Source organism: Triturus cristatus, chromosome 9 (genome assembly GCF_964204655.1).
Source record: "Triturus cristatus chromosome 9, aTriCri1.1, whole genome shotgun sequence".
Lineage (NCBI taxonomy): Eukaryota > Metazoa > Chordata > Amphibia > Caudata > Salamandridae > Triturus > Triturus cristatus.
Genome location: NC_140592.1, coordinates 712,558,780 through 712,630,868, shown reverse-complemented (window position 1 = coordinate 712,630,868; position 72,089 = coordinate 712,558,780). Strand labels below are relative to the sequence as shown.

Sequence of the window (72,089 nt, the reverse complement as noted above, 5' to 3'; positions counted from 1 at the left end):
CTCCAGACTCACCTGATAGGAGGAACTAGTCTTATTAAAATGTATAGAATGCAGACAGTATGGCCTCAAATCTCCAGGCCACTAAGCACATTCCTAGACAAAACCATCTTGGGATATGCAGTTGTGTGGTTTGTTGTTGAAAGACAATGGACCTTATTCCAAGTTAGGTCAGTGAAGGCTTTTACCACACTTGGTAATACCATTATCACAGAATGAGGTATTTACCACCCCAGTTATGGTAAATGCCTCCTCTTCCTAGTTTTCATCTTGCAACTGAGACATAACATGTACAATTATTAAGGTAGCACACCAAATTCTGGTTTGTGTGTGTTTCGGTTCAGGAAGGTCCTGGCTTGGCAGTTCGGGCTGGACTATTCCTATTGGAGCAGGGTCAAGGTTGATTTGCATAAAGCTGGGTCCAAAATGAGTCGGCATTGTGTGCCAAATAATGATGGATTGGGATGCGGCCTGAGTGATTACCAGTGTCTTAGATTAATTCAAGCATTCCATCCATCACTGTTTTGTATACTCACCAAGTTCCACATATTTTGGCATTCCTAATGGCCTTTACCTTAATTTATTCCATCAGGGAAAACTGTGAGGGTATGTTTATCAAACAACTCAGAATCCCCATCCCTTAGTTTACACAGAGATCAGCATTTAGCCCTGAACTTGAAATGGGGGCCTAAAGCAGTTTAGCTTAAAAACATATGATGTAACACACCGCCTGACTTGACTCTGGTTTTCTTTTTAAACCACCTGTGCCTTGTCAACTTCTTTTTCTCATTCTTTTCTCCTCCCTTTCTCCAATCCTCATCTCCTCCTTTGCTTTGTTTTTTTGCTCTCATTCTAGCCATCTCCCAATCAATCATTTCTAGTGGACCCTCTCTTTCTCTTTCTTTCTCTCTCTGTCTCTCACTCTCTCACTCACATTCTCACCCTACCGGTCAGTTTCATGTTCTAGCTAATTCTTTCAATCTATTATTTTAATTGTATTTTACATGCTTTTCTTATCGCTCATCGGATCATTTTGTGATCACATGACAATCCATGACTTACACTACTGACTCAATTGTAAGTTGTGAGGCATTATATAACACCCACAGTCACAACTCAGAGCTCTCACAAAAATGTGAGACAAAAGAGATCATGCTTATCAGCAGTGTCATGTTAATGAAATCCTATCCTATGAAAATTGTAGAGTGTATGCTTAGGTTGGTTGAATCTAAACACAGAAACCAACGTGATTCCCTTCGGATGAGTTACCTGCAATAATTTCGTGAGGTGAGTCACATCCTGAATATTGGCAGAGGTTCCCTCAACCTCTTGCCCTTGGATTACAGTCGGGAGGTAAGAACTATTTTTAAGAGGCACTCAATTAATTTACTATGACAGCTCTCTTTAGGGAAACATTTGAGTCCCTCACGGCTACTCAGGCATTTTGGTGCTTGAAGTTCTGTTCTTCCAAAAGAAGAAAAAAGTGCTGAAGAGTGAGTAGCATTAGGGTTTTGGCCAAAAGAGGTTTTTAAAAAAGAACTATCCAGAGATGTTGTGTGGGACTGTTTCCAACAGAGACTACTTTACGTGTATTTATTGAGTTTCAAAACATTGCAAATGGCCAACAGTCCAGAGATAGCTCCTTTATAGGGTGAAAATAGGGATGCCTTAGTTGAGCGGAGAGGTTGGGGTGGGCCTGTCGCCGGAGACATCCCTTGGTGGGGTGTAGTATGGACTTAATGATCTACCACAAACCAAAGTGTCACAGCAGTTCTGCTCGAGTACTAACAAAATCTTTCTTAAAAGAGATGGACAAAGATCGACCACGTCCTCGTTAATGAGGTAGATCCCAAATCGCATGTCGTACACCAAATAAGGCATTACTAGTCAACAGGTTATAAGTATGTATCCATTCAGCATTAAAAAAAAAACTTTCCAGGGGTGATATCTCCTAATCTCATGAGGTGAACTGGAAAAAGGGATGAAAAGAGGATAGAAAAAGGGATGCATATGTCAGGGTAGAGGGGAGACGAAGGAGTACAAAGAGGCAATGAGATCCTTTGATCTTACCAATGACAATCTCAGCGATGCTCAGTGCTATCCAAACAAGTGACATTAGACCAAGAAGCCATTCTGAAAAAGAAGAAAACATATCAATCTCTGAAATGGCTACTGCTACTCATCTGTGATACTAAAGGTAGAAGCTATTTATAAAGATTAAATAAACAAAAAACAACTTTCAAATTAAACGTTCAGTCTCTAACCACCAAACTATCTCGCCAACAACAGGTTAGCATCGAAAACAGAGCTAATTTAAAGGCCATCCGGACCCCATTTGTTTCTATAATTCTCATCTCGTTCTGTCGTATAATTCTCAGCCCTTTACTTCTTGTAATTCTGAGCAAAACATGTTTCAAGTCACACAGCAAGTGATTTTTCTTTTTAGTTCATTTCAAACATATTTTTTGCATATTTATTGTTCTTTCCTATTTTAAGCAGTCAATTATAATTTCCAATTGCAAAATAAGTTCATGCCATACTGTTACTCTACTTTGTAAGTTAAGAACACATGTAAAATCTTTTTTGCCAGCACGCATTTCACTCTAGGTTTCATAACCTGTGTGCTCTCTGAAGGCAAGTATTGTCATCTGACTCAATGTGTGCCTTTTGTTCTAAGAATATATCGAAGGAAACCTCAGATCCCTCTTCTAAGTTGTTACTGAATAGCATTATTGGTTTGCGATTCGGTATTTTGAAGGGGAGTGTTTAGGGCATCCCTTCCAAACAGTGATTAGCAGTGGTATGTATTAATGTTTTGGGACCAAATTTCGTTCACAAAACATAAATATTGTACCACCAATTCAAAGTTGGTGGTAACCCATTAAAAATAGGAATGGATACCATGGGACCACTTTACCTTTGAGAACGTAACAAAATTATTTTTTAAGTGCGGGCAGTGGTCCCAAAGACCACTGCCTACTCTTAAAAATTTACTTTTAAGCATTTCATTTTTTTCTTTTTAATCATTCAGTTTTTCATGAAAGTTAAACGGCTGCATTTTAAAGTAAAAAGTGTTGCTTTAATCAAAAGCAATCACAGACAAGTTGGTCTGCGGACCCTAGCAGGCCACCATCCCTGTGATGGCTATGATTGCTAATAGGTGGCAAACAGCGACCTATCTCATGAATATTTATGGGGTAGGTCAATTTACGACCCATTAGGAATCGCTAATTGAAACTCAACAAGTTTCGTACCTTAGGAATAGTGATTTAATAATTGTGATTTGCAGGAAATCGCAATTAGGAAATCACTCTTCCCAATGTTTGTACATCTGGCCCATAGTTGACTCCACCATCACCCCAAAAGAAGGGCATTCTCCATACAACCACCAGCCTCAGTGTGACCACATCATCCCTATCTTCAGGGCTCCTCTATAGTTCCCAACCCCATTATGCATTAAGTTCAAAACTTTTGTATCATTTAGTAGGTGATCTATTCAAGCAAATCTAGCTAACCAGCTGCAAACACCCTTCATTCCAGGCCCCAGCCTCAAGAAATAACTGCTGTAAATCATTGATTGAATACTAATACCCAAAGCTGTGGTATCCATTCTCATAGAAGAAGTAGCGTCTGAGGGACAGCTTCCACTTTGAAAAATGTGGGCTATTGGGAATGGGGACCCGCCAGAGTCCCAAGGTACTGCTGCATGCACCCAGCAAGGCATTTGCCAAATGCGTATTCTATTTTTTGATTGCAGCTCCTGTTCCTTTAAAGCGCAGGAAGTGGAACGATAAAATAAAATGTTGTTTAAGAATGCAAAGGCGGGGATGAGGTCCGCTGCCTCTTCAGTCCTCCATCCCTACCATTCTGCACCATTCGTAGACAGAAACCTGCATCATCGATATTAATAGGACAGGATTCTGCAAATCCTACTGAATGTTCATTTTGTGCTCAATAGCAATATCTCTATTACAGTCGAAAAGGAAGGTATGGTAACAAGGTGTTCGGTGTGTACAAACACCAACTGGCCTGCGATTCAGCCCATAGTACATCTGAGGCCGTATAACAAATATGGTGGCTTTCCCTCTTTGTGCAATGGTGCACCGTTAGATAGGTGCGCCGTGAGCAAACAGGGAAAGAGCGCAATATCACAATGAATGCTCTGCCCCTAGGCCAGCCGCGAACCAGTGCTGCCCTGGGGGCAGCGCATTCCAGATAAATACGGCGCAACTGCTTCAAAGCCGCTCCGTGTTTCACTGTGCAGGTGGCATCTGCTTGCACTTTCAAGAGGGGTGAGAAATCCCCTTGCAGGTGGATGCAGTGAGTGACTGCACACGCCCACAAGGGGATGTCTGTGAGGTGTATGGGACCATCTTTCTCCCCTCTAGAAGGCTGCCTTTAGCAGGCGCCTCCTAAAGTCATGTCTGCATCCAAAATAGGGCGCAGGCGCAGAGGCAAAGTGCATGGGCTCAAGCCTCTGTGCAAATGAGGAAACACCCTCTGATGATAGCGCTGGTGTACCACGTGCGCCAGAGCTATTTGTAACACAGAGTGGGCCGTAGAAGCCTCTGAGGCCCCTTCTGTAATACCAATGTGTCCCGGGAGTGCACAGAGCGGGCGCACATGCCCTTTGCACCCCTGAGGTTCTCTGTGTAGTACAGCTCCAGGTCCCCAAAACCACAGGGACCTGGAGACTGCAATGGCCTGTCATCTGTGCAGATGTTTGTGCCGGATGGTATGTCAAGGCATGAATGGAGAAGAGGGTGAAGACTCTATCAGTGAGCCATTCATGGAAAAGCTCAGCAGTGACTAGGCACAAAGGTGGAACTAATTCATGTGCATTTGTGAGAAAAGCAGTGACTGGAAATGTATTTTTCTGAATAAAATAATTTCCATTTCCAGAGGAACTCAACCATCAAACACCAAGAACTCTCCAACACCAAGAAAGTCCCAGAATAAAATGATAATCTTAGTTAATTTAAATGCAGTAAAATAACCAAATACTCACTGAAACACTGAGTGGCACAGCAACAGCAACTCTTGACTGATGTGTCCTGTGCAGACATAAGACAGTGATTGCATTAGAACTGAGATCAAGCTGGGCATTGAGCAGCTTTGGGTCTGCTTTGTAACAGCAGGGAGCTGTGGTAGGCGTGCCTTGATGCTGCCTTCAACCATGAAATGCGCTACGAAGCTTCAATGATGGTGCGCTATACAAATGCTAATTAAAAATGTCAGTAAAGAACAAGATGAATTTGCCATTGAGATATGTGTGTGTGCCCATGCTGTACCATAGGTCCTCTTTGTGTTTCATAGTGGCATTTGTGAGCATCACATCTGTCCTTGCACAGACAAGAAAGAATGTTCTAGAAGTGAAAGAGAACCACATTTCCAATCTTTTCTTTCAAGTATAGTTGAAGCCCTTATTGATTCCATATTGATATTTTTTGATGTTTCTACGTTTTTTACATCTGTCTATTTACCTGGCAGTCCTGGTGCACTCTGTCTTGGGCCATGACTCTGTTGCTTGTCGGTTTTCTTCGGATTCAGTCCCACGGCACACCAGGATGTCCTTATGAGCCAATGATGGGCGTTTTTCTTGCGGCAGACCTGCAGAAAATTTAGGATTAATTAGTTTGATAATCCCAAATGCACAACTTTGTTTGATAGATTTTGTTCCTCTCAACTCCACTCTTTCTTTCTATTGGTCTCCCTTGCCATCTCACTCCTGACTGCCTTGAACTCTTTTTCTTTGTTGTCAGTGCTTCTTTCCCTGTTTTATGCTGCAATCTGACTCTTTCTTTCACTCATTAGCTTGCCTTACCTTTCTTGCTCACTTTTCCTTTCAGTTGTATGTCAGAATATCGACCAAAGAAATATCATGCTGCAAGAATGTTGTAACAAAAAACATCTAATGCCAAAATATTGTGGAGGTAGGTTCCAGGGAGAAGGTAGAAAATAAAAATACCTTCACTTTAACCATAACTCTGATCACACCCAGCATGCCAAGTGAGCAAACCTGCGCTTAGGAGAATTTTGTTTACCTTCTCATCCTCCTTCCATCAATTCATACATTTATGCTTTCCCCATTTATATATTAATCGATGTATTCATTCATCCATCCATCCATCCATCCATCCATCCATCCATCCATCCTTCCTTCCTTTCTTCCTTTCACCATCGTTCCTTACAATCTTACCCATCTGCCCATTCTTCATTCTTCCTGCCATTCACCCTTTTATCTGTTGATCATTTCACTCTTCCATCTATCCTTGTGTCCTTCCACCTACCCAATCTTTCATGCTTCTATCCATTCATTCTTTCACCCTTCCATCCTACTTTTCACATTTTCTTCATTATATCTTTCGACATGTACTTCATTTCTTGCAACCTTCCTTTGACCACCAGCTCTTTCCTCTCTCTTTCCATCTACCCATGTTTATGTCTCTCATCCTTATTTTGGTCTTTCCTACTATTCTTTCTCATGCTCACTTTTTTATTTCACCCTCTCTGTGCATTTCCCCTATTTTAAACATTTCATCATGTCTCTGTTTATTTTGCAATGAATGTCAACCCACCTACCAAACCTCTATGTCCATTTTTTAACTAATCATATTTATTAGCATTTTGTTTGCAGACAGGAAAGCACCATACACATCGAATTAACGTTTTTGGGTGACCCAGTTACTCCGCTCGTTCACCCAATGAGCAACCCCCGCATATGCTGCTTAAGGGGGTGGTTCACTGCATCACTGGTTACGCGTATATTGGTAAGTATAGATTTACTATTTTAACTTCACATCTACATACTTTAAAAATCAAATTTTGGACAAGAGACATATATGTAGTGATAAGTACAGCAAACAATTACTGACCTAGCTGATATTTTGGTTGGCAGTATTGTTGATATGATATTTTTATAGTGTGACAGTTACACTTGATATTTCATCACCATCCTCCTCCCCCATTTCTATTAGGCAGTGCAGAGTGTACCAATGACGGTAAAGAAGCCCAATGACGTCATGACTTTCAGTTTCAATTTCCCAAACACTATCTGATATTAGACAAAGGGCCAGATGTGCGAGTTGCAAATTGCGTCGCATTTGCGACTCGCTCATTGGAATGCACAACAATGTCTCAGACACTGTTTGCGATTCCTGATGGGGTCGCAAATTGCATGCCTCATTAATATGAATGAGGCAGGTTTAATTTGCGACCCCTTTAGGAATGGGTAGCATTCACAGGGATGATGGCCTGCTGGGGCCAGCAGGCCACCATGTCTGTGACTGCTTTTTTAATTAAGCAGTTTTCTTTTTCTTTAATGCAGTCCGTTTTCCTTAAAGGAAAACAGGATGCATTTAAAAAATAAAAATGAAACTTTTCAGTTTAATTTTTTTAAGGGCAGGCAGTGGTCTCTGGGACCACTGCCTGCTCTTAAAAAATATTTCCCCACATACTCACAAAGGGGAAGGGGTCCCCTGGGGACCCCTTCCCATTTGCGAGTGGTTTACCACCTACTTGAAGTAGGTGGTAAATGGCAAGTGTTTTGCTCCCGCAAATGCGGCAGCAAAACATTAGTACATAGCATGTTGGTTCGCTATTAGGAAGGGACGCCCCTTCCTAACAGCGAGAGTGGCAAATGCTATTTTGCGAGTCAGTGACTCGCAAGATAGCATTTGTACATGCTATTACACTTTTTTGCGGTCACAAACGGGAGCATCTCCCGTTTGCGGACGCAAAAAAGGGTTGTACATCTGGCCCAAAAGTAATTTAACTGTGACTATTCCTAGCCTTTCTCTCGGGATTATTTCTCTACTTTTCATTATTTATAAGCCTCCCACCTGTTTTCTCTTATGTGTTTATCCATTTTTCCACGCCATGCATACCCATTATAATATGTCACATTTAATAATGTGGAAACTGTCCGTTTTAGGTGGGAGGATGCATTTTGCGCTTAAACATAGAGCGAAAAAGCAAGAAGCGTGAACAAAAGCTACTTATATTCAGGTCGTTTGTGTTATTCCCGTGCTCTCTGAGATTAGTTTTGGGAATTTCACATAACAAATGTAAAGCAAAATTCATAAAAATACGCATGATTGCACCGGTGTATTAGAAATGTTGACCAGGCTTGCTGATAACTACCGAGTACATGTTCTTATCTGAACCAAATCCCTCAGTTCCGTCTAAACGTAATTAGTACTTTAATCACATCATCTCGTCCATTCAGGAAAATCCGTGATACTTCAGAGAGTGGGAATTTGCCTAAGTAGGTGAATTCATACAATAAAGGACAGAAATTGGGGGCATTTTAGAGGGGGCTACATGGTCCAGCATCACCGGGGCCACAGGAGGCAGTCCCTGGTCTTTCCCCTCACGTGATCTACCAAATGCAATAAAGCGCGACGAGGAGTCCCACTCCACGGATGAAGTTGGCGGCATTTCAGAGGAGACTACATGGTCCAACATCACCAGGGCACCAGGAGGAGGTCCCTGGTCTTCCCTTCACCTGATCTACCAAGCGCTATAAAGCACGGCGAGGAGTCTGGCTGCACAGGTGAAATTGGCGGCATTTCAGAGGGTACTACACAGTCCAGCATCACCAGGACCCCAGGAGGCGGTCCCTGGTCTTCCCCCTCACCTGATCTACCAAGCGGTATTAAGTGTGGCGAGCAGTCCCGCCACATGGGCCATGCCCGGGCCAATGGCGGTACCGCCCTGCGCCCGTCAGCGACAGGAAGTGGGAGGGCAGGCTACCCCCCTTGGCCTTGCGACCAAGTTGCAAATCCCCATTCTAAATAAGGTCAACTCTTACGAACATATATCTGCTGACTTTTGTGGTGCCTGTTTGGCTGTCCTTTCAGACTGAGACCAAATATGTCAAAGACCGGATCCAGGACTCATCATCAAACAGTCTCCCCCACTGAGGCAAGCGGTATTAGGCATTTAAAATAATAGTAACCCCTCATGGTTTTCCCACATAAGCTTGTAGCCTAGCCAATTTTTTGTGTTTTTTGGAGGGAAGACTGTTATTTGTAGTGTGACTATTTAGTTAAAATACCTGCAGAGTGATATTTAACCTGTCAACCGTCGGGGAAAAGGAAAAGCACCGAAAAACTCACTGGTGAATCAACGGGGAAAAAAGCAGTAGACTGCCCATCCCACAGCAGTACCCTACAAGATATAGACCATCTAATAGAGGAGGTAGATCAAATCCTTTAACTTGATGCTTCTGGTGCTAAGCCAAAAAAGACACAAGTTGCCCAGTTGTTTAAAAAAGTTGGGAAGGGCAAATAGTCTCATTTCATGGCAATTAGCTCAATAAGAAATGCCCCGGGGGAGTCCACCATCGGCAGTTCTCCGTTGTGTATTTCTTCTAATTCATCTAAATCCCACATTCCACTAGAACCTGTGGTTACATGATCTAATCATTTTTCTGTTTTGGACTCTAATGATATGCTGCCAAATGACTCCGGAGCGCTTGCTAATCCCCCCACAACTGTCAGATGTAGCGGATGATACCTGTGCCCCAATCAAAGAACTATGGGTAGTTACTAATTCTTCATGGGCTGAGATTAAGGCCCTATGTGATGAGTTACAGTCCTCGCCGAAATACCAGCAGCTTGAAAAATCATCGACAAGCCAGGTTGATGGTTGCAAGGATTCACATAACCAGGTTCCATTACTTTACCCTGATTTTACTCCTACACCTATACTGCCTCACCCTAGTTTCCAATTGTCTATTGTCTAATACTAACCCTAACGCTTTTTCCATCAGCTGTATGTTATATATGACTGGTATCCCAAGGTGCCCTTGTGTGTCGAAGATGACGCTTCCCTGATAAATAAAGTGACGCACTGGACTAGAGACGTGATTAAATGCTGCACTGTAATACATTCTGACATAATTAGTGCGAGTCGTATTTCACACTCTGACTCCTTTGACTGCATTAGTTTACAGTTCTCACATTAAGCTTTTGTGAATGGTCTATTGTCTTTACAGGCACAAACCTCTACCCCCAATAACTCCCAGATACCGTTCAACACAAGGGTCCCCCTACTTAGAGCCAGGAGCACCCTCAGACCACATCTTCTCTTTCTTGTATGGATTGACTGGATTGTTCTGTGAATCCTTCATCAATTGGTAGTCATGACTGAGAGCAGCACCGAGTGTAGGTTCCTCGAACTAGTTCTTGCATCTTGCACAGTGGACAATTTTTCCACTCTCTAGACGTGCAGGTCCAGTGATTTTTGTACCATCTCTTGAAACTTTGCGGGACTGGGGAGTAAGTTTGCCCAGGGGGGCTCAGGGCCCTTTATATACACAGCCAATATTATTATGTTTAAAGAGTCCTGGGAGGTTGTCCCAACCCATAGAAAAGGGTATAAGAAATTTCATGTACCTGCTCGCAAACCCAAACCCGTTAGATCCCTCCGGGATACCACGTTAAGCAACTGCCAATCAATTCACTGGATCTACTTGGCCTCGAGGTTGCCCTTTAGGTAAATGTAACACTACTGTTATTTTAATGTTTATAGCAGGAGCATTCCCAAGTAAGCAGAGTCTTCCATTCTAGACGAACTGAGTGATATTACTAACTCAAAATCCAAGTGGGAGGTAGTAGTAATTGTAGCCGGGAGTTTTAACACGTTTCAAACCTACCACCCTCCAAAGGGACAAAAACTGGTGACGAAGATCAATCCTGGGGTATTCTCCAGATTGCGGGTCCTTGTCTAAAGTTCACATCAAAGGTAGACCTGCAGTTGCTGGACCTCTATATATGTTGTCATCTGGGGGCCTGCAATGGCAGGTCGAAATCCTATGTAGAGAGGCGCCCAACTTTAAAAGAAATTTCAGCCAGAGTTGTCTTGATTATTTTCTTGTGGACCTCCGATTCTGGGAACTCATTATAGATATGGAGGTTTATATAGGACGGAGAGTGATCATTTTCCTCTGTTTCTTGCACTGCATGACAATACAGACAGGGCAAATAAGGACCCTTGATTACCTTGTGGTGATATATAAGTTAGCAATGATTGATGGAAGGTAGGATGGGAGACTGTATTGAATAATGAGAATACATACGCTCACATACACCAGGGCCTGCCCCACATCTTGCTCCTATTAGTTCATCCTGAGCTGCCTTCCGATAGGGTAATGGACGTCCATGCTAAATGGTTCGCGGAGTTAAGAATCAGGCTTTTTCACCAAACCCTACTCAAATAAGAACTCTACTGTGACTGCATCACACTCGCGGTTTAACAGAAATTGGAGAATAGCAAAGAGCCACCTCCTCCGTGCCATCTAGGGTGGGCCGCCAAACAACATCTAGACTGCTAAGCTGTCAAAAAATGTGCAAAATCAAACTGGGATATGGCCATTTGGACCGAAATGTTGACCGCTGTGTACTCAGGGAATCAGGCAGCCTTCTGCATGTCATCTCACAAGGCTCCAAGACAGTGTGGGCGAAACCTGAATCTAACATTGCTCCCCAGGACTGGTAACCCACTTTAAAACCCTATAATCCTCTTCCCCCTCCCACCCCAATCCGGAGACCCAAGATAACTATGGTCCCTTACAAGCCACAACACTCGGTTTCATTATCTACAACTCTGACACCTCCAGAAATTAAGAATTTTTCACTGTGTCGCAAATCTGTAATGCCATTAAATCACAGAAGTTTAGGGAAAGCCCTTGGCAGCATTGAATTCCAGGGGGCCTGTTCATCTCCGAATCCACTATTTGTTCCCCATACCTTACCCGGCTCGATAACACCGTCATGGCAGGAGCAGACCTCCCAACATCTTGGAAAGGTGTGGAAAGAATCTCTAACCTTAAAAAAGGCCCAAAGACAGACCCGGCAAAGTATCTCCCAATTAGACTCATTGACTCCAGTCAAAACAAATAAGCTAATACTACACCGATTGTTACTCTGGTTCGATGAAACCAAGATTTTGACATCCTTTCAAGCCAGATTCCAAACCAAAACTAGTGTGGTCAACCAGATTTTTAGGTACCAACCAATAAGTTAGACGGAGGTCGACTTAAATGGGGCTAGTCTTTATATTGCTTTTGTAGACCTTAAGGCGGAATTCGATATGGTCCCTAGAGATAAACTATGGTGTATCCTCAGAGACCTGGGACTCCCTGGCCCCCTTCTTAATATCATTATTTGGCTCCACTGAAGTTAATTCTGCCCAAATTCGTTGAGGAGCCAATGGGGAAACTACTGATGCTTTAGGGATAGATAAGGGGGTAAGGCAAGGCTGTAAACTTGCTCCCATGCTGCTTTTGCTGTTTGTTAATGGGGCATTGACTATCTACTGGCCTGCGACCATGATTCCCCGGTACAAGGAGAAACCAAGAAACCTGCTTTGTTGTTCTCAGACGATACGTTGTTGGCATTTAAGACTCCCAAAAGCCTGGAGACTCTCCAGAATAACTTCAATTTAGTTTACTCAGACCATGGCCTAGCAATCAATGAAAGCAAAACTAAGTTTACGGCCATCCACCCCTATAGAGGCTTTATAGGGAATATATCCCTTGAGGGGGTGGAACTAGAGTGAGTGACAGACTTTGACTCCCTTGGGATACACTTATCCAGCTGCAACACCTGGGTCACTTTGTAAAAAGCACTCTCATTTTTAAACACTGGGAAGCTCCTATTTTAAAATGTGCAATTAAGACCAACTCGCACCCAGTCTCCACCCTTCTTGTTGTCTGAAGGTCCCAAGCCGCAGCTGCTGCTACATATGGGGAAGAGCTCTGGGGCCAAAGAAATCGAAATGGAATGAAAAAAGACGAGAATAATTTCCTGAGAGCAGCCCTCAAATTACCACTAAGTACTCCATTAGCCTTTAAGCAAGACTTAGGGTTATGGCCTATAGTTTTTGTAACCCGCATAAAGCCAATCCTTTGTAGGTGTTGTGTATGATCCACTCCTGAATCTGAACATTACAGGGACGGTTTGAGTGATTTCTTGAACAGATCACCGAGCGGGACGAAAAATCCGGTGGTTGGCTTCTGTGATGCAGTTTCTCAGCTCCAGGGGTTTGCATGAGCATTGACTAGATCCAAGCTCTATCACTCCCCTCGCTATAAAGAAGCTGACGTTTGCCCACTGGGAGAACAAGGAGGTTAAACTATGTAACCAGATAGGCCTGGGCACCAGACTGAAAGCTTCCTTGAGTTCAAACCAGTACCACTGTTTGAGAATTACATGACTGAGATAGATCCTCTATTAATGAAAGCACTTTATTTAAGGTTCAGGCTAGGTTCACTCCCTCGTGCTACACTCACATTCAAATGGAAACCTGACCAAGGTGGATCCAAAATGTGTCCCTTATGTGGCTAGGGTGAAGAAACGTCCGACCATCTCCTGTTCTTTTGCCCTACCTACAAACAGAGGAAAAGCTGATAGCTCCCCAACGTCACTATCTAGGAGCCCGCCACCATAAGATAGCCTAGAGGATATGTAGAGCAGATACGTCCTCTGTTAAAGTTTCTCTGTCGGCAAGGATCTCAAGAGTATTTGGCCCAATCGGAACACAATCCTCTCACTTCAAACAACCTGGCGAACCCTTGGTAGGCAGTACCTAGGCATCTGACTGATCAGTCACAAATGTACTTTAATGTATGGTACGGTTTCATTGATTTTACTTAACTGGTGCTATTTTTCAGTACATAATTCATCCATCTTAAATGAATTGTTTTTACTCTATAGATATCAAAGTATAACATTGTACTGTTTGGTTTTACTGTTTTTATCAAATAAAGTGCTATTACTGAGTATGTAACACATCCTGAATTGTTTTTATCTTTTTATGGTATGATGTATTTGTACTTGCACTGAAGAATTGTTACTTTAATGGTCTATGACCAAAATAAAGCACCAAAATGAAATGAAATGACTGACTCAGTTAGAATACAAACCACCTCCAACCGTGGGAAATAATTGCCTGTATACTCCTGCTTCAGGGTTGAGACACTAGGGTACACTGAGAACCTGACGACTTTCTTAGATTCCCCTGCATGTCTTTACGGACACTGAGTATATAGTTCACTGGTCACTTTTCTAGACACACTCCTAGCTCTGAACTAATCCTACCCGAGAGATTGATATGAACTGCTTTCACCGGGAATAAAAAACCTTGGAATAAAAATTCACAGGAATATCCCCCAAACACTTAAATAGCACGTGCATCTATGAATATTACAGATCAATAAGAGAAAGGGCGTTTTACTCACACTCTCAGGAAAATTCAATAGTACACATTCCAAATGTAGTTTGTTGAAAACTAAAAACAGTCGAGATCTTACAGCAGCTTCAAATCCCAACATGGCAGCAACCCTCCCTACCCTCCGCAAATAAAGAGCGTGCATTCAAGCACTTACCTTCCTGTGAGTCTGAGGATTGTTGGCAGAGAAGGTGCCGGGCTCTCCAAGTGCTGGTAAATGTGTGCCTCGAAAGAGGTTTTATAGCACCGCTGCCACATTGACTAGTATGTAATTAACGGCACACGCCCGACACGAAAGCTCATGGATATTCATCACCTGCAAGGAAACAATGAAACATGTGGGCTACTGAATTAGGAATGTTAAAGAGGAAAGTCACGTTTATACTATCAGCCCGACCAGGACAAATTCCGCAAATTGATTAGGTACAAAAAATCCTAGAAACAATGGATGCTTAAATACATCACCCACCGACACGTGAAGCATGAGCAGCACATTCGTACCTCTCAAGCAAGGGCTAAATTCGAATTCTGTACTTTCTGGTCGACACTTTGAGAGGGACATAGAACCAGCTGTGACATGAAGGCTTTTAGCAAAGAAGCAGGGTGATCAGGGGGTCTGTATAGTTGTGGATCTTGGGTGTATATTTTCTTCCTTCTGAGGTTGCTCATGTAATGCCATTTATTACACCGTAGTGCACTGGAGACTGTAGTTCCCATTTAAAGCCCACAAACAATGTCCTTGGTTCAGACAAGAGGTGGTATCGCCACTAATTCTGATATGGCATGGAGTGCCTACTCAGTTATGGTGGTCGTCAATAACACCATAGACAGACGAGTATGCTTCCCAATGCATCGCCTCCTTTGAAAGTGGGGATATGGGAGATCATACAGGAGAGCGCCATGTTTACCCAAGTCCTTAGGAGTAACTGGCCTAGACTGAGCCTCACCCTCTGGAGGCCCTCAAGCTCCATCAGAGACTGAGCTGTGGGTGCCTATGTACTGTGTGCACAGTCTAAAAAGTACTCACAGACTCAGTGCCCCTGTGGCCAGCAGTGTTGTCTTAAGAATGTTTGGGGCCCCGGGACAGAAATATTTTGGGGCCCCTGTTTTTTACAACTTTGAATTTTATTACCTACGTTTGTGCTAATTGTAGCCTATGTGGTGCCAAACAAACCTTTGGAAACGGGTTTCGCGCAAAAAAGGTTGAAGTATTCCTTTCTGGGGACCTAAAAAATCCTTAAGATGACACTGGGCAAAGAGACAGAGGTAGAGGTAGGCAGAGAGAAGAAGAGAGGTTCAGATATAGGAAAAGACAGAGGCGAGCTTGAAAGAGAGATCAAATGTCCTTCCCCTGGGGGCCCAATGGAAGGTGAGGGCCCTGGGAAATTGCCCACTTTGCCCATGCCTTAAAACGTCTCTGGTGGCCAGCCATTGGATGCGACTGCATCCCTGTGAGGGGAGGGTCTTTAGGGGCACCCCACAGTCACACTAGGATGTTGGCGATGTATGGGTGATCAGTGTCTAGATTTTCTCTCCCCGTCCTCCTTGCACATTTGAATGCTGCTTTACTAGGAATATGCGCAAAGTGTATTCTCTCATTTTATTGCGGTATGTAAATCGGGGAGCACTCTTATTTCCAAGGCATGTATGGCGCCACCTTCTAGACTCTCTCGTGATCAGTATTACTGTGAGAATTCTTGTCTCCACTTCAGTGATATCAGTTGTCAGAGGGTGTGCAACCTGGGGTTTCACTCTGCACAATTTATGACACATGCAAGACGAACATAATATTACTGCTTAGGTGCAATCATTTGAGTGCCTAAAGTTCAAAGGTTAGACTTGGTGATTTTAGAACATAAAACATTGCCTTAGCACAACTGTAATAACTGCAGCCATTTTTTTCATTCATTGCTAACCGACTCTGCCAAGTTCTGCCCATCTCTGACATGTAAACCTGTCTCTTATGTCTGGCACCGTAGACACACAATTCTTTTTTTTAACATCTTTTTATTGTAAAAGGGAAAAGAAAAAGGACAAAAGGACACATGAAAGCAGTGGTTATCACAGACAGTGGCAGGTCACAATTTTATGTCTTATAAATATCAGGACATTGATCTCCAAGTTTTGATGCGTTGCTCACCCATTTCTCCCTTTTCAGATCTCAATAATATTGCATTTGTACGTAATCCTCAGTCCCTTCAAAACTGGGAGGGCTAACAACCGTCTGACAGAGCATCCCTCTACTTTCATTCCAGCCTCCCCAAATTTGTGTCCATTTGTGTGGGCAACCTCTCCCTTTGTAAGCCACCTTCTCTGCCTGCATGCACTAGCTCATGTCAGTTTCCCAATCCCAGGATGTTGACCCCACTTCCGCCATCCCTTTTTTCTATAGCTATGTTACGTTTGGCGACCAAGAGGCCTAAGGTGACCCACAGTCATTGCCCGGCTGTTGGATTTGTTGTCTCCCAAATATTTAATAAATACCATTGAGAAGAAGCCTCTGCCTATTCCCCACACAATATCATCAAACGTGTTACAATCGCCTTCCGGCACATCTGAATCATTGGACAGTTCCCCCACATGTGTAAAAATGTGGCCTCCTGGCCGCAGTTCCTAGGACATTATGCTCACTCAAGTTTGCCCATTTTTACTAGTGTTGTGCATGAATAATATGTCCTGTGTAAGATCTTTAGTTGGACCAATCTGAATTGTGACCATATGGTCACCCACCAGGGGGACTCAGGTGCCTCCAGCCACTCCTCATCACTCAGCTCCCCCAGATCCTCCACCCATTTGGCCAGGACTTTCTCCAAGTTGTTGGGGGAATTGTTTAGTATTTTTCAATAGGTTAAAGACATTGCTTTTACCTATCCTACTGAGGGGAGGAGACCGGGAGATCGGTACCCTTTGGAATGGCAAGTTGTAGAGCATGCCTTATCTGACTATAGCGGAAGGTTTTTTACGACACCAACTTGTAATCCCTATGGAGGTTCACCCACATGTCACCTACCCTTGAGAGACCAATAAGGACCCATTTATCAAAACCTGGGTGGTTTGCTAGAAATCCCAACTGCACCGTATCTGATAGGGGAGTGGCTTGGGTAATTTTCTCACGCCACCCTAGGGCCGCTGACGCTGTATGCCATATCTTGATTGAGCTTGATGTTGGTGTTTTCTAATTGTGATCCTCGTTTTCCCCCATAGATGGCCCTAAGGAATCCCCTCGATCCCATATTGTGTTTATCCACCCTATAGGTCGGTTCTTCATGTGCTGTATGTACCCACTGATTGATCACTAGAAGCTGCGCTGCCTAGTAATAATATTGAAGCGCCTTCAGAGCGATCCCTCCATCGTACCATCTCTTAGTCAATTTATTTAACACTATTCGTGGAGTCTCTCCATCACAGAGGAGTGTCTGTACCTCCGCTTCAACTGCTCAAGTATGTGGGAGAGACTAAGTAGGGCGTATTTTGCAAAATGTATAAAAAGCTGGGAAGCGCCATAATTTTGTAGAAGGAGGCCCTACCTATCAGCGACAAGGGAAATGACCTCCAATGATGTACATCTTCCCGAAGCCGACTTAGTGGGGGTCTAAGTTGCGTTCATAAAAGACCACAGGGTCTCTGGTGACATAAGTTCCCAGATATTGGAATCCTTCTGTTACAACTCTTGCTATGCACGTTCTGGGAAGTTTGAGTCTTGGGCCAAAGAGGACATATATCATCAATTTATCCCAGTTTATGGTGTAACTGGAGTAATTTTGATACAGGATCAAGATATGGAGCACCCTGTGTAGGGAGGAGTAGGGTTTCCCCAAGTAGAAAAGGATGTCGTCTGCATAAAGGGAGGTCCTATCCTCCCAATCTGCAGTCCATCTAAGTCCCCTAATAAGCGGGTCACCCCATTTCCACACCGTTAGTGGTGCCCAGTCCAAACGCGAATATCAAAGGAGAAAGGGGAAATCCCTGTCTGATCCCTCTTTGCAATTTAAAAACAGCCCAACGCCCCCAATTTGCCGTCACTTGTGCTAAAGGTTCCTCAAACAGCAGTCGGACCCATGCTAAGAACTTCCCCCCAAACCCTAGTCTCTCGAGGACAGCGAACAGGAAGGGCCATTCTATCATATCAAATGCCATCTTGGCACCCAAGGACACCACAACGCCTCTTCTTGAATGCTGTCAGTTCTCCCCAGTACTCCTTGAAGATGCCACTAGTTAAGTGCAGTATTGATACCAGGCATAAATTATGCCATAATGATGGCAGTGCTGCAGTGTCTCTGAAAGCCCTGCAGCCAGAATGAGGAGAAAATGACCCCATGCAGGAGCACTTTCCGAATAGAAGATCTACTTATAGATAAGGGAAGATAATAAGTGCATCAACAAATACGTTTTCATCTTGGAGTAGAGAGAGGAGCAGGGTGAAGAACACTGTCACATCACAGGGGCCATTTTCAATGATGTGCCATTTCCTCCATCACTCATTGACAGACTAAAGTAGAAATGCTGGAGAATACAGTAAAAGGTTTATTTTGAGGACACTGGCTCCCCTTGAATCTACAGAGGGCGAAGACATCCAAGACATAACAGTTCTTCGACAACAAGGTGCTAGGGACCGACTCTGCATTTGAGATTGAAATACTCAGGGTCTCAAAGCTTCCTGGGCTGGGCCCAGAAGGCATCATGGTGAGGTCGGGCTCACTGTTGGTGGAGTTGTCTTATTCCAGTCAGAGATAAATGGATATGATGGTAGCACTCAGGAAGCTCAGCCTCCATTTTAATGGCAGAAAGTTGCATGTATTAACTTTTTAATACATGGGATTCTGTAATCCCTGTATAAACGCGATCTAATTTCTTTATAATTGGTGACTTGTGATGCACGATTTTAAAAACGAGAGGCCATAACTCAACTATTACGTGGTTATTACTATAACGAGGTTATTACAGTTGAGTTCTGATTTCACAATTCCTACTTCTAAAGGCAGTAGCCGCTGTGAAAGGCAGGTCAGTTCACGGATCATAACTGAAGCAGCTGTTTAAAGCAGCTAAAACAGTATGCTATTTTTCTTTCTTCCGCTCTACTCTTTAGCAGACAAGCAGAGAGAACATGTTTATATTGTACACTCCTTAGATAATTAGAGAAAAAAATAGAATTTTTCTGCATGCTTCTACGCATTCCAAACTTGTGCAGCAGCTTTTTTTTTTAAACTAGATTTCTAATATGTCTTTGCAACAACAACTAACCAGTTTTTGATTTGTTTAATTTTGCACTAGAGGACAATTTTTATTCTTTATTTTTGTAAATATGCTCACTCTTTCATATGAAAGAGTTACGCACGAAGATTTTAAGTTATTTGTGTGAAAGGTAATGGTGTGACCCTGTATTATTATAGAGATAAAGTACCCCCTGGTGTACATGATAAGGATATTGCAAGTCATCTCGGAGTTCCTTAACCTTATAAAGGATTTCAGCCAGTGGCCTCATTCCTCTATATGGTTATGGAAGTCCTTGGTGACTTGCAATATCCTTATACGGTACAGCGGGGGGTACTTCATCACTTATATTAATTTTATTGAGGAGAGAGGACCTGTAGGCGCTCAAAAAAGAGATGATCTCTAAAGACATCAAGGCATCGCTGTGGTTCCATCACATCTGCGGATAAAGGATGAGGAGAAGATCTTCTAGTTCACTCATCAGACAGCATCTTGAGAGTTTTTTTTAAATCCCACAGGGGGGCGTCTCAACAGCTAATAGGGATATATTCATTACACTATATTGGTATGAGCTTGCTTTACTCACCTTAAGTGTCACGTCTGGCTGATATTTTTTGTCTTTTTTCCTGGATACAGAGACTATTCACAACTGACATATGTGTTTAGTTTTGGATCGTAATAGATCCAGTGTTATTCATGTTCCCTTCTTCTTCCCCTATCAAAGTAGGCAGTTCAAGAGAATAACTGTGGTGACATTTCCCATATGTAAATATTGTTCGCTGAAATGGGTTGAGTTGTGCCCTTTTTTCAGTTGTACAGGCTTACGATTTATCTGGCATGTGAATTCTTTAAAACAGATGTTTCCAAAATTTGCTTTATTTTATATTTCATGAAAATAATTTAAAAATCATTCCAATTGGTAATCCGGTGAATGAAGACACAATATGACTCAACACCCCAACAGACGGAACATTCTAGAATTCCTGCTCTTGGTGACATTTAGAAATGGAGGACTGGGGAAGCGAACTGTTATTTTCTCTTCACTGGATCGAACATTTGAAATTGGTGGACGAGAGGTTTCAACTTCAAGAACATGGGAAAAACATAACCAATGATGCTCTATACAAGCTTAGACTGCTGACGGGCATGACAAATGTTATCCCTGAGGTTCACTGCTTCTGACTGGATTATTATATTTACTTCTCACCACAATTTCTAATATGGAATTTGGGTGAGATGTACTATTTACGTTTTATTGGTCGCCATTTGCAAACAGTATTTTGGAGATCAATTCATGTATTTGTTCATTAGTTAGGTGAATCCAATCAGCCACTATTACAGGGATGGTCACAATCTCTGTGATTGATTTTAAATAAAGCAAACTTTAAAGGAAAAGGGGCTGCGTTATTTTCTTTTTTCTTTTTTAAAGTTTATTTAGAGTTGGATGAGGTCACTTGGACCACTGTCTACTTATCAACATACGTTTTTTTATATTCACCATATGTTGTTGGCACAGCATTCATTTCATATATAAAATACTGATTCGGTATTGGAAGGGACGCCTGCAACACGCCTCATCCAGATAACGGATCTGTATCCATTCAGAATTCCATTTTAGGAGCCTAAAGAACTCTTCTAACTCCTAAATTGGGCTTTTTACGTCAAAGAAGGCATTATAACAGCTGCAAACACTACATCAGAGGTTTTGTGACTGTCAAAATGCTTAGTACATCTGGTGCTTTGTCTCTATAAATCACACTATTCATGAATGAACCTGCCAGCAGTGAAGTTAGAGCCTCCTTATTCACAGTGCTTGTGATCAACAGCCTTGGACGAGTTTCAATCATGGCTAATGCTGTTTGAAAAAGAACATAAGAAAACTCAATGGTTTGTGCTACCCACTCTAGAAGTTTAAGCTATACTATGAGGACTGTGTATCCTCATTTTACTGGCTAGGATTCAAGCCCCTTCCTCTACTTCCTTACTGAATGTTAAAAAAATATATACATTGTAAATAGATATTTTTTAATTTAAAAATAAATGCAAATGTATGTTTTAAAACAATAATTACATTATTTAAAATTTTAAAATAATTTTATACATAACTTTTAATAACTTAATAGATAAATATAAACATTTTAATTTATGTAGGTTTTTAAATAAATCTTTGCAAATAATTTTTATTCTATTTAATATACTTAAACTAATTAAATATTCAATCAAAATTAATTTTAAAGTGCTGTAGAACTAATTTTAATGTGTACTACCTTTAGAAGAAATATATAACATTAACATTAATATTTAACATAAAATATTTTAACTATATTTGTTTTAAACTATTTTAACTGTTATTATTTTCCCAAGACTTTACCATACAGAGATCGCTACTCCAGTTGCAGAGGTATCCACCAAGGGTGCGGAACATAAAATACGGCTGTAAACTCATTAACAGTAGAAACGTTTGGGTCATGAATGATGTTTTTATTGACCCAACCCACTGTTACAGGGAGTCGGGACAATCTACACTTTTGAGTATCTTTAGACTTGGAAATGGTGGTTAGCCAAAAGTAGTAAAATCACTCCAAAAGAGTAAGAGTAAACTTGCAGGTGTAAACATACTCGGGTGTAAGTTTACCTTTGTGAATAGCCCCATATGTTTTATATATCTGCCCTTGCTTCCTGTTGATATAATGCACATAAATACTGCACTTTATGGTTTGTTGTATGTACCCATGTTCCCCAGAGGATATTAGGATGCCATGTAGTATTTAGGCAAACCATTACCTCAGGCATAAAGTCTATTTCCAAGTATTATAGCGCAGAGTCACTGCCCTCAGGTGACTGGGGGCAAACACATAGTACCAAGAAGGGCTCGAGCAAAGAGAGCAATACTCTGAACTTGGTGCATTTCACCCACTGCAATATTAGGGCAAAATGTCTTGCCGTGTGTGGTAACACTTGCCTTAGACCACAGTCACAAGGCGAGTGGCCTCCAGAACAGTATCTTACTCATTCCTAGACCAGTGTCTACTATCTGAATAAGCTCAGCTAAATCCCTTTGGCATGAAGATGCGGCTTACAAATTCTTCAAGTAAAACAATTCTTTCATTTTTGGATATCCTTTAGTAGAACTATGGCTTGTTTGGATATACTCACGCTCCTTTGGCACCCAAAGATATTCCTCACATTCCAGAAAACGAATTTACACTCAGAAAATGGTTCTTGTCATACATTGAGAAAACATGTGAAAAAGGTAACATTGTCAAATCTCTTTCTAAACACACAGAACACCAGCCCTCAAAGAATTTGGAAAGGTTTTATCAAGCTCGTGAATCTGTATGTGAAAGGGCTGCCCTCCTCCCTCAGTCTGGAACTGCATCCAGCCTTTAAGCTGATGACGCTCATTTCTGGGGATGTCTGCTCCAAAAGACATTACAAGGGTTGTCCTTGCTGTAATCTTCTGTAGAGCCCGGGTCGAAAGGTTTTGTGGGGCACCACGTGGCTTTCACCTGGTAAACAGAAAAAGAATATTCTCTGGGAACAGAGAGAAAAAAAGTATTTGTCTCCTGCTCTGTCAGATTATTGGAGTTAGTTTTCCAATGGCAGAGCCAGTGGCCCACATGACTTAGAACAGAGCAGGCAGATTGAGGGGTTGGAAGACACAGTAATCCCTCAATTTGTGAGGGATTACCCTGCACGCCAAACTCTAAATGAGGCCCTAAGACTGACATACAGTTACATCATTTTCAGAGTTCTGCCCATGTGTGTACATGCCACACTATTTTAACTGTTTCATATGGCTCTGTTTAGTGGTTATAACTTAACTGTTTTGCATTGTGTCTGCGACCTATTTTCACTCCTTTTTAAACTTTTGGAATGCCCATACTTACACCTTTATTTACTCTGTCAAATTGTATGTTATTACTCTGGTAAACGGTAAATGTAATATGGCTTTGTACAAAGCGCTTTGTCACACTCTGGGGTTAGTCAGCGCTATGAAAAACTGCTTATAAATATAGAAAGAAATACTAACATGTATGAAATATTCCTCTGCTGAGTCAGAATACTACCCTTGTGAATGGAATTGGTTTCGCAGGCTTAGATATCACTCCCATTTCTGTTTCCTTATCGGATGCTCTCACATTCTCTTGGTAGTCCTAATAACATCCCATCTGGTTATCAGCCAGAAAAACGTAACAGCATGACTCACGACTGCACAGTGGAACGTGCACGCTTCGTGCCAGTGACATCATGGACTGCAGTTTCACTCACGCGGGTGACAGCTTCATTTTAATAGAGTGACTCGGCAGAATGGCTCTGATTCAGAGAGTCAACGACACTACACTAGAAAGGCTATCAAATCTCAGTCATTCCTAATTCCCATCACAATGTATTATATAATGTCTTTGCAATACCAAGAGTGAATACAAAAAATACATTATCACGTTTAAAATAATTACAATATGAACAATATCTAGAATATTACCAATCTATGTTATTAAACCCTAAAACAAACAATTTAAGACACGCCTAACTGACAAAATCATAGGGAAAGCAATAGTTTTGCAAATACCTCCACTAAATAAATTAGCATTTGCATATCTCCTACACACCCTCCCCTCCAGTTGGTACAATCTTGATTCACTTAATTAAAATACATTTCCCAGATATTTGGCACGCTTCTAATTTGAAAAACTGGACTATCTTTAATCACCAGTAATATGGTTTGATACAACAAGGCAACTGTGTTTACAACTGGGGCCGTATTACACAAAGTGCTTCGGTGGCACAATGGGCGTTTGTGCCCGATTTACGCGCCCGAGGCACTTTGGTATTACAGACGGGACTGCAGATGCTTCTGCGGCCCCTTCTGTAATGCCGATAGCGATGGCGCACATAAAGCACCCAGCACTATCTTCACGGGGCGTTCCTTCATTTGCATGGGGGCGTGCAATCATTTGAGGTGCAGGCCAGGGTTCCAGCAGGGCAGTCCTTCTTCTCCTTGTAGTTTCAGGCAGCAGATCTGAGTTGCAATGCAGCTCTCCCATATTTATTCACAGTTTCTGGGTGTCAAGCGGGGGGCTCCTCTGACCAGTGAGATGCAGGGTGCCACCCAGGTGTATGAAGGTGAGGATAGATGTCTCAGAGTGCGAGTCTGAGGCTGAGTCATTGCCTTACTAAAGTATTCACTGATCAACCACTGCGTTGGTTGGGCTGTTTAGCCCCCTGATGTTGCGAGGATTGGCCCGCGGGTGGAACCAGTGAAGTTTCAGCTCGAAGAGTGGTGCCCTTTTTCTGGGGCAATAATTTTCTTTTCGGTATAGCCCCTGGGCTTTCCTTGCTGCCAGCTGGTCTTTTCAGATGGGGGCTGTTGTAGAGGGAGCTTCACAGGAGGAGGGCAGCAACCTTCTCAGTCCTGCCCAGGTCAAAGGTGGGTCTCTTGCAACGCTGTCGCGCTTGCAACCTTTCTCCTGCAATTCTTTTGTACCATTGCTACTTTGCACGTTGTTCAACTTAATTTTTAAAGAAATGGAATCTTTTTATAACAGTTCTTTTTAATCTGTGGCTTTTACCTAATTGCATCCTGCACTTGCTCGCTCCTCAGCGTGTCCCCACTTCCGGCCCAAGCACTTCCGGTTGGTTCCCAGTCTAGTGCATAGATTAGACAGCCGCTGCACATCAGGGCTGAGTGGTGGGTGGGCGGAGCCTCAGGGTATTTTTATTGAGCTGGAGCAAGCGCTCAGCGGGCGCGCCTAAGGCAAACCCGTCTGGGCCCGTCCGCGCCCGACCCGGCCCAGGGGCCAGAACCCCTGGCCCGGGCCATGTTTACTCACTGGCAGAACTCCACCACCTAAATAATAACATAGCACCGCCTGACAACTTAATAACAGCAACACTCCAATCAGAAGGGCTACTAAGGCCACGTAAATCTACAGTCCACCGCAATCACGCAGATCTTTCTCCAAGTCCACTTTGGCACACTAACCCTCCGGGACTCAGTTTTGCGACCTTGAACACTCGGTACTTGCAAAAACATAACCTAGAGGTTTTCTCCCTACTGCAAGACGACACCACAGATATATTAGGTGTCACCGAGACCTGGCTTGAGGAATCCTCAACCCAGACCTGGTAGCCACTATGACCCCTAACTACGCAGCCCTCTATCATAATAGACCAGGCAGCAGCAGAGGGGGCGGGGTCCACTTTTTCTACAAGCATCTCCTCAAGGCTGAGATGCTCTTTGCAGAAAGCATTGAAGGGGCGGATGTACTAGGGGCAAAATTCTATTTTCAGACAGCTTGCGTTGTTGCCCTGATTGTATACCGCCCCCCGAGAACATCGCCCAGGTTTGTCGAATACCTGATGGAACTGACCCACGATATGCGCTCACGGTACCAATATATAGTAATCATGGGAGCAATCTCCCAAAGAGAGCCAAGCTACATTAAGGGACGAGGCTCTGACCGCATTGGATTTCCACCAAATTGTGATAGGTCCCACCCATGAGAAAGGCCACACACTTGACTTGGTTTGGACTTCCCAGCCACATACTGACCCTCCGGTCATTAGGCCCTGCTCCTGGTCCGATCACTATATCATTAGTGGCCGGCTCCCACCTTTAGAGCATAAAACCCTTCCACCCCCTGAATGGAAAGTCCTTAGGAGCTGGAATAAGATCAGAGCAGAGGACCTGGTCTCAACCCTAAAAAAATCCAGTCCCCGAAGTCCCACTCCAGGTGATCCCGATGCACAAAGTACCGCCGTGATACAAAGGCTGAACAGTGCTATTCGCACTTTCGCACCTGCACGTAGGGAAAAAATAAGGGACAAAGGGAAAGGGGCTCCCTGGTTCGATGATACCTTACGAAGTTTGAAACAAGAACTTCGCCAATCTGAAAGAGCCTGACGGAAAGCTTATGAGCCCGAAGCTCGATTAAAATACCATGCTAAATTCACTGCATACAAAAAAGCTATACTAACAAGAAAATCAGATTTCTATGAACTCAAGATCGCGTTCGCTAACAATGTACAAAAAGAGACTTTCAAGATCCTGAAAGAACTTAGACAAGTGAAGGAACAGAAGCCTTCCTTTTGTAGGGAAAACAGCAATTTATTTCAAGCCTTCTTCACCTCTAAAATAGAGGATCTTCTGACCGAAATCCAGCGTACCCCTACGCTCCCCTGCCTTTTAGAACCTGTACCCCAGGCCCCCTTCTTTGACAAACCCCTCACCTCCTTCCCTGTGCTCACGCCTGACTCTCTGGCTTTACTTATAGGACGTGTGAAATCAGGTTCACCCACAGACCCCTGCCCCCCTAGGATTTTCAGGATGGCCTTCCCTGGGATCAAGGCCGAGATCCTTTCACTTCTCAACACATCCCTGGAGACAGGACAAGTCCCTAAGGATTTCAAGGAGGCACGTGTGATTCCGCTCTTAAAAAAAGCGGGGGCCGATACTAGGAACCTGAAGAATTTTCGGCTGATCTCTCAACTCCCGTTCCTTTCAAAGGTTCTAGAACAGCATGTACTTGTCACACTGTCACATCACCTGGAAGTCAATCATCTCCTGCAAACTAACCAGGCGGGCTTTCTGGCCCACCACAGCACGGAATAGGTTATACTCTCAGTGTTGGATGGATTGAGACTGAGGGCAGACACCAAAAAACCATGCGCCCTGATTCTGCTGGATCTATCTGTCGCGGATATCTGATCTAGGAGTTCAGGGCAAGGCACTAACATGGCTCACGTCCTTTCTGGATGGCCGTTCGCAGAGAACACAACTGACTGACGCTGTATCCAATGTAGGCACACTTCCCTGTGGGGTTCCACAGGGGTCTGCACTGTCACCCCTTCTGTTCAATGTCTATCTCCAACCTCTGATAGCCGCACTGAATCAAATGGAGTGCCAGATTTACAACTACGCCGACAACACCCAAATTATCATTCAGATTGATAATTCTCCAATCGCCCAGGCTACAGTTCAGAACATCCTCAAATTCACTGTCAACTGGATGACGGCCAACTCTCTAAAGATCAATCCAGATAAAACAGAGGTGCTGGCCATCGCCACTGATGCCAAATCCTGGAGCAATCTCTTCAGGCCTCAAGAACTAGGCAAATATCCAGAGCCGGCACAGGCTGTAAAAAGCCTGGGCTTGAATATCTATGCCAAGCTATCCATGACCCAACAGGTGTCGGCAATAGTGGGCACTTGCACAGGCTTACTGAGACAGCTATGCAAATTGGCCCCCTTTCTTACCTTTGACACCCTTAGATTAGCGGTATCAGCCCTAATTATATCAAGACTAGATTATGGCAACTCCCTCTACCTCGGTCTTCCAGGAAAACTTGTGGCAAGATTGCAGATAGTTTTGAATGATGCCGCTAGACTGATCTTTAAGGTACCCAGACAAACGCGTGCCACGCCTCTCTTGCGCCAGCTGCACTGGCTCCCAATCAGACAGAGGATTACATTTAAAGGCCTCTGCATTGCACACAAAGCTATTTATGGCCAAGCCCCAAGATACATCAAAGACAGTCTAGCCAAATACAATCCAAGTAGAACGTTACGGTCATCAGAGGCCAGTCTCTTGGTCTATCCTTGCTTTTGCTTGTCCTCCATTGGAGGAAGGGCGTTCTCCTCTTGCATCCCCCAAATCTGGAACAAGTTGCCTGAGAATGTACGAAAGGAACATTCCTTGCTCCCGTTCAGGAAAAAGCTCTAGACAGTTCTCTTTCAGGAGGCATGGGGCACGCAGTAACTTGCGCCATCCCGCACCTGGACTAAGGCAGCACCCTCTCACAGCGCTTAGAGACCGCATGGTGATAATGCGCTTCACAAATTCCAATTCCAATTCCAATTACATCCTGGTTACCTCCTTAATTCGCCTTGATCTTTCTGGGCCTCCTGACTCCTAGCTCCTACCAACTGCCTCTGACCCTTAGAGCTTTGTTGCATTTGGTGAAGGGCCTATTGGGACCTCCTGACAGCCTCCGAGAGCCTTGTGAATCTTGCTGCTTACTGTGTGCTGGCCGTGTGTGTGCAAGGGCCATGCAGTACCCAGAGGCTTGCCGGGGCAGCAATTGTGATGAGGTCCAGCTGTAGAACCCGGGTCTTGCGGAGGTCTTGCGGTGGTGTGTGGGGGAGAAACAGCTGACAGACGAGAGCCTGCCTGCCCATGGACAAGTCACACCAGCCTAGTGCAGGCCACTTCCATCCGCGATGGGGCGTCGTCTCAGGCCTAGCCCACTGTCTGCCGCGATCCTTCGTCCTCCTCCACTACCCCTTCACTGCCTGGGGGTTTGATGGCTGATAGTGGCCGTGGCAGTGCCGCGTTCTGCGGTGACGGTGGTGGAGGGAACTGGTGATGCGGATGGTGCAGCTGATAGTTGATCATGGGGAGGGTAATACGGGCCGGTCTTACTCCTGGCTCTGATGACCGGGACCCCCCTTTCCTTCTCCCGATCCCCGCACTTCGCACGTGCTGCGACTCACCAGCACTGGCACTCCGTTTGGTCACTCAGCCACACCGCTCTTAGTTCTCGGTCCCGCTCTGCTCTGCGCCACTGTGTCGGCTGCAACTGCCTCCGCACCAATCTGGTCCAATCTGAACAGTGTTCTCTCCTCGCCCAGACTGTTTACATGCATCTGTTCCCAGAAGTGGTCTAATGCACATATTGATAGGAAGCACCTTTAAGTTTAGTTTTCTGGAACATCATTGACCTGTTTTCAAATTCTATTTAGTATTTTCAGGAATCACAGATTTGTCATTCCTTTGAACTCAATGATTATAATGTGATTAGTAAAGCTGCAAAAGATCATCTCACGACCATGCCAGTGGTGGATTAACTATTTTACTCTTACAAAAGTAGCTTGTTGCTGAAATACACTTTCTTCTATGTCTCTGCACTAGTTGGGTAAAACACTGTTTCTGTCTCATTATTTACATATAATCTCTATGTTTCTCTTTAACATTTACATTGCCCCAGAATGGAAATTTAATAATGATTTGTTGCAAGTTTTGTATGCTCTGTCAGTAATTGTAAATGAGGAAGCAGATTGTTTTATTATTACAGGGATGTAAATACAAAAGTATCATACAAAAAGTTGGAGCTATCTCAGTCTCCCGAGATGGAGCTGATTTGAAATATTCCCAAAGCTTTTTTCCCAACAAGTTTAAAGAGACACTGGATATACTCTTGTAGATACATTAAGAGAAATGAGATGTATAACTTTGAAAGATTCTCACCTATTATTCAATAATAGATTATACAATTGTAACGTACAAAACATTTTGTTTCGTTAATGATTTTAAAGTGGATATTTATGAACATAGTGACAATTATTTTTTCCATTAAACTCTTGACTTTACCACCTCTGCCAGTCCCTTCAGGAATTTACTAGGTGCCAAACTAGAAATAAATTACATACTTGTCTAGACCAATATCCTCCATCTATTGCTGCTTTACTCTGTTTGATCTGGTCTGGGATTGGTTAAACTTCCCCACAACCCTTTTTTAGGTCGAGCATTCGAGACCTCTTGTATATACTTTAGTATATACTTATATGTGTATGTACTTTGTGGGCTCTGGAGATCATCCCTAGGACTTGTCTGCTTCCACTTAGGGACTTTTTTTTCCTGTTCAACTGCCGCTATTTAACTGTCTTGATAGAAAACGACCAGCAGAGGTCAGTAAAATACCAGAATCACTTTAGCATTCCCTAGATTCCAGTCCATAGAAATTGTCTTCCACGAGCACCCGTAGACAATAATATTTTTTTCAAATCTTGTATTTTCAGTGATATGACCACCGAAGGCCCTGAATTTATATCAAAAACAGAGCTTTGGACTATACCATTTCCTGCTGAAAGGCAATATTTCTCTCCATGTGTTGCCATACCTGGCGTGTCACGCAGTTTGATGCTTACTTTCCCTCCATGTTACAGAACAGTAGATGTTTCAGCACCCAGGCTAATGTGCTGCATAGCTAAATACAAATAAGGTCCCAAAGGCGAAACCGATTGCATTGCAAATGCTTGTTTCAGATATTATTACAGAGGACATCACTATAGGAATGAGCAATGGACCTTTTAGTCATTCAAATTTAGATGAAAAACTGATAAGCCGACTAGGAGATGCACTACAAAACGAGAAGTAACTAAGCAAATGTTATGTTATAGTCCAAACAATTTAATTCGTAGGCAATATATTAAGCCTAGGCAAAATTTTAATTTCGCCAAAACAATCATAGTAATTTGGTAAACTTGCATTACTCTTGTGATGCAAAATTACATAAAATTACGCAATCTCAAGAGCACAGGAACAGAGAGTGAGCAGCTGATGACTCTCTGCTGCAGTTCCTGTTCTGTTGCATTTAGCACTATTCTCTTAGTGCGAGATTGTTAATTTTGGATGTGGGCTGCTAAGAAAATGCAGAGAAAATAGTACTAAATGCAGGGCTACCCGCCTTGAGTAATTTAGCAGTAATTCCGCATAATTACAATATAGCACATTACGCAATTAACGCCCTTCCCTACAATGTGAGTCATACTTCAGAATAAGAGTGAAACGTATAAGATCCCGAAAGAAAAAATTGTGAAAACTCTGTAATAACTATTTCATTACTCTCCGAGGATGTGCAGGGCACCATTTATTTAAAAAAGCAGCACCAGAAAGTTATTCAGGAAAATACTGGCATTTTATTGCTCTTTCCTTAGGGGCTTGGTGCTCTCCTAATCCAATCACTATCCCCGAAAATGTATAGTTTCAATATGTATCTGAAATCTATACTCAATATACAAAATCTCTGAATAGTTTTCTCACAAACACACATTTACACTCAATTGTTCAGCCCCTTTGGCTGATCAAATTGTTAAGTATATTTATTCAGCCTTATTATCCAATGAACTAGGTCCAGTTCAAGTCCCCATAGCTATAAAGAAAAAAGACTATGAGCTCAGGGGGATATCTTGAAGCCAGTACTTGATGAATTCCATCTTTCAGGAACAATTGCATGCAGTTGAAAGGGTAGCATGATCCTGCCGTCAATAAAAAAGGTTTGCAAAAAGATCCCCTCAATTCTCGACAAATTGCTTTCCTTGATAATGCCGGGAATGTATTATTATTATTAGAGCATTCAGAAACATGGGTTGCAGAAAAGGGCATCATTCCCATCAAACAAACAGGTTTTCAAACTAATTATTCCTATTTAGACAACATTGCTGTATTGAATCCAATATTATAAAAATACGTTAAAATAAGAAATCAGACAATCTATGTTGGCTTTTTTGATTTTTCTAGTTAATTTGACCACGTAGACAGACCCCCACTATGGAGGAAATTAGCAGCCCTTAATATTCCTGATCGCAATCTAACTCTGGTAAATGAACAACCAACTGCGGCTTGGATTAGGATCCAGAGGGGCCTGAAAGAGTCCTTCCTCCCCATATTCCAACTGAGAATGGTTTCAAGCAAGGGCGCCTCTTACCCTCTCCGATTTTCTTTATACTTATACAAGCTTCCAAAAAACACAGGGCCATATTATCAAGGAACGGCGATAACATTATCGCCGCTTTAGCGGCAGGAAACTGTCGCTAAAGCTGCGATAATGGGCTTGATAATATGCCCTTTTAAATTCCCATAGAAGCCAAGGTTCTGGTGTGAACCTGGGCTTCTATGGGAATTCACAAGGGCATATTATCAAGCCCATTATCACCGCTTTAGCGGCAGTTTCCTGCCGCTAAAGCGGCGATATTGTTATCGACGTTCGTTGATAATATGGCCCATAGATACTACATTTTCTGTCATCCCTACAGTAGGAGGGCGTTGTCTCCATACACTAATGTACTAAGACGATATCAAACTCTTATGTTTATTTCCCAAAGATTTACAGTATGCATTGACTGTACTTCACAAATACCACAATCAAAGTTAAATCAAGATTACCACTGCTTAAAGTAAAATTATGATTTTTAAAGCTGGAAAAACAAATTTTTTTGGTAGGCACCTTGGAGGAGAAAAAAGTTGAAATGTATATGTAGAAAATCTGTGCTTCCTGTTGGGTCAACTGGGATTTTTTGCCTTTTTTATTAAGCCCTATGTTTGTTGGCTATAGAACTCTGTGTACTTTACTCCAACTAAAGTGCCTATGCTCTCCCTGTTGAATGTAGTAAAATGGATAGACTTCTGATTGGCACATATAATATACTGTAAGTCCATAGTATAAGGTATCATCTGTACCCAGGGCCTGCAAATTAAATACTACTGGTGGGCTGCAGCACTTATCATGCCACCCTCTACAGTAGCACTGTAAATCATGTCTCCAGACCTGCCACAGCATTCTTGGTGTGCAGTTTTAAACTACCATTACTACTTGTCAAAATTAATCTTTTACCAGGTTTAAGCCTTCCTTTTTGACACTTATAAGTCACTCCTAAGTTAGCCCTTAAGTCCAGAGTCAAAAGCCCATGTAGTTAGGTGTTCTAATGAAGTTTGATCATAAAGTTTGAACGGATTATCGGGAAAAGAAATCAAACGATAATTAGCAGGCTGATCCCGTTTGCCTTTTTGTGAGTGGGCTTCACTATTGCTCCCTTTCAGGAGTCTGGGATGAAGTCTTTTAGTGTTACCTATCAGATGAACCCACTCAATATTAGTCCCCATTTCTAAATATCACAAATGGAAGCCCATCCAGACCACCAGCCCTAGAGGCATTCACATTACTGATTATGTTAAAGCATTACTGCCGTCTGAGTACTTGCAATCACTTCCACTAACGAACTAGCCTGGAACACAAAATATTTTTCAAGGTTTTCACCACTATATAGTGAATATATAAAAGTGTACCAATCATCCTCACTTATCAGAGCCTCAAGAAAGGACTGCGATAAATGGGTTACTGAATTCACTAGCCGCCAAAAGCACTTACTATGTTTATCAAGAATGGCAGATAGCATTGACTCCCAATTTAACCTACAAAACTCTCTCCTTTTGTGGGCACATACCTTGTGATAGGCGATTTTCAAAGCCACCGTTGCGGTTTTTTAGCTAACATCACTAGGATTTGACTTGAAGTGACAACTACTACTATTTGCCACACTTCTACCCTCCCTTCAATCATCATCAAACCAACTGTTTCCTTTACTTCTTATACTACTAGCTGAATGAGGGCCCCCCTTTACCAGTTTGAACTGGGCTAACAATTGCTTTGTTAACCCGGAATACCAATCCAACACATCTTGACCTTTTTCCAGGTCAAATGCTCAAATTCAATTGTGGAAAAAGCCTGCAATATATCTCGGAAATGAAAACTCGTATTCTCATATAGTAAACTATGTCAAGAGATGATTTGGTACTTGGACAGCGCAAAATAATCTTCTCTATACTCCAGACCAAGGGCAATATGATCGCTGGGCCCTACGTCAAAAACTTTGACATCTTTTACCTAATGGGACTGGTGCACTGGAACCAGCACATATTCAATGGCCAGATTACTAGTACCATGTTTGAAAGTTCTCATAGCAGGAGTATCGTCATTACACCGACCATTAACAATTATCAAGTTCAATAAACGAGACAGAACCTCTGCGTCTCCTTCTCTAGGAATTTCAGGAAAAGTGCTTTCTGGAATGTGTAATGCTAATCATATCTCTTTCATAGCCACATCCAGCTCCTTAAAAGTTGAGCTTTCATTGAAATCCCCCCAACCACCAACAATGCATCTGGATAATCACATATCAATTTTCCCATATCATTAACCAGATTCAGCAATTAATGCTGTGGCAGGGGATGAATTGGAGGAACATACACTTCTAGACGGGGAACAACCTTTACAACGTAACTGTTACAACGCACTACACTTACAACGCATTTTTTACAACGCATAATCCATTACAACGCACTACACTTACAACGCATGACACTACAACGCATTTTTAAAAACTACCTTTACAACGCATTCCATTACAACGCCTACCATTACAACGCATAATATTACACTACACTTTCCAACACTTACCCTACTGTTGCACCCCCTGGAGTTAGAATAGTAATTTTTACCCCTATACTATCCAACACTTGCCCTACTGTTGCACCCCCTGGAGTTAGAATAGTAATTTTTACCCCTATACTATCCAACACTTGCCCTACTGTTGCACCCCCTGGAGTTAGAATAGTAATTTTTACCCCTATACTATCCAACACTTACCCTACTGTTGCACCCCCTGGAGTTAGAATAGTAATTTTTACCCCTATACTATCCAACACTTGCCCTACTATTGCACCCCCTGGAGTTAGAATAGTAATTTTTACCCCTATACTATCCAACACTTGCCCTACTGTTGCACCCCCTGGAGTTAGAATAGTAATTTCTACCCCTATACTATCCAACACTTACCCTACTGTTGCATCCCCTGGAGTTAGAAAAGTAATTTTTACCCCTATACTATCCAACACTTACCCTACTGTTGCACCCCCTGGAGTTAGAATAGTAATTTTTACCCCTATACTATCCAACACTTGCCCTACAGTTGCACCCCCTGGAGTTAGAATAGTAATTTTTACCCCTATACTATCCAACACTTGCCCTACTGTTGCACCCCCTGGAGTTAGAATAGTAATTTTTACCCCTATACTATCCAACACTTGCCCTACTGTTGCACCCCCTGGAGTTAGAATAGTAATTTTTACCCCTATACTATCCAACACTTACCCTACTGTTGCACCCCCTGGAGTTAGAATAGTAATTTTTACCCCTATACTATCCAACACTTGCCCTACAGTTGCACCCCCTGGAGTTAGAATAGTAACTTTTACCCCTGTACTATCCAACATTTACCCTACTGTTGCACCCCCTGGAGTTAGAAAAGTAATTTTTACCCCTATACTATCTAATACTTACCTTAAATGCAATGTTATATTATGCGTTGTAATGGTATGCGTTGTAAAGGTATTTTTTTTAAATGCGTTGTAGTGTCATGCGTTGTAAGTGTAGTGCGTTGTAATGGATTATGCGTTGTAAAAAATGCGTTGTAAGTGCATGCGTTGTAAAAGTGTGCGTTGTAACGTCATACATCCCTTCTAGACAAATCATTTATTTTAACCCCTCGTCATTGGTGAATGAATCAATTTAACAAGTGTGGGGCATATGCAAGTAGTTTAGAGTTTCATTACCTTCTTCCCACAGCGGACAAATACCAATATGAGCAGTCAACCCACTGCTCTCCCTCTTTTCGAGACCTTGGCATTTTGACCTAAGGCAACAAACCCCTCCACTGCTGGGCACCCCAACAACCAGGTATCCTGGAGGAACAATATAGGGTAATTTGTTAAGACCTCTCTGTGCTTTTCCATTTCTATAAACGATTTAAACCCATGAATGTTCCAAACCAGGACACGTCCCGGCAGCGGATGCCCTGACCCTTACCAATCAATTTCATCAGCCACCCCACTCCAAGCAGAAATGGAGTGATCCTCGAAGTTTTTGAGGAGGTGCATCTCTGTTCTATGGGGGATAAACCAATGGCCACCCTATCCTCTTTCCCTCCTATGTTGATCTAACTGAGAGTGGTGAGGACGATGGGATCACCTTTGACTCTTTACAATGAGGGCTCTATCATTATGTAACTTTATTGTAACTATTCTGTCTTACGAACGGTGTTGCACCCACCAACTCCTTCTAGCGCCTATTCTCTGGCCTGCACCCGTGGGACGCAAAGAAAAACCTGGTTACATTTTAGCCCTCCATGTTCATTTAGAAATGTGGGAAATTCAGTATAAGAGCCCTCCCCTGATTTGCCAGCGGGTGCACATATAGCCTCACTTCCATCACAGAGACTAATGCAATTTCTCACCAAGACTGAGCCTGAGGACACCACTATGTTCCCTGTCTCCTCTGAAACAAACAGTACTCTGGTCAGTACTTCCCCTGCAACCTTCCTTAAACCAACCAGGGACAAGTCCTTTGAGGAGATCTTCCTAAATCTTTTAATATTGGCAAAAGTCACTTAGCAGCCTGGATCTATCTAGAGGGTGACAAACTGAATGCTGCATTTTCCTTTTAGATTGCATAATTGGGAATATCAATGGCGGTGCCAATTGCTTACAAGCACCTCCTGCCTGAAATAGGGAGAAATTGTTTGTATCAAGACAGGATTTTCTTTGGTCAAATCACTACTCCAACATAAGGGTTAGGGAACGATCTCTCCTTCCAAATTTTAATACTTTGAGTATTTTGTTGTGTATTTTCTTATTTTTGTCCCCAGAAACCTTTTTTGCCACCTTTCAACTTTCCTTGATTTCCTAAATTTTCCCACTCCCTTTCTCTGGAAGTTTTCCTAACCTCACTGTGCCTTTTTCTGCCCGGCTTGCCCTTAGTGGTTAGTTGTTTACACATCTTAGGGGTAACACTTGGAGCTGGCAGCTTGGGAGGATCTAGGAGTCTGACTCAGGGACTCCATTCCATGTAGCCTTAAACAGCTCCTATGCTTTCTACCTACCCTCCCTTCCTGAGCTCTCCTTCTCACCCCAAGTCTCAAAAAAACATAGTGAGGCTACACTTAGATAAGACCCTTTGTTTCCCAAATACACTACCCTTTTTTTTTAAATAAGAAAGGGACATCTAGAAACATATATCTCATAATTTATGGTGCGAGTAGATGAAGGGACCCCCTCTATAGGAGAGGAGAACTAGGATCAGTGATAACACCATTTAAACCTCCTTCTAAAATGTCCTCCCATGAACCATCCTTTAGTGATTTACTAATACTTTTGAGTAGGTGGATAAGCTTAACATTTCGAGTAATGCTCAAAACCAGTGCCTTTAACCTTCCCTGAAAGGTTGTTTGCATTAGGGAAAGGAGATTCCACATTGACAATTGTTGGGCAAAATCAGAAACATTTCCCAGGGAATTGGTCTTTTTGGTTCGTTCAGGCTTAACATGCTTATCATCATCATCATTAGTCCTTCTCCTGGGCCCAGAGGTCGACTCCTTGCACTCCTCGTACATGGCAGAAGAAATACAATCCGATTGACCATTATACGGTGGCTCAGACAAGGTTACACCAGACCCAACTCCTCTCCAAATTATTGGGGAGGATGAAGATCCTGGGGTTCTGGCTCCTAGGGCTCCCCCTTCTGATATTGGAGTCCCTCAATCAGGTCGGAGAGATTTGACGATTCATACCTCTCCGAATCTCACTGACTAAGCTATGCTCCTGAGTGTATGTGGAAAACCTGTAAAAAGTCCTGAACATTGGGAGTTGGGGGGTGTAGCACTAGATGTTCACTGCTAAGAAAGGGCTGCCTCTTTGTATACAAGTGGTCCGACTAATCTCTGACAATATACAGTTGTCAACGTCTTTCTGCGTATTAATTTGTGATCATATAAGGTCTGGCACTTCCATCAGTACCAGATATGAATTGTGTCCTGCAGTATTAATAAATTCAAAGGACACTGGCATCCTGGCCTCACTCTATTGCTGTTGTCTGCAGGACTGTGGCAACATTTGTTTTCCCTTTGTACTGACGGGTGTGAGTGGTGGAATCCCCTAATGCAGCAGACATCACATCCGGTCTCCTGCAACAGCTCATAGGGTTTTCTCCGCTCTCTGTTTAACCTGTAAAGAATGGCACCGCATCAACTATGCTCATTCAAACAGGTGCACACACAAACATAGTATATTTCCTTGACATTGCAACCATGTTTCTCTTTCTTGTTGCACTGGTTAAATCACTGACGAAGGTTCAGAAGGCAAAACCAGCTACACTCAGGCGCACTTCAGACTGTAACAATTATCCAGACCAGCACCAAACCTACAAGTCGAGCATGATGCAACTCTGCATGATCATCAACTAGTCTTTCAACTTCAAATGTAAATGTAATAAAGAATACTGCTTCCTTATTTACATACGATTAACCATGGTTCTTAACCTCTTCAGTGCCCCGCCCTTTCCCCGCCCTGTGCCGGGCGTTGCATTAGCGGGCGGGGTTCAGTCTCGTCATGGGCACAGCGCAACCGCGCTTCATGACGAGACCATCTCGTCATGGGCACTGAAGGGGTTAAGAAGCTGATCAAATTTTGTGTAATTCCATCACTTGAAGGCCAGTGGGGTTATGTAAGAAATGGTGATATTATAAAGCAGAGAGTACATTTATATAGTCTGTTTACCTAAAACAATATGCATTAATGGTTTGTATAAATGATCGTCTTGCAAAAATGCAATGACATATCTGGTACATTAGCAAGTGTTCTGCTCAGGAAGTAAAACGTCCCAGAGCACACAAGAACATTCAAGAACAAAAATGCGACAGTGTATGTAAAACAGAATATTTTGATTGTATTTGTTCATCCCATTCATGTCCAGGTGTGAATCATTTAAACGATGCCAGTTTTCGAAACAAATTAATTTATTGAACCACAATAACAACGACAACGAATAATAATCATATATACATAAGGCACCCCGGAGCAAATGGTTGAAAGCCTTATGTAGAAACATGGGTACCAGGTGTAGCTCCGTTGAATGAGAATACAGCTGACCAATACAATCAAATCTAGTGTAATAGCAACTGCTAAATTCCTAAGCTGGAAGTGGTTGATAAGTGAAAAAATGACTAAGGGTCCCAAGCCCATCCAACCTAGTGATTAGCAAACTGAGTAAGCCGACGTACAAACGGTTAGGATAACATTACTCTGGCAGCCCGAAGAGTAACGTCTAATGCAAACTTCTGTTTGGCATAGCTCCAATCATGGGCATAGAATTTTATGCTCATATTAGTGTTTCATATACTGACGCATCATTGACAGTTCTTATGTTGATCTCTTTACGGCTATTCGAGGATGTATATATATTTTTTTCTTATCAATTGTTCACTTTTATGATATTTTTATGGAAATCAACATTTTCAAGCATTTTAGAACAATATGTGCGGTTTATTAATGAATACAATGGTCTTACGCTTTTAGTGAACTTCTTAACTTTTATACGGTTCTGAAATCCTTGAATAGCAATGTTAAATAATTTTGTATACATACAAACTACTATGATAATAGGGTGTACCTATCCCCTATTGGAAATGTTGTGTGTATTGTTGTGATTGTCTTTTGTGGTCTCAGTGATCGAAATAAAGATTCTGAACTGAACTGAAAAATGCAATGGCATATCTGGTACATTAGCAAGTGTTCTGCTCAGGAAGGAAAATGCCGAAGAACACAAAAGAACATTCAAGAACAAAAATGCGACAGTGTCTGTAAAACTCAGGGTATCTGTCTGATACCCTGAGCCTTGCTCCGCTAACTTTGTGGCTGAAATTGTGGACAAATGATGACCTACCTCTGAACCACAAGATTTTGCACGATGTCTTATCCTTGGATAAATACACCAGTATCCCTTGGTTGGCATATGTAGCTAAAACCCTTGCAGATCTGGGTCGCCCAGATCTTTTTTCATCTCCGGAAAATATTAGGAGACAGGACATAGTAACCATCAAAGAGTTATTTAGGGATAGGCAGGAAGCACGGAGGGAGGATCTCGAAGTGTTGAAACCCGCAGTAAGGGCACATAACCTCCTGGTTTGTACACCCTCACTCGCCCCCTACTTGAACTTTGTCACATTCCCATATCACAGGTTTTTATTATCAAAGTTCCGATTTAATTTGATACATTTTTATCTAGGTTCATTTAAGACCTGGCAGAAGCCTGAGCAGGCCCCACCGTGCTGCTGCGACAATTTTTCGGTGCAGGATACTCTGCACTTTGTTATGTTTTGTAGTATATACCATGAGCAGAGAAAGAAATATTTGTTGCCTATTTTGAAAAAAGCTGGTTTTGTCCAAGTAAGACCAGCCCTGCTCTTTCTACAACTACTACCTAACATACATGTTACTTTTTGTATGGCAAACTTTCTGGTAGCCGCAATGCGGGCGAAACCTGTTAGCCATAGCTTACTTTAATACTTCTCTTGTTGTTTGAGCATGTTTACGTGATAGATTTGTATAGAAATATTTTATCCATGTCTAAAATTTTTCTTCTGTTTGTTTATTAGGTTTTTTTGTGTGGGAAATGTAAATAGATGTATAGTAGGCATTGCATTGCAAAGTAATTATATTTTTTTGTTCTTTGTATGACTTGTAATAAGTCGAATAAAGATATTCTGACTGACTGACTGACTGATATTTTTATGGAAATCAACATTTTCAAGCATTTTAGAACAATATGTGCGGTTTATTAATGAATACAATGGTCTTACGCTTTTAGTGAACTTCTTAACTTTTATACGGTTCTGAAATCCTTGAATAGCAATGTTAAATAATTTTGTATACATACAAACTACTATGATAATAGGGTGTACCTATCCTCTAATGGAAATGTTGTGTGTATTGTTGTGATTGTCTTTTCAAATAAAGATTATGAACTGAACTGAACTGAAAAATGCAATGGCATATCTGGTACATTAGCAAGTGTTCTGCTCAGGAAGGAAAATGCCGAAGAACACAAAAGAACATTCAAGAACAAAAATGCGACAGTGTCTTTAAAACACAATCTTTTAATTGTATTTGTGCATCCCATTCATATCTAGGTGTGAATTATTTAAAGGATTCCAGGATTCCAAACAAATTAATTTATTGAAGCACAATAACAACGACAACAAATAATAATCATATATTCATACATGATTTTGAATGTGTTAACAGTCACATTTTCTTCATTAGTAAGAAGTAGTGGTGTACTGGAAAAAACTATTCGCTATGCATTTTTCTACCTCTAAAGTTGTATGTCAGTCATTACCCTGTCGCAAAGGCGTTACACCTGTGATTCCATGACCCTCAAATGTTTTTCATTTTGACTTGTCACATTAAGATAAAATACTGAAAGGAGAAGCACCAAATAATCACTCACATAAAATAACTACTATTGTTTTAAATAGAGAAATGTATAACTTATGGCATTCAGCAATTCGCCTTAGAGGTACTTTATCACTTTTTATTTTTAGTTTTATATAGCGCGAGCTTGACCCGAAGGTATCAGGTATCGGAGCGCTTTACACGAGCACCAGTTACATTACACAAGGAAACATTCATTTCAAATTAGGTCTATATGTATACCTTTCTTATTTGAAGTACACATGCAGGCCCAGATGTACACATATTTCACCCAGCTCAGCATGGCACCCACATTATTTTCGAATCTACCAAGATTGACCTTAAACTGGTGTTGCTCCGTCTGATAAATCACAAAGGCGCTGGCATCATGGTACATCTGTGAGTGTTCACTGTCTAACATAGGGTTTATGCTGGAGACATACCATTCCAGAACTAATTTCTATTTGTAAACAAACTCAGAAGGCTCCAGTGCATGGGATATGTGTTGTGCACTGCATCCCATATGGAATGAATACAAAATAAAATGTACTTTTCTTGAGCCTTCTTCTACTAGCAAGGCCTGGTCTTGCCATGCTTCATAGAGCCGGCTTTGCGTCAGAACCTGTGCATGCTTGCGTTGATCCACCCTAGTAATGCCACCTTCAAGCAACAGTTTGTGTGATCTGTAACGTTCACCTTCCCATTGGAACATAGATTGTGCTGTTAATAGTGAATAGCATGCGCCACTTTGTGGCTGCCTGCACAGGCATGAAGCCTTAGTAAACCTCGGCCGCCTTCTCTTTCCAACACACGCTTCCATCTTACACTATTTCAACAGTGTGGCTCAATTTTCTCAATTCCCAGAAATGTTGGCTGTCTAGGGTCATCATAATGATCTGAAAAAAACCTTTGTTGTGAGCCGTAGGTGGTAATCTTTTATTATTTACCATGATAGTTCGCTGGTGCACCAAATTGTGCTCGTTGTTGTGTGCTGTACCAGGCAATTAACAAAACTATTCTAGAAAAAATGATTTCCTGTGCAAATCTTGGTTAAGAGTTTACTGATTTTGTAGCCTGTAAAATAACTCGAATCGCAACACCTGTTACATTTTTGTGACAGCGAGCAACCTTATATAAATCAATATTAACCCTCCTTCAATAGGAAGAGTGCAGTCCGAATTGCTGAAATACATACCCTCTAAAAGGAACAACAGCAAACCCAGTAAATCTATAAGTTCTGTGTCACTAGGATATTCAAAATACAGTTAATTACTTAAGTGGAAGAACAGTTCATGCAGCTGCAGCCTGTGCAGTGTGGTGGGGCCAAGTAGGGGGGGATTCGACATCTCATCGTCTTCATCTTTCAAAATACCCCTTCTCCCCCACTCGGCCTCGATGCCCCACTGGTCTTACCTACACCGGCCGCGGCTGAGTTCATGCCATGTTTTCCATTGGCGCTATACATGGGCCACTTGTCAGTGACCCTCTCTCATAGCCAAGTTTTACCTTTGGTCCCTACATGTGTTCTGCCTTTGTGCAAAATCAGGATACACTACACCTTTGGTTATCATGTGGTCTTTATTGTTAAACTACATGCCTAATAATAATAGGGTTGGGCCATCATCCTGGTGTGTAGATGATGTGTCAGTCAGGAGGAAAGGTGGTCCCTAATTGTCAGTGCAACAAAACCATCCATTAGCAATTATGAATTTACAAAATAACCAATTTCTTTCTTGAGGCACCGTTGTGCAAATAGTCCATGGAACTGCAAGTTTTCTAACAAAATGTAAGGATTTTGGAGCCTTAAGTTCATCATTTAGTAACACAGGAAACGCAAGAGGAGCACTGAGAACAAAGACAGCATGAGGAACAAGAAGAACAAGCGAGGAAAGAGGAGAAAAGTTTGACAATGATCGCGGGGAGGGACAGCGCCAGGACGATCCACTGGATGATCAAGATGGAGAACGTAAATAGGTAGACGGTTCTGTTGCAGTTCGTGTAGTTGGGGTACAGCGGGAAAGTCCAGACGCTCCCTGTTGGGTGAAAAAACAGAGGTTTATCATATCCCCAGCACTGATCTCAGATCCTTGCCGGACCATCTTTAAAATAATCCTACATTTTTTACTCACCCACATTTCTACAAAACCCATGAGTGCAACAGCCACCATGTGTCACTTAAAACTCTACTTATACGTATAACTCCCTTTTCCTGGCATAAGATGTAATCTCCAGAAGGTACATTGATACCAATGATAAAACTATGAATCTTTCAGTTAAACAGTTCTATAATATAAGCTTAAAGACACTGTATATTCGATTTATATTAAACAATTCGGCCAAAGCTCTCTAACGCATGAGGGGGGGATTAGAGGACTAATAACATTAAATATCACAAAAGATAAGTGTAAAATTTCACTTTCAATATTTACCATGGAAATAACAGAGATGCATTTAGATAGCGTAACCTTTTTGGAGAAGAAATTATTTGCAATCAGGAAGCAGTCATTGGGGGGCTACAGTAAAACTGGGTGGACCTTAGCGGTACTAAGTGAGATGTGTCGCAGATTAAGGAAAATCTCTCCGAAGTCCCTACTTCAGGTGTTTTCACTCACTGGGGCAATCTCTGGCCCCCACTGATAAAAGTTTGAAACTTTAAGGTTATTTTTTATGTTAAAATGGCTTTCTATCAGTGGTGAGTAAGGTAAGGCTCTGTTTGAAATACTTTTTGAGTAGGATATATATTTTTTCCCTTTATCATAGAGCTCAGCCTACAACTGATGGTAAAATCCAGTTTACCACTTAGAATATAATTTTCATTTCTGTGCTGGAAAAGCTGCTTGGAAGCTTCAACCAAGATGGTAAAGACCTGGTCCAACTGTTTTAAGAAAACAAACCCACTCTAGCCCAGTAGATCAGGTAGGCCTTATTGCTTAACACACCACAATCTGCATCTCATGATAAACAATGTACTTTTCAACTGTCAAATCTGGCAATTCTGGGTTGCCCAAATTTTATGAACGGTGTGGACTATATTGCCCCTGGTAATTAGTGGGTGCTGTAAACTCCATACAACATGAAATTCCGACCCCTGCGCAAACTCTGGCCTGCTCACAGGCAGGGCCTGCGGAGGAACTACATGTCTTGTGCTTATGTTTGAGTTCTGATTGATGCTGGGTTCCTCCATTCTAGTCAAGGCGTAAATAAATATGTACCTGCCACCCTTTGCAGACCATTGAATAATAATTGAATGAGGGTGTCAAGATTTGAGAAACAGACAGGTGCCAAACTCCCCTGCCCGTATCTCCACGAAAGAACTGAAACATTTCACCTTCTCCGTTTACTTCTCTCCCTACCCAATGTCCCCTCTTGGCCAATCCACAGCACCTCCTATCAATTTATGCAGATGTCAATGATTGTTCTTATATGAATTTTACCTGGCCACACCCAGTTTGTAAGTTAACCAGACATTTTTTTTAAGCTGCATCTGTCAGTACAAAATATCTGCCGATGTAAAGCACTGTGATAACCTCTGGGGCTACATCAACCCAATATAAATATCGCCAATAAAATGCAACAAATAAGAGATCTGGAGGCAGGAAAATATAGGTATTTGGAATCAATCTATGGAACAAGCTGCCGCGGGAAATTTGACTTGGGACAAATATATCATATTTTAAATGATGCTTCAAAAATTACATTCAGACCAATTTTAGCAACCACTATAAGTGCTCTTAAATACAAAAATACACAAAGAATCTTAGTATTTTACTAAGAAATAGAATGTATCACTTGTCTTACCTTGCCCAAAAATGTACATTGTGGTGGTTATTTTCTGTTGTGATGTTAATAAATTGTACAACTAGCCATTCAGAAAAAGGAGCATATCTGATCACTTTATCTGTAAGTATATTGATAATGATAATCAATATACCCACCACTTCATGCTCATTCACTATCTTGTAAATGGCTTGTTGTCTCATTTTAAAGCCCTTTCTTCATCCACCATCCTATGGATGGCACTTTGTGTTTATAAATTATGTTGCAAATGGACTGCTAATTTCATTCGTTATCTCGTGATTGATAGCTTCCAATCGTTGATGATAACTTTCCCTAGAACTGTACGACATAAGTAAAGGTATTACCTGTGATAAGCCAAGCAAACCAAAAGAGGCTCAACAGCGCAAGGATGCCATAGACGAGCTTATTTGGCCTCAGTCCAGCCACAATAGAGAGGAGGGACATGATGATGACGGTGACGCCATTGACGATGAGGTAGATAGGGATGAAGCGTTGTGCTGGGCATTCATGCAGATAAACAGAACCTGTAAGTATGAAAACAACAGACCAGTGAAATAACTACAATAGGTGTTGCATTACAGAGCAATGAAATGTTGCCAAAGAAATCTTCAGTAGGGTGGCTGATATTTAGTTTTATCTTCTACCAGGAAATAACACGTTGCCAGATACTCCAGACTCACCTGATAGGAGGAACTAGTCTTATTAAAATGTATAGAATGCAGACAGTATGGCCTCAAATCTCCAGGCCACTAAGCACATTCCTAGACAAAACCATCTTGGGATATGCAGTTGTGTGTTTTGTTGTTGAAAGACAATGGACCTCATTCCGAGTTAGGTCAGTGAAGGCTTTTACCACACTTGGTAATACCATTACCACAGAATGAGGTATTTACCACCCCAGTTATGGTAAATGCCTCCTCTTCCTAGTTTTCATCTTGCAACTGAGACATAACATGTACAATTATTAAGGTAGCACACCAAATTCTGGTTTGTGTGTTTTTCGGTTCAGGAAGGTCCTGGCTTGGCAGTTCGGGCTGGACTATTCCTATTGGAGCAGGGTCAAGGTTGATTTGCATAAAGCTGGGTCCAAAATGAGTCGGCATTGTGTGCCAAATAATGATGGATTGGGATGCGGCCTGAGTGATTACCAGTGTCTTAGATTAATTCAAGCATTCCATCCCTCACTGTTTTGTATACACACCAAGTTCCACATATTTTGGCATTCCTAATGGCCTTTACCTTAATTTATTCCATCAGGGAAAACTGTGAGGGTATGTTTATCAAACAACTCAGAATCCCCATCCCTTAGTTTACACAGAGATCAGCATTTAGCCCTGAACTTGAAATGGGGGCCTAAAGCAGTTTAGCTTAAAAACACATGATTTAACACACCGCCTGACTTGACTCTGGTTTTCTTTTTAAACCACCTGTGCCTTGTCAACTTCTTTTTCTCATTCTTTTCTCCTCCCTTTCTCCAATCCTCATCTCCTCCTTTGCTTTGTTCTTTTGCTCTAATTCTAGCCATCTTCCAATCAATCATTTTTATTGGACCCTCTCTTTCTCTTTCTTTCTCTCTCTGTCTCTCACTCTCTCACTCACATTCTCACTCTCTCTTCCTACCGGTCAGTTTCATGTTCTAGCTAATTCTTTCAATCTATTATTTTAATTGTATTTTAAATGCTTTTCTTATAGCTCATCGGATCATTTTGGGATCACATGACAATCCATGACTTACACTACTAACTCAATTGTAAGTTGTGAGGCATTATATAACACCCGCAGTCACACCTCAGAGCTCTCACAAAAATGTGAGACAAAAGAGATCATGCTTATGAGCAGTGTCATAGCAAGAATGTTAATGAAATCCTATCCTATGAAAATTGTAGAGTGTATGCTTAGGTTGGTTGAATCTAAACACAGAAATTCCCTTCGGATGAGTTACCTGCAATAATTTCAAGAAGTGAGGTGAGTCACATCCTGAATATTGGCAGAGGTTCCCTCAACCTCTTGCCCTTGGATTACAGTCGGGGAGGTGAGAACTATTTTTAAGAGGCACTCAATTAATTTACTATGACAGCTCTCTTTAGGGAAACATTTGAGTCCCTCACGGCTACTCAGACATTTGTCTTAGTGCATTTTGGTGCTTGCAGTTCTGTTCTTCCAAAAGAAAAAAAAATGCTGAAGAGTGAGTAGCATTAGGGTTTTGGCCAAAATATGTATTTAAAAAAGAACTATCCAGAGATGTTGTTTGGGACTGTTTCCAACAGAGACTACTTTACATGTATTTATTGAGTTTCAAAACATTGCAAATGGCCAACAGTCCAGAGAAAGCTCCTTTATAGGGTGAAATTAAGGATGCCTTAGTTGAGTGGAGAGGTGGGGGTGGGCCTGTCGCCGGAGACAGCCCCTTGGTGAGATGTAGTATGGGCTTAATGATCTACCACAAACCAAAGTGTCACAGAAGTTCTGCTCGAGTACTAACAAAATCTTTCTTAAAAGAGATGGACAAAGATCGACGACGTCCTCGTTAATGAGGTAGATACCAAATCACATGTCGTACACCAAATAAGGCATTACTAGTCAACAGGTTATAAGTATGTATCCATTCAGCATTAAAAAAAAACGTTCCAGGGATGGTATCTCCTAATCTCATGAGGTGAACTGGAAAAAGGGATGAAAAGAGGATAGAAAGAGGGATGCATATGTCAGGGTGGAGAGGAGAAGAAAGAGTACAAAGAGGCAATGAGATCCTTTGATCTTACCAATGACAATCTCAGCGATGCTCAGTGCTATCCAAACAAGTGACATTAGACCAAGAAGCCATTCTGAAAAAAAAGAAAACATATCAATTTCTGAAATGCCTACTGCTACTCATCTGTGATAGTAAAGGTAGAAGCAATTTAGAAAGGTTAAATAAACAAAAAACAACTTTCAAATTAAACGTTCAGTCCCTAACCACCTCACCTTCTCGCCAGCAACAGGTTAACATCGAAAACAGAGCTGATTTAAAGGCCATCCGGACCCCACTTATTTCTATAATTCTCTTCTCGTCCTGTCGTATAATTCTCAGCCCTTTACATCTTGTAATTCTCAACAAAACATGTTTCAAGGCACACAGCAAGTGATTTTTTTTTTAGTTCATTTCAAACATATTTTTTGCATATTTATTGTTCTTTCCTATTTTAAGCAGTGAATTATAATTTCCAATTGCAAAATAAGTTCATGCCATACTGTTACTCTACTTTGTAAGTTAAGAACTCATGTAAAATCTTTTTTGCCAGCACGTGTTTCACTCTAGGTTTCATTACCTGTGTGCTCTCTGAAGGCAAGTATTGGCATCCGACTCAATATGTGCCTTTCGTTCTAAGAATATATTGAAGGAAACCTCAGATCCCTCTTCTAAGTTGTTACTGAATCGCAAGATTGGTTTGCGATTCGGTATTTGGAAGGGGAGTGTTTAGGGCATCCCTTCCAAACAGCGATTCGCAGTGGTATGTATTAATGTTTTGGGACCAAATTTCATTCACAAAACATAAATATTGTACCACCAATTCAAAGTTGGTGGTAACCCATTCAAAATAGGAATGAATACCATGGGACCACTTTCCCTTTGAGAATGTAACACAAATATTTTTTACGTGCGGGCAGTGGTCCCAAAGATCACTGCCTACTCTTAAAAATTTACTTTTAAGCATTTCATTTTTTTCTTTTTAAACATTCAGTTTTTCATGAAAGTTAAACGGCTGCATTTTAAAGTAAAAAGCATTGCTTTAATCCAAAGCAATCACAGACAAGGTGGTCTGTGGACCCTAGCAGGCCACCATCCCTGTGATGGCTATGATTTCTAATGGGTCGCAAACTGCGACCTATTTCATGAATATTTATGAGGTAGGTCAATTTACGACCCATTAGGAATCACTAATTGAAACTCAACAAGTTTCATACCTTAGGAATAGTGATTTAATAATTGCGATTTGCAGGAAATCGCAATTAGGAAATCACTCTTCCCAATGTTTGTACATCTGGCCCATAGTTGACTCCACCATCACCCCAAAAGAAGGGCATTCTCCATACAACCACCAGCCTCAGTAAGACCACATCATCTCTATCTTCAGGGCTCCTCTGTAGCTCCCAACCCCATTATGCATTAAGTTCAAAACGTTTTGTATCATTTAGTAGGTGATCTATTCAAGCAAATCTAGCTAGCCAGCTGAAAACAACCTTCTTTCCAGGCCCCAGCCTCAACAAATAACTGCTGTAAATCATTGATTGAATACTAACACCCAACGCTGTGGTATCCATTCTCATAAGAAGAAGTAGCGTCTGAGGGACAGCTTCCACTTTGCAAATGTGGGCTATTGGGAATGGGGATCCGCCAGAGTTCCAAAGTACTGCTGCATGCACCCAGCGAGGCATTTGCCAAATGCGTATTCTATTTTTTATTGGAGTTCCTGTTCCTATAAAGCACAGGAAGTGGAATGATAAAATAAAATGTTGTTTAAGAATGCAAAGGCAGGGATGAGGTCCGCTGCCCCTTGCAGTCCTCTGTCCCTACCATTCTGCACCATTCGCAGACAGAAACCTGCATCATTGATGTTAATAGGACAGGATTCTGCAAATCCTACTGAATGTTCATTTTGTGCTCAAGAGTAATATCTCTATCACAGTCGAAAAGGAAGGTATGGTAATAAGGTGTTCGGTGTGTACAAACACCAACTGAATTGCGATTCAGCCCATAGTACATCTGGAGCCGTGTAACAAATATGGTGGCTTTCCCTCTTTGTGCAATGGTGCACCATTAAATAGGTGTGCAGTGCGCAAACAGGGAAAGAGCGCAATATTACATGAATGCTCTGCCCCTAGGGCAGCCGCGAACCAGTGCTGCCCTGGGGGCAGCGCATTCCAGATAAATACGGCGCAGCTGCTTTAAAGCTGCTCCGTGTTTCACTGTGCAGGTGGCACCCACTTGCACTTTCAAGAGGGGTGAGAGATCCCCTTGCAGGTGGATGCAGTGAGTGACTGCACCCGCCCACAAGGGGATGTCTGTGAGGTCCATGGGACCCCCTTTCTCCCCTCTAGAAGGCTGCCTTTAGTCATGTCTGCGTCCAAAATAGGGCACAGGCGCAGAGGCAAAGTGCATGGGCTGACGCCTCTGTGCAAATGAAGAAACACCCTCTGATGATAGCGCTGGTGTTCCACGTGCGCCAGAGCTATCTGTAACACAGAGTGGGCCGTAGAAGCCTCTGAGGCCCCTTCTGTAATACCAATGTGTCCCAGGGGTGCACAGAGCGGGCGCACATGCCCTTTGCACCCCTGAGGTTTTCTGTGTAGTACGGCTCCAGGTCCCCAAAACCACAGGGACCTGGAGACTGCAATGACCTGTCATCTGTGCAGATGTTTGTGCCGGATGGTATGTCAAGGCATGAATGGAGATGAGGGTGAAGACTCCATCAGTGAGCCATTCATGGAAAAGCTCAGCAGTGACTAGGCACAAAGGTGGAACTAATTCATGTGCATTTGTGAGAAAAGCAGTGACTGGAAACGTATTTTTCCGAATAAAATGATTTCCATTTCCAGGGAAACTCAATCATCAAACACCAAGAGCTCTCCAACACCAAGAAAGTCCCAGAATAAAATGATAATCTTAGTTAATTTAAATGAAGTAAAATAACCAAATACTCACTGAAACACTGAGTGGCACAGCAACAGCAACTCTTGACTGATGTGTCCTGTGCAGACATAAGACAGTGATTGCATTAGAACTGAGATCAAGCTGGGCATTGAGCAGCTTTGGGTCTGCTTTGTACCAGCAGGGAGCTGTGGCAGGCGTGCCTTGATGCTGCCTTCAACCATGAAATGTGCTACGAAGCCTCAATAAGGGTGCGCTATACAAATGCTAAGTAAAAATGACAGTAAAGAACGAGATTAATTTTCCATTGAGATATGTGTGTGTGCCCATGCTGTACCATAGGTCCTCTTTGTGTTTCATAGTGGCATTTGTGAGCATCACATCTGTCCTTCCACAGCCAACAAAGAATGTTCTAGAAGTGAAAGAGAACCACACTTCCAATCTTCTCTTTCAAGTATAGTAGAAGCCCTTATTGATTCCATATTGATATTTGTTGATGTTTCTACGTTTTTTACATCTGTCTATTTACCTGGCAGTCCTGATGCACTCTGTCTTGGGCCATGACTCTGTTGCTTGTCGGTTTTCTTCGGATTCAGTCCCACGGCTCACCAAGGATGTTCTTATGAGCCAATGATGGGCGTTTTTCTTGTTGGCCGACCTGCAGAAAATTTAGGATTAGTTAGTTCGATAATCCCAAATGCACAACTTTGTTTGATATATTTTGTTCCTCTCAACTCCACTCTTTCTTTCTATTGGTCTCCCTTGCCATCTCACTCCTGACTGCCTTGAACTCTTTTTCTTTGTTGTCAGTGCTTCTTTCCCTGTTTTATGCTGCAATCTGACTCTTTCTTTCACTCATTAGCTTGCTTTACCTTTCTTGCTCACTGATCCTTTCACTTGTATGTCAGAATATCGACCAAAGAAATATCGTGCTGCAAGAATGTTGTAACAAAAAACATCTACTGCCAAAATATTGTGGAGGTAGGTTCCAGGGAGAAGGAAGAAAATAAAAATACCTTCACTTTAACCATAACTCTGATCACACCCAGCATGCCAAGTGAGCAAACCTGCGCCTAGGAGAATTTTGTTTACCTTCTCATCCTCCTTCCATCAATTCATACATTTATGCTTTCCCCATTTATATATTAATCCATTCATCCATCCATCCATCCATCCATCCATCCATCCATCCATCCTTCCTTCCTTTCTTCCTTTCACCATCGTTCCTTACAATCTTACCCATCTGCCAATTCTTCATTCTTCCTGCCATTCACCCTTTTATCTGTTGATCATTTCACTCTTCCATCTATCCTTGTGTCCTTCCATCTACCCAATCTTTCATGCTTCCATCCATTCATTCTTTCACCCTTCCATCCTACTTTACACCTTTTCTTCATTATATCTTACGACATGTACTTCCTTTCTTGCAACCTTCCTTTGACCACCAGCTCTTTCCTCTCTCTTTCCATCTACCCATGTTTATGTCTCTCATCCTTATTTTGTTCTTTCCTACTATTCTTTCTCATGCTCACTTTTTTATTTCACCCTCTCTGAGCATTTCCCCTACTTTAAACATTTCATCATGTCTCTGTTTATTTTGCAATGAATGTCAACCCACCTACCAAACCTCTATGTTCATTTTTTAACTAATCGTATTTATTAGCATTTGGTTTGCAGACAGGAAAGCACCATACAAATCGAATTACCGTTTTCGGGGGACCCAGTTACCCCGCTCGTTCACCCAATGAGCAACCCCCGCTTATGCTGCTTAAGGGGGTGGTTCACTGCATCACTGGTTACGTGTATATTGGTAAGTATAGATTTACTATTTTAACTTGACATCTACATACTTTAAAAATCAATTTTTGGACAAGAGACATATATGTAGTGATAAGTACAGCAAACAATTACTGACCTAGCTGATATTTTGGTTGTCAGTATTGTTGATATGATATTTTTGTAGTGTGACAGTTACACTTGATATTTCATCACCATCCTCCTCCCCCATTTCTATTAGGCAGTTAAGAGTGTACCAATGACGGTTAAGAAGCCCAATGACGTCATGACTTTCAGTTTCCATTTCCAAAACACTATCTGATATTAGACAAAGGGCCAGATGTACGACCCTCCAATTAGCGAGTCGCAAATTGCGTCGCATTTGCGACTCGGTCATTGGAATGCACAACAATGTCTCAGACACTGTTTGTGATTCCTAATGGGATCGCAAATTGCATGCCTCATTAATATGAATGAGGCAGGCGCAATTTGCGACCCCTTTAGGAATGGCTAGCATTCACAGGGATGATGGCCTGCTGGGGTCAGCAGGCCACCATGTCTGTGACTGCTTTTTTAATAAAGCAGTTTTCTTTTTCTTTAATGCAGTCTGTTTTCCTTAAAGGAAAACAGGATGCATTTAAAAAAGAAAAATGAAACTTTTCAGTTTCATTTTTTTAAGGGCAGGCGGTGGTCTCTGGGACCACTGCCTGCTCTTAAAAAATATTTCCCCACATACTCACAAAGGGGAAGGGGTCCTGGGGACCCCTTCCCCTTTGCGATTGGTTTACCACCTACTTGAAGTAGGTGGTAAACGGCAAGTGTTTTGCTGCCGCAAATGCGGCTGCAAAACATTAGTACATAGCATGTTGATTCGCTATTAGGAAGGGACGCCCCTTCCTAACAGCGAGAGTGGCAAATGCTATTTTGCGAGTCAGTGACTCGCAAGATAGCATTTGTACATGCTATTACACTTTTCTGCGTCCGCAAACGGGAGGATCTCCAGTTTGCGGATGCAAAAAAGGGTCGTACATCTGGCCCAAAAGTCATTTAACTGTCACTATTCCTAGCCTTTCTCTCGGGATTATTTCTCTACTTTTCATTATTTATAAGCCTCCCACCTGTTTTCTCTTTTGTGTTTATCCATTTTTCCACTCCACGCATACCCATTATAATATGCCACATTTAATAATGTGGAAACTGTCCGTTTTAGGTGTGAGAATGCATTTTGCACTTAAACATAGAGCGAAAACGCAAGAGGCATGAACAAAAGCTACTTATATTCAGGTGGTTTGTGTTATTCCCGTGCTCTCTGGGATTAGTTTTGGGAATTTCACATAACAATTGTAAAGCAAAATTCATAAAAATACGCATGTTGCACCGGTGTATTAGAAATGTTGACCAGGCTTGCTGATAACTACTGAGTACATGTTCTTATCTGAACCAAATCCCTCAGTTCCGTCTAAACGTAATTAGTACTTTAATCACACCATCTCGTCCATTCAGGAAAATCCGTGATACTTCAGAGAGTGGGAGTTTGCCTAAGTAGGTGAATTCATACAATAAAGGACAGAAGTTGGGGGCGTTTTAGAGGGGCTACATGGTCCAGCATCACCATGGCCACAGGAGGCAGTCCCTGGTCTTTCCCCTCACGTGATCTACCAAATGCAATAAAGCGCGACGAGGAGTCCCACTCCACGGATGAAGTTGGCGGCATTGCAGAGGAGACTACATGGTCCAACATCACCAGGGCACCAGGAGGAGGTCCCTGGTCTTCCCTTCACCTGATCTACCAAGCGCTATAAAGCACGGCGAGGAGTCTGGCTGCACGGGTGAAATTGGCGGCATTTCAGAGGGTACTACACAGTCCAGCATCACCAGGACCCCAGGAGGCGGTCCCTGGTCTTCTCCCTCACCTGATCTACCAAGCGGTATTAAGCGTGGCGAGCAGTCCCGCCACATGGGCCATGCCCGGGCCAGTGGCGGTACCGCCCTGCACACGTCAGCGACAGGAAGTGGGAGGGCAGGCTACCCCCCTTGGCCTTGCAGCCGAGTTGCAAATCCCCATGCTAAATAAGGTCAACTCTTACGAACATATTCCTACTGACTTTTGTGGTGCCTGTTTGGCTGTCCTTTCAGACTGAGACCAAATATGTCAAAGACCGGATCCAGGACTCATCATCAAACAGTCTCCCCCACTGAGGCAAGCGGTATTAGGCATTTAAAATAATAGTAACCCCTCATGGTTTTCCCACATAAGCTTGTAGCCTGGCCAATTTTTAGTGTTTTTTGGAGGGAAGACTGTTATTTGTAGTGTGACTATTTAGTTAAAATACCTGCAGAGTGATATTTAACCTGTCAACCGTCGGGGAAAAGGAAAAGCACCGAAAAACTCACTGGTGAATCGACGGGGAAAAAAGCAGTAGACTGCCCATCCCACAGCAGTACCCTACAAGATACAGACCATCTTGTAGAGGAGGTAGATCAAATCCTTCAACCTGATGCTTCTGGTGCTAAGCCAAAAAAGACACAAGTTGCCCAGTTGTTTAAAAAAGTTGGAAAGGGCAAATGGTCTCCTTTCATGGCAATTAGCTCAATAAGAAATGCCCCGGGGGAGTCCACTATCGGCAGTTCTCCGTTGTGTATTTCTTCTAATTCCTCTAAATCCCACATTCCACTAGAACCTGTGGTTACATGATCTAATAATGTTTCTGTTTTGGCCTCTAATGATACGCTGCCAAATGACTCCAGAGTGCTTGCTAATCCCCCCACAACGGTCAGATGTAGCGGATGATACCTGCGCCCCAATCAAAGAACTATGGGTAGTTACTAATTCTTCATGGGCTGAGATTAAGGCCCTATGTGATGAGTTACAGTCCTCGCCGAAATACCAGCACCTTGAAAACTCATCGACAAGCCAGGTTGATGGTTACAAGGATTCACATAACCAGGTTACATTACTTTACCCTGATTTTACTCCTAAACCTATACTGCCTCACCCTAGTTTCCAATTGTCTATTGTCTAAAACTAACCCTAAATGCTTTTTCCCACAGCTGTATGATATATATGACTGGTATCCCAAGGTGCCCTTGTGTGTCGAAGAAGATGACGCTTCCCTGATACATAAAGTGATGCACTGGATTAGAGACGTGAGAAAATGCTACACTGTAATACATTCTGACATAATTAGTGCGAGTTGTATTTCACACTCTGACACCTTTGACTGCATTAGTTTACAGTTCTCACATTAAGCTTTTGTGAATGGTCTACAAACCTCTACCCCCAATAACTCCCAGATACCGTTCAAAACAAGGGTCCCCCTACTTTAGAGCCAGGAGCACCCTCAGACCACATCTTCTCCTTCTTGTGTGGATTGACTGGAATCCTTCATCAATTGGTAGTCATGACCGAGAGCAGCCCCGAGTGTAGGTTCCTCCAACTAGTTCTTGCATCTTGCACAGTGAACAATTTTTCCACTCTCTAGACATGCAGGTCTAATGATTTTTGTATCATCTCTTGGAACTTTGCGGGACTGGGGAGTAAGTTTGCCCAGGGGGGCTCAGGGCCCTTTATATACACAGCCAATATTATTATGTTTAAAGAGTCCTGGGAGGTTGTCCCAACCCATAGACAAGGGTATAAGAAATGTCATGTGCCTGCTCGCAAACCCAACCCCGTTAGACTTTCAAGTGGTTTATCCACATGGATTAAGATCCCTCCGGGAGACCACGTTAAGCAACTGCCAATCAATTCAATGGATCTACTTGGCCTCGAGGTTGCCCTTTAGGTAAAATAACACTACTGTTATTTTAATGTTTATAGCAGGAGCATTCCCAAGTAAGCAGAGTCTTCCATTCTAGACCAACTGAGTGATATTACTAACTCAAAATCCAAGTGGGAGGTAGTAGTAATTGTAGCTGGGAGTTTTAACACGTTTCAAACCTACCACTTTCCAAAGGGAAATAATCGGTGATGAAGATCAATCCTGGGGTATTCCCCAGAGTGCGGGTCCTTGTCTAAAGTTCACATCAAAAGTAGACCTGCAGTTGCTGGACCTCTATATATGTTGTCATCTGAGGACCTGCAATGGCAGGGTGAAATCCTATGTAGAGAGGCGCCCAACTTTAAAAAACATTTCAGCCAGAGTTGTATTGATTATTTTCTTGTGGACCTCCGATTCTGGGAACTCATTATAGATATGGAGGTTTATATGGGACGGAGAGTGATCATTTTCCTCTGTTTCTTACACTGCATGACAAAACGGACAGGTCAAATAAGGACCCTTGATTACCTTGTGATGATATATAAGTAAGCAATGATTGAAGGAAGGTAGGATGGGAGACTGTATTGAATAATGAGAATACATACGCCCACATACACCAGGGCCTGCCCTACATCTTGCTCCTATTAGTTCATCCTGAGCTGCCTTCCGATAGGGTAATGGACGTCCATGCTAAATGGTTCGCGGAGTTAGGAATCAGGCTTTTTTACCAAACCCTACTCAAATAAGAACTCTACTGTGACTGCATCACACTCGCGGTTTAACAGAAATTGGAGAATAGCAAATAGCCACCTCCTCCGTGCCATCTAGGGAGGGCTGCCAAACAACATCCAGACTGCTAAGCTGTCAAAAAATGTGCAAAATCAAACTGGGATATGGCCATTTGGACCGAAATGTTGAACGCTGTGTACTCAGGGAATCAGGCAGCCTTCTGCATGTCATCTCACAAGGCTCCAAGACAGTGTTGGCGAAACCTGAATCTAATATTGCTCCCCAGGACTGGGTAACCCACTTTAAAACCCTATACTCCTCTTCCCCCTCCCACCCCAATCCGGAGACCCAAGATAACTATGGTCCCTTACAAGCCACAACACTCGGTTTCATTATCTACAACTCTGACACCTCCAGAAATGAAGTATTTTTCACTGTGTCGCAAATCTGTAATGCCATTAAATCACAGAAGTTTGGGGAAAGCCCTTGGCAGCATTGAATTCCAGGGGGCCTGTTCATCTCCGAATCCACTATTTGTTCACCATACCTTACCCGGCTCGATAACACCGTCATGGCAGGAGCAGACCTCCCAACATCTTGGAAAGGTGTGGAAAGAATCTCTAACCTTAAAAAAGGCCCAAAGACAGACCCGGCAAAGTATCTCCCAATTAGACTCATTGACTCCAGTCAAAACAAATAAGCTAATACTACACCGATTGTTACTCTGGTTCGATGAAACCAAGATTTTGACATCCTTTCAAGCCAGATTCCACACCAAAACTAGTGTGGTCGACCAGATTTTTAGGTACCGACCAATAAGTTAGACGGAGGTCGACTTAAATGGGGCTAGTCTTTATATCGCTTTTGTAGACCTTAAGGCGGAATTCGATATGGTCCCTAGAGATAAACTATGGTGTATCCTCAGAGACCTGGGACTCCCTGGCCCCCTTCTTAATATAATTATTTGGCTCCACTGAAGTTAATTCTGCCCAAATTCGTTGAGGAGCCAATGGCGAAACTACTGATGCTTTAGGGATAGATAAGGGGGTAAGGCAAGGCTGTAAACTTGCTCCCATGCTGCTTTTGCTGTTTGTTAATGGGGTATTGACTATCTACTGGCCTGCGACAATGATTCCCCGGTACAAGGAGAAACCAAGAAACCTGCTTTGTTGTTCTCAGACGATACGTTGTTGGCATTTAAGACTCCCAAAAGCCTGGAGACTCTCCAGAATAACTTCAATTTAGTTTACTCAGACCATGGCCTAGCAATCAATGAAAGCAAAACTAAGTTTACGGCCATCCACCCCTATAGAGGCTTTATAGGGAATATATCCCTTGAGGGGGTGGAACTAGAGTGAGTGACAGACTTTGACTCCCTTGGCATACACTTATCCAGCTGCAACACCTGGGTCACTTTGTAAAAAGCACTCTCATTTTTAAACACTGGGAAGCTCCTATTTTAAAATGTGCAATTAAGACCAACTCGCACCCAGTCTCCACCCTTCTTGTTGTCTGGAGGTCCCAAGCCGCAGCTGCTGCTACATATGGGGAAGAGCTCTGGGGCCAAAGAAATCGAAATGGAATGAAAAAAGACGAGAATCATTTCCTGAGAGCAGCCCTCAAATTACCACTAAGTACTCCATTAGCCTTTAAGCAAGACTTAGGGTTATGGTCTATAGTTTCTGTAACCCGCATAAAGCCAATCCTTTGTAGGTGTTGTGTATGATCCACTCCTGAATCTGAACATTACAGGGACGGTTTGAGTGATTTCTTGAACAGATCACCGGGCGGGACGAAAAATCTGGTGGTTGTCTTCTGTGATGCAGTTTCTCAGCTCCAGGGGTTTGCATGAGCATTGACTAGATCCAAGCTCTATCACTCCCCTCGCTGTAAAAAGCTGACGTTTGCCTACTGGGAGAGCAGGGAGGTTAAACTATGTAACCAGATAGGCCTGGGCACCAGACTGAAAGCTTCCTTGAGTTCAAACCAGTACCACTGTTTGAGAATTACATGACTGAGATAGATCCTCTATTAATGAAAGCACTTTATTTAAGGTTCAGGCTAGGTTCACTCCCTCTTGCTACACTCACATTCAAATGGAATCCTGACCAAGGTGGATCCAAAATGTGTCCTTTATGTGGCTAGGGTGAAGAAACGTCCGACCATCTCCTGTTCTTTTGCCCTACCTACAAACAGAGGAAAAGCTGGCTAGCTCCCCTACGTCGCTATCTAGGAGCCCGCCACCATAAGATAGCCTCGAGGATATGTAGAGCAGATACGTCCTCTGTTAAAGTTTCTCTGTCGGCAAGGATCTCAAGAGTATTTGGCCCAATCGGAACACAATCCTCTCTGTCCCACTTCAAACAACCTGGCGGACCCTTGGTAGGCATTACCTAGGCCTCTGACTGGTCAGACACAAATGTACTTTAATGTATGGTACGGTTTCATTGATTTTACTTAACTGGTGCTATTTTTCAGTACATAATTCATCCATCTTAAATGAATTGTTTTTACTCTATAGATATCAAAGTATAACATTGTACTGTTTGGTTTTACTGTTTTTATCAAATAAAGTGCTATTACTGAGTATGTAACACATCCTGAATTGTTTTTATCTTTTTATGGTATGATGTATTTGTACTTGCACTGAAGAATTGTTACTTTAATGGTCTATGACCGAAATAAAGTACCAAAATGAAATGAAATGACTGACTCAGTTAGAATACAAACCACCTCAAACCGTGGGAAAGAATTGTCTGTATACTTCTGCTTCAGGGTTGAGACACTAGGGTACACTGAGAACCTGCCGACTTTCTTAGATTCCCCTTCATGTCTTTACGGACACTGAGTATATAGTTCACTGGTCACTTTTCTAGACACACTCCTAGCTCTGAACTAATCCTACCCGAGAGATTGATATGAACTGCTTTCACCGGGAATAAAAAACCTTGAAATAAAAATTCACAGGAATATCCCCCAAACACTTAAATAGCACGTGCATCTATGAATATTACAAATTATAAGAGAAAGGGCGTTTTACTCACACTCTCAGGAAAATTCAATAGTACACAATCCAAATGTAGTTTGTTGAAAACTAAAAACAGTCGAGATCTTACAGCAGCTTCAAATCCCAACATGGCAGCCACCCTACCCTCCGCAAATAAAGAGCGTGCATTCAAGCACTTACCTTCCTGTAAGTCTGAGGATTGTTGGCAGAGAAGGTGCCGGGCTGTCCAAGTGCTGGTAAATGTGTGCCTCGAAAGAGGTTTTATAGCACCGCTGTCACATTGCCCAATATGTAATTAACGGCTCACACCCGACACGAAAGCTCATGAATATTCATCACCTGCAAGGAAACAATGAAACATGTGGGCTACTGAATTAGGAATGTTAAAGAGGAAAGTCACGTTTATACTATCAGCCCGACCAGGACAAATTCCACAAATTGATTAGGTACAAAAAATCCTAGAAACAATGGATTCTTAAATACATCACCCACCGACACGTGAAGCATGAGCAGCACATTCGTACCTCTCAAGCAAGGGCTAAATTCGAATTCTGTACTTTCTGGTCGACACTTTGAGAGTGACATAGAACCAGCTGTGACATGAAGGCTTTTAGCAAAGAAGCAGGGTGATCAGGGGTTCTGTATACTTGTGGATCTTGTGTGTATATTTTCTTCCTTCTGAGGTGCCCATGTAATGCCATTTATTACACCGTAGTGCACTGGAGACTGTAATTCCCATTTAAAGCCTACAATGTCCTTGGTTCAGACAAGAGGTGGTCTCACCACCAATTCTGCCTACTGTAAAAGAGTGCCTACTCAGTTATGGTGGTCGTCAATAACACCATAGAGAGAAGAGTGTCCTTCCAAATGCATCGCCTCCTTTGAAAGTGGGGATATGGGAGATCATACAGGAGAGCGCCATGTTTTCCCAAGTCCTTATGTTTTAGGAGTAACTTAGGGTTAGGGAGGGTGCTGGCCTAGACTGATCCTCACTTTCTGGAGACCCTCAAGCTCCATCAGAGACTGAGCTGTGGGTGCCTATGTACTGTCCAAAAAGTACTCACAGACTCAGTGCCCCTGTGGCCAGCAGTGTTGTCTTAAGAATGTTTGGGGTCCCGGGTCAGAAATATTTCGGGGCCCCTGTTTGTTACAACTTTGAATTTAATTACCTATGTTTGTGCTAATTGTAGCCTATATGGTTCCAAACAAACCTTTGGAAACGGGTTTCGCGCAAAAAAGGTTGAAGTATTCCTTTCTGGGGACCTAAAAAACTCCTTAAGATGACACTGGGCAAAGAGACAGAGGTAGAGGTAGGCAGAGAGAAGAAGAGAGGTTTAGATATAGGAAAAGACAGAGGCGAGCTTGAAAGAGAGATCAAATTTCCTTCCCCTGGGGGCCCCATGGAAGGTGAGGGCCCTGGGAAATTGCCCACTTTGCCCATGCCTTAAAACGTCTCTGGCTGGCCAGCCATTGGATGCGACTGCACCCTTGTGAGGGGAGGGTCTTTAGGGGCACCCCACAGTCACACTAGGATGTTGGCGATGTATGGGTGATCAGTGTCTAGATTTTCTCTCCCCGTCCTCCTTGCACATTTGAATGCTGCTTTGCTAGGAGTATGCGCAAAGTGAATTCTCTCATTTTATTGCGGTATGTAAATCGGGGAGCACTCTTATTTCCAAGGCATGAATGGGGGCTACCTTTTAGACTCTCTCGTGATCAGTATTACTGTGCAAATTCTTGTCTCCACTTCAGTGATATCAGTTGTCAGAGGGTGTGCAGCCTGGGGTTTCACTCTGCACAATTTATGACACATGCAAGACGAACATAATATTACTGCTTAGGTGCAATCATTTGAGTGCCTAAAGTTCAAAGGTTAGACTTGGTGATTTTAGAACATAAAACATTGCCTTAGCACAACTGTAATAACTGCAGCCATTTTTTTCATTCATTGCTAACCGACTCTGCCAAGTTCTGCCTTTCTCTGACATGTAAACCTGTCTCATATGTCTGGCACCGTAGCCACACAATTCTTTTTTTTAACATCTTTTTATTGTAAAAGGGAAAAGAAAAAGGACAAAAGGACACATGAAAGTAGTGGTTATCACAGACAGTGTCAGGTCACAATTTTATAAATATCAGGACATTGATCTCCAAGTTTTGATGCGTTGCTCACCCATTTCTCCCTTTTCAGATCTCAATAATATGCATTTGTACATAATCCTCAGTCCCTTCAAAACTGGGAGGGCTAACAACCGTCTGACAGAGCATCCCTCTACTTTCATTCCAGCCTCCCCAAATTTGTGTCCATTTGTGTGGGCAACCTCTCCCTTTGTAAGCCACCTTCTCTGCCTGCATGCACTAGTTCATGTCAGTTTCCCAATCCCAGGATGTGGACCCCACTTCCACCCTCCATTTTCTAGCTATGTTACGTTTGACCACCATGAGGCCTAAGGTGACCCACAGTCATTGCCCGGCTGTTGGATTTGTTGTCTCCCAAATATTTAATAAATACCATTGAGAAGAAGCCTCTGCCTATTCCCCACACAATATCATCAAACGTGTTACAATCGCCTTCCGGCACATCTGAATCATTGGACAGTTCCCCCACATGTGTAAAAATGTGCCCTCCTGGCCGCAGTTCCTAGGACATTATGTTCACTCAAGTTTGCCCATTTTTACTAGTGTTGTGCATGAATAATATGTCCTGTGTAAGATCTTTAGTTGGACCAATCTGAATTGTGACCATATGGTCACCCACCAGGGGGACTCAGGTGCCTCCAGCCACTCCTCATCACTCAGCTCCCCCATATCCTCCACCCATTTGCCCAGGACTTTCTCCAAGTTGTTGGGGGAATTGTTTAGTATTTTTCAATAGGTTAAAGACATTGCTTTTTCTTTCAGATAGTAATCTAGCAACCTATCCTACTGAGGGGAGGAGACCGGGAGATCGGTACCCTTTGGAATGGCAAGTTGTAGAGCATGCGTTATCTGACTATAGCGGAAGGTTTTTTATGACACCAACTTGTAATCCCTATGGAGGTTCACCCACATGTCACCTACCCTTGAGAGACCAATAAGGACCCATTTATCAAAACCTGGGTGGTTTGCTAGAAATCCCAACTGCACCGTATCTGATAGGGGAGTGGCTTGGGTAATTTTCTCACGCCGCCCTAGGGCCGCTGACGCTGTATGCCATATCTTGATTGAGCTTGATGTTGGTGTTTGCTAATTGTGATCCTCGTTTTCCCCCATAGATGGCCCTAAGGAATCCCCTCGATCCCATATTGTGTTTATCCACCCTATAGGTCGGTTCTTCATGTGCTGTATGTACCCACTGATTGATCACTAGAAGCTGCGCTGCCTAGTAATAATATTGAAGCGCCTTCAGAGCGATCCCTCCATCGTACCATCTCTTAGTCAATTTATTTAACACTATTCGTGGAGTCTCTCCATCACAGAGGAGTGTCTGTACCTCCGCTTCAACTGCTCAAGTATGTGGGAGAGACTAAGTAGGGCGTATTTTGCAAAATGTATAAAAAGCTGGGAAGCGCCATAATTTTGTAGAAGGAGGCCCTACCTATCAGCGACAAGGGAAATGACCTCCAATGATGTACATCTTCCCGAAGCCGACTTAGTGGGGGTCTAAGTTGCGTTCATAAAAGACCACAGGGTCTCTGGTGACATAAGTTCCCAGATATTGGAATCCTTCTGTTACAACTCTTGCTATGCACGTTCTGGGAAGTTTGAGTCTTGGGCCAAAGAGGACATATATCAGCAATTTATCCCAGTTTATGGTGTAACTGGAGTAATTTTGATACAGGATCAAGATATGGAGCACCCTGTGTAGGGAGGAGTAGGGTTTCCCCAAGTAGAAAAGGATGTCGTCTGCATAAAGGGAGGTCCTATCCTCCCAATCTGCAGTCCATCTAAGTCCCCTAATAAGCGTGTCACCCCATTTCCACACCGTTAGTGGTGCCTGGTCCAAACGCGAATATCAAAGGAGAAAGGGGACATCCCTGTCTGATCCCTCTTTGCAATTAAAAAACAGCCCAATGCCCCCAATTTGCCGTCACTTGTGCTAAAGGTTCCTCAAACAGCAGTCGGACCCATGCTAAGAACTTCCCCCCAAACCCTAGTCTCTCGAGGACAGTGAACAGGAAGGGCCATTCTATCATATCAAATGCCATCTTGGCACCCAAGGACACCACAACGCCTCTTCTTGAATGCTGTCAGTTCTCCCCAGTACTCCTTGAAGATGCCACTAGTTAAGTGCAGTATTGATACCAGGCATAAATGATGCCATAATGATGGCAGTGCTGCAGTGTCTCTGAAAGCCCTGCAGCCAGAATGAGGAGAAAATGACCCCATGCAGGAGCACTTTCCGAATAGAAGATCTACCTATAGATAAGGGAAGATAATAAGTGCATCAACAAATACGTTTTCATCTTCGAGTAGAGAGAGGAGCAGGGTGAAGAACACTGTCACATCACAGGGGCCATTTTCAATGATGTGCCATTTCCTCCATCACTCATTTACAGACTAAAGTAGAAATGCTGGAGAATACAGTAAAAGGTTTATTTTGAGGACACTGGCTCCCCTTGAATCTACAGAGGGCGAAGACATCCAAGACATAACAGTTCTTCGACAACAAGGTGCTAGGGACCGACTCTGCATTTGAGATTGAAATACTCAGGGTCTCAAAGCTTCCTGGGCTGGGCCCAGAAGGCAGTATGGTGAGGTCGGGCTCACTGTTGGTGGAGTTGTCTTACTCCAGTCAGAGATAAATGGATATGATGGTAGCACTCAGGAAGCTCAGCCTCCATTTTAATGGCAGAAAGTTGCATGTATTAACTTTTTAATACATGGGATTCTGTAATCCCTGTATAAACGTGATCTAATTTCTTTATAATTGGTGACTTGTGATGCACCATTATAAAAAAGAGAGGCCATAACTCAACTATTACGTAGTTATTACTATAACGAGGTTATTACAGTTGAGTCCTGATTTCACAATTCCTACTTCTAAAGGCAGTAGCCGCTGTGAAAGGCAGGTCAGTTCACGGATCATAACTGAAGCAGCTGTTTAAAGCAACTAGAAACAGCATGCTACTTTTCTTTCTTCCGCTCTACTCTTTAGCAGACAAGCAGAGAGAACATGTTTATATTGTACACTCCTTAGATAATTAGAGAAAAACTAGAATTTTTCTGCATGCTTCTACGCATTCCAAACTTGTGCAGCAGCTTTTTTTTTTAAAACTAGATTTCTAATATGTCTTTGCAACAACAACTAACAAGTTTTTGATTTGTTTAATTTTGCACTAGAGGACAATTTTTATTCTTTATTTTTGTAAATATGCTCACTCTTTCATATGATAGAGTTACACACGAAGATTTTAAGTTATTTGTGTGAAAGGTAATGGTGTGACCCTGTATTATTATGGAGATAAAGTACCCCCTGGTGTACATGATAAGGATATTGCAAGTCATCTCGGAGTTCCTTAACCTTATAAAGGATCTCAGTCAGTGGCCTCATTCCTCTATATGGTTATAGAAGTCCTTGGTGACTTGCAATATCCTTATACGGTACAGCGGGGGGTACTTCATCACTTATATTAATTTTATTGAGGAGAGAGGACCTGTAGGCGCTCAAAAAAGAGATGATCTCTAAAGACATCAAGGCATCGCTGTGGTTCCATCACATCTGCGGATAAAGGATGAGGAGAAGATCTTCTAGTTCACTCATCAGACAGCATCTTGAGAGTTTTTTTTAAATCCCACATTTTGAGTGGATGGAGGGGGGCGTCTCAACAGCTAATAGGGATATATTCATTACACTATATTGGTATGAGCTTGCTTTACTCACCTTAAGTGTCACGTCTGGCTGATAATTGTTGTCTTTTTTCCTGGATACAGAGACTATTCAAACTGACATATGTGTTTAGTTTTGGATCGTAATAGATCCAGTGTTTTTCATGTTCCCTTCTTCTTCCCCTATCAAAGTAGGCAGTTCAAGAGAATAACTGTGGTGACATTTCCCATATGTAAATATTGTTCGCTGAAATGGGTTGAGTTGTGCCCTTTTTTCAGTTGTACAGGCTTACGATTTATCTGGTATGTGTATTCTTTAAAACAGATGTTTCCAAAATTTGCTTTATTTTATATTTCATGAAAATAATTTAAAAATCATTCCAATTGGTAATCCGGTGAATGAAGACACAACATGACTCAACACCCCAACAGACGGAACATTCTAGAATTCCTGCTCTTGGTGACATTTAGAAATGGAGGACTGGGGAAGCGAACTGTTATTTTCTCTTCACTGGATCGAACATTTGAAATTGGTGGACGAGAGGTTTCAACTTCAAGAATATGGGAAAAACATAACCAATGATGCTCTACACAAGCTTAGACTTCTGACGGGCATGACAAATGTTATCCCTGAGGTTCACTGCTTCTGACTGGATTATTATATTTACTTCTCACCACAATTTCTAATATGGAATTTGGGTGAGATGTACTATTTACGTTTTATTGGTCGCCATTTGCAAACAGTATTTTGGAGATCAATTCATGTATTTGTTCATTAGTTAGGTTAATCCAATCAGCCACTATTACAGGGATGGTCACAATCTCTGTGATTGATTTTAAATAAAGCAAACTTTAAAGGAAAAGGGGCTGCGTTATTTTCTTTCTTCTTTTTTAAAGTTTATTTAGAGTTGGTTGAGGTCCCTTGGACCACTGTCTACTCATCAACATACGTTTTTTTATATTCACCATATTCTGTTGGCACAGCATTCATTTCATATATAAAATACCGATTCGGTATTTGGAAGGGACGCCTACAACACTCCTCATCCAGATAACGGATCTGTATCCATTCAGAATTCCATTTTAGGAGCCTAAAGAACTCTTCTAACTCCTAAATTGGGCTTATTACGTCAAAGAAGGCATTATAACAGCTGCAAACACTACATCAGAGGTTTTGCGACTCTCAAAATGCTTAGTACATCTGGTGCTTTGTCTCTTTAAATCACACTATTCATGAATGAACCTGAGTTTCAATCATGGCTACTGCTGTTTGAAAAAGAACATAAGAAAACTCAATGGTTTGTGCTACCCACTCTAGAGGCTTTAAGCTGTACTATGAGGACTGTGTATCCTCATTTTACTGGCTAGGATTCAAGCCCCTTCCTCTACTTCCTTACTGAATGTTAAAAAAATATATACATTGTAAATAGATATTTTTTAATTTAAAAATAAATGCAAATGTATGTTTTAAAACAATAATTACATTATTTAAAATTTTAAAATAATTGTATACATAACTTTTAATAACTTAATAGATAAAAGTAAACATTTTAATTTATGTAGGTTTTTAAATAAATCTTTGCAAATAATTTTAATTGTATTTAATATACTTAAACTAATTAAATATTCATTCAAAATTAATTTTAAAGTGCTGTAGAATTAATTTTAATGTGTACTAGAAGAAATATATAACATTAACATTAATATTTAACATAAAATATTTTAACTATATTTGTTTTAAACTATTTTAACTGTTATTATTTTCCCAAGACTTTACCATACAGAGATCGCTACTCCAGTTGCAGAGGTATCCACCAAGGGTGCGGAACATAAAATACGGCTGTAAACTCATTAACAGTAGAAATGTTTGGGTCATGAATGACGTTTTTATTGACCCAACCCACTGTTTCAGGGAGTGGGGACAATCTACACTTTTGAGTAACTTTAGACTTGGAAATGGTGGTTAGCCAAAAGTAGTAAAATCACTCCAAAAGAGTAAGAGTAAACTTGCAGGTGTAAACATACTCGGGTGTAGGTTTACCTTTGTGAATAGCCCCATATGTTTTGTATATCTGCCCTTGCTTCCTGTTGATATAATGCACATAAATACTGCACTTTATGGTTTGTTGTATGTACCCATGTTCCCCAGAGGATATTAGGATGCCATGTAGTATTTAGGCAAACCATTACCTCAGGCATAAATTCTATTTCTAAGTATTATAGCGCAGAGTCACTGCCCTCAGGTGGCTGGGGACAAACACATAGTACCAAGAAGGGCTCGAGCAAAGAGAGCAATACTCTGAACTTGGTGCATTTCACCCACTGCAATATTAGGGCAAAATGTCTTGCCTTGTGTGGTAACACTTGCCTTAGACCACAGTCACAAGGCGAGTGGCCTCCAGAACAGTATCTTACTCATTCCTAGACCAGTGTCTACTATCTGAATAAGCTCAGCTAAATCCCTTTGGCATGAAGATGCGGCTTACAAATGCTTCAAGTAAAACACATCTTTCATTTTTGGATATCCTTCAGTAGAACTATGGCTTGTTTGGATATCCCCAAATGCTCTTTAGCACCCAAAGATATTCCTCACATTCCAGAAAACGAATTTACACTCAGAAAATGGTTCTTGTCATACATTGAGAAAACATGTGATAAAGGTAACATTCAGAACACCAGCCTTCGAAGAATTTGGCAAGGTTTTATCCCTGACGCAAGCTCTTGAATCTGTTTGTGAAAGGGCTGCCCTCCCCCCTCAGTCTGGAACTGCATCCAGCCTTTAAGCTGATGAAGCTCATTTCTGGGGATGTCTGCTCCAAAAGACATTACAAGGGTTGTCCTTGCTGTAATCTTTTGTGGAGCCCGGGTCGAAAGGTTTTGTGGGGCACCACGTGGATTTCACCCGGTAAACAGAAAAAAAACATTCTTTGGGAACAAAGGAAAAGTATTTGTCTCCTGCTCTGTCAGATTATTAGAGTTAGTTTTCCAATGGCAGAGCCAGTGGCCCACATGATTTAGAACAGAGCAGGCAGATTGACGGGTTGGAAGACACAGTAATCCCTCAGTTTGTGAGGGATTACCCTGCACCCCAAACTCTAAATGAGGCCCTAAGACTGACATACAGTTACATCATGTTTAGAGTTCTGCCCTTGTGTGTACATGCCACCCTATTTTAACTGTTTCATATGTCTTTGTTTAGTGGTTATAACTTAACTGTTTTGCATGGTGTCTGCGCCCTGATGTCACTCCTTTTTAAAGTTTTGTAATTCCCAACATTATGCCTTTATTTACTCTATCAAATTGTATGTTATTACTCTGGTAAACGGTAATATGCCTTTGATTAAAGCGCTTTGTCACACTCTGGGGTTAGTCAGCGCTATGAAAAACTGCTTATAAATGTAGAAAGAAATACTAACATGTCTGGAATATTCTTCTGCTGAGTCAGAATACTACCCTTGTGAATGGACTTGGTTTCGCAGGCTTAGATATCACTCCCATTTCTGTTTTCTTATAGAATGCTCTCACATTCTCTTGGTAGTCCGAATAACATCCCATCTGGTTATCAGCCAGAAAAACGTAACAGCATGACTCACGACTGCACAGTGGAACGTGCACGCTTCGTGCCAGTGACATCATGGGCTGCAGTTTCACTCACGCGGGTGACATCTTCATTTTAATAGAGTGACTTGGCAGATTGTCTCTGATTCAGAGAGTCAACGACACAACACTAGAAAGACTATCAAATCTCAGTCCGTCCCAATTCCCATCACAATGTATTATATAAAGTCTTTGCAATACCAAAAGTAAATACAAAACATTCTACAAAAAAATACAATTATCACGTTCGAAATAATTGCAATATGAAAAATATCCAGAATGTTACCAATCTATGTTATTAAACCCTAAAACAAACAATTTAAGACACGCCTAACTGACAAAATCATAGGGAAAGCAATAGTTTTGCAAATACCTCCACTAAATGAATAAACATTTGCATATCTCCTACACGCCCTCCCCTGCAGTTGGTACAACCTTGACTCACTTAATTGAAATACATTTCCCAGATATTTGGCACGCTTCTTATTTGAAAAACTGGACTATCTTTAATCACCAGTGATATGGTTTGATACTATAAGGCAACTGTGTTTACATCTTGGGCCGTATTACACAAAGTGCTCCGGTGGCGCAATGGGCGTTTGCGCCCAATTTACGCGCCCGAGGCATTACAGACGGGGCTGCAGATGCGTCTGCGGCCCCTTCTGTAATGCCGATAGCGATGGCGCACATAAAGCACCCAGCACTATCTTCAGGGAGGGTTCCTTCATTTGCATGGGAGCGTGCAATCCTTTGAGATGCAGGCCAGGGTTCCAGCAGGGCAGTCCTTCTTCTCCTTGTAGTTTCAGGCAGCAGATCTGAGTTGCAATGCAGCTCTCCCATATTTATTCACAGTTTCTGGGTGTCAAGCGGGGGGCATCTCTGACCAGTGAGATTTAGGGTGCCACCCAGGTGTATGACCCCCTTCCTCCAAAGTATGACATGTTCATGTCTCAGAAAGCACTGGTCTCAAAATCCAACATGGAGGAATTCTCTCCTTGGAGGTTAGACCAGTCTAAGCCAGCCCACTGGTGTGTCTAAGATTACCTAACTCTCCGCTTCCATCGCTCTCCTTAAACTAATTACCGGGGCTTCTGCGTGGCTGGGGTGGCAGGATGTGGGGGTGAGCATGTGTTGTCCTAAAGTGTCCTTCTCTCTTTGAAGACCAGTTTGGCCACCCCATCTCCTTCCTGCCAACTGCTTCTACAGTTTCAGTTCTCCTCCCAAAGTTAACCCATTGTCTCTCTGGAAGGCTACATCACACCTCATTAAGACAGCTTGGTTCAGAGGTTAGTTATCGCATCATTAGGGTTTTATTGGCCCCCAACGACCTTCAGCAGCCAAGGGGAGTTCATACCCCAACCAGTAGTACGACAGGAGACACCTGTGTAGAGTGGTTGAGAAAGAGGGTGGGGCCTCCAATGCCGTCTAAGCAATCGAGCTGTGGGGGACTTACTTATCACAACAATAAGGGTTCTTAGCCCCCATTGACCATCAACAGCCAAGGGGAGTTCATCCCCCAACCAGTAGTATGACTGGAGGCCCCTGTGCAGAGTTGTTGAGAAAGGGGGCGGGCCTCTGCTGCCGTCTCAGCAATCCAGCTGTGGGGGACTTACTTATTGCAACAATAGGAGTTCTTGGCCCCCAACAACCTTCAGCAGCCAATGGGAATTCATCATCCAACCAGTAGTACACCAGGAGGTCCTGGCTGAGAGTGGCTAAGAAAGGGGGTGGGCCTCCAACAACAGCTCAACAATCCAGTTGTTGGGAACTTAGTTATCACAACAATAAGGGTTCTTGGCCCCCAACGACCATCAGCAGCCAGAGGAAGTTCATCTCCCAAACATTAGTATCCCAGGCGGCCCCTCTACATAGTGGTTCAGAAAGGGGGCGAGCCTCTGACGACATATCAATAATCTGGCTGTGGTGTACTTAGTCTCGCAACAATTGGAATTCTTGGCCCCCAACGACCCTAAGCAGCCAAGGGGAGTTCGTTTCCCAACCAGTAGTACTCCAGTGGGCTCCTGTGCAGAATGGTTGAGAAAGGGGTAGGGCCTCAGATGAGGAGTCAGCAATTCTCAGCAAGCTCTTTTCTGACCTTTAATTGCCCTTTTCTGATCTTTTCTGACCTTTATTCTGTCTCTTTATGCTCATTTCTAACCTACATTCTGCCTCTTACTTCTCGCTTCTGAACTCTATTTTGCTTCCTTCTGCTCATTGCTGACCTTTATTCTGCCTTTTTTGGCTCGTTTCTCACCTTCATTCTGCCTCTTGCTGATCGTTCCTGGCCTCTATTTTGCTCATTGCTGGACTTTATTTTGCCTCTTTCTGCAAATTGCTGATCTCTATTTTGCCTCTTCATGCATGCTTCTGATCTTTATTTTGCCTCTTTCTGCTCATTCCTGACCTTTCCCCAGCCTCTTTCCGCTTGTTTCTGACCTTTATCCTGCCTCTTTCTGCTCGTTGCTGACCTTTCTTTTGCCTCTTTCTGTTCGTTACTGACCTTTATTATGCCTCTTTCTGCTCATTTCTAACGTTTACCTTGCCTCTTTCTGCTTCTTTCTAACCTTTATATTGCCTCTTTCTGCTTTTTGCAGACCTTTATTTTGTCTCTTTCTGCTCATTGTTGACCTCTTGTTGCTCGTTTTAGACCTCTATTTTTTCTCTCTTTCTGGTTGGTG

At 42.3% G+C, this 72,089-nt stretch overlaps 2 protein-coding genes across 2 annotated transcripts in view; both read right to left on the bottom strand.

The window, feature by feature from the left end:
• Nucleotides 1–5,048, bottom strand: part of LOC146798574 (transmembrane protein 272-like) — a 7,859-nt gene extending 2,811 nt beyond the window's left edge. The window contains exons 1-2 of the mRNA XM_085627989.1: nucleotides 5,006–5,048; nucleotides 2,068–2,130 (exon numbers count right to left, since the gene is read on the bottom strand). Of these exons, the coding sequence (XP_085484115.1) occupies nucleotides 2,068–2,113 (46 nt within the window). The 5' untranslated portion in view covers nucleotides 2,114–2,130; nucleotides 5,006–5,048. The remainder of the gene's footprint in view (nucleotides 1–2,067; nucleotides 2,131–5,005) is intronic.
• Nucleotides 5,049–41,050: 36,002 nt separating this feature from the next.
• On the bottom strand, nucleotides 41,051–60,231 carry LOC146798573 (transmembrane protein 272-like). The gene is made up of 6 exons (XM_085625877.1): nucleotides 60,187–60,231; nucleotides 51,263–51,391; nucleotides 50,788–50,833; nucleotides 47,867–47,929; nucleotides 45,449–45,628; nucleotides 41,051–43,339 (listed from the first exon to the last, which is right to left on the bottom strand). The coding sequence occupies exons 2-6, from the start codon at nucleotides 51,293–51,295 to the stop codon at nucleotides 43,119–43,121; spliced, it is 543 nt and encodes a 180-aa protein (XP_085482003.1). The 5' UTR covers nucleotides 51,296–51,391; nucleotides 60,187–60,231; the 3' UTR covers nucleotides 41,051–43,118.
• Between the last annotated feature and the right edge of the window lie 11,858 nt (nucleotides 60,232–72,089).

Excerpts from the sequence above, each read along its gene's own strand:
- LOC146798573 (XM_085625877.1), bottom strand. The coding sequence starts at position 51,295 with ATGGCCCAAGACAGAGTGCATCAGGACTGCCAG. Across the intron at positions 45,629-47,866 it reads CATCGCTGAGATTGTCATTG|GTTCTGTTTATCTGCATGAA; the intron begins GTAAGATCAAAG and ends TCATACTTACAG. Across the intron at positions 43,340-45,448 it reads GTTTGCTTGGCTTATCACAG|GGAGCGTCTGGACTTTCCCG; the intron begins GTAATACCTTTA and ends TTCACCCAACAG.